Source organism: Glandiceps talaboti, chromosome 3, assembly GCF_964340395.1.
Source record: "Glandiceps talaboti chromosome 3, keGlaTala1.1, whole genome shotgun sequence".
Classification (NCBI taxonomy): domain Eukaryota; kingdom Metazoa; phylum Hemichordata; class Enteropneusta; family Spengelidae; genus Glandiceps; species Glandiceps talaboti.
In genome coordinates this window covers 25,164,622-25,236,710 of record NC_135551.1, presented here as the reverse complement: position 1 = coordinate 25,236,710, position 72,089 = coordinate 25,164,622, and the positions used below count along the sequence as shown (strand labels likewise).

At 35.0% G+C, this 72,089-nt stretch overlaps 4 protein-coding genes and 1 long non-coding RNA gene across 5 annotated transcripts; 3 read left to right on the top strand and 2 right to left on the bottom strand.

Annotated features, from left to right (window-relative positions):
• Positions 1 to 22,127: 22,127 nt before the first annotated feature.
• Positions 22,128 to 32,221, bottom strand: LOC144453939 (T-complex protein 1 subunit theta-like). Its single transcript, XM_078145310.1, has 10 exons — positions 32,140 to 32,221; positions 30,774 to 30,944; positions 29,708 to 30,038; positions 28,518 to 28,579; positions 27,747 to 27,884; positions 26,837 to 26,908; positions 25,793 to 26,170; positions 24,900 to 25,136; positions 24,474 to 24,593; positions 22,128 to 23,527 (listed from the first exon to the last, which is right to left on the bottom strand). Exons 1-10 carry the CDS (start codon positions 32,197 to 32,199, stop codon positions 23,456 to 23,458), a joined length of 1,641 nt encoding a protein of 546 aa, XP_078001436.1. The 5' UTR covers positions 32,200 to 32,221; the 3' UTR covers positions 22,128 to 23,455.
• A 1,805-nt stretch (positions 32,222 to 34,026) lies between these two features.
• LOC144433267 (uncharacterized) lies at positions 34,027 to 36,483 on the top strand. The gene is made up of 4 exons (XR_013480760.1): positions 34,027 to 34,164; positions 34,400 to 34,428; positions 35,775 to 35,857; positions 36,449 to 36,483. It is a non-coding gene; the product is annotated as an uncharacterized LOC144433267 (long non-coding RNA).
• A 4,276-nt stretch (positions 36,484 to 40,759) lies between these two features.
• Positions 40,760 to 48,347, top strand: LOC144433266 (schlafen family member 13-like). Its single transcript, XM_078121574.1, has 5 exons — positions 40,760 to 40,773; positions 41,465 to 42,402; positions 44,480 to 44,581; positions 45,777 to 46,518; positions 47,570 to 48,347. Exons 1-5 carry the CDS (start codon positions 40,760 to 40,762, stop codon positions 48,345 to 48,347), a joined length of 2,574 nt encoding a protein of 857 aa, XP_077977700.1.
• Positions 48,348 to 60,043: 11,696 nt separating this feature from the next.
• LOC144432926 (guided entry of tail-anchored proteins factor 1-like) lies at positions 60,044 to 64,004 on the bottom strand. The gene is made up of 4 exons (XM_078121233.1): positions 63,924 to 64,004; positions 62,728 to 62,893; positions 61,868 to 61,935; positions 60,044 to 60,749 (listed from the first exon to the last, which is right to left on the bottom strand). The coding sequence occupies exons 1-4, from the start codon at positions 63,999 to 64,001 to the stop codon at positions 60,561 to 60,563; spliced, it is 501 nt and encodes a 166-aa protein (XP_077977359.1). The 5' UTR covers positions 64,002 to 64,004; the 3' UTR covers positions 60,044 to 60,560.
• Positions 64,005 to 64,109: 105 nt separating this feature from the next.
• On the top strand, positions 64,110 to 72,025 carry LOC144432804 (exodeoxyribonuclease-like). Its single transcript, XM_078121084.1, has 10 exons — positions 64,110 to 64,247; positions 64,710 to 64,766; positions 65,848 to 65,921; positions 66,511 to 66,568; positions 67,035 to 67,233; positions 67,624 to 67,695; positions 68,227 to 68,257; positions 69,212 to 69,324; positions 69,652 to 69,832; positions 71,486 to 72,025. Exons 1-10 carry the CDS (start codon positions 64,230 to 64,232, stop codon positions 71,601 to 71,603), a joined length of 921 nt encoding a protein of 306 aa, XP_077977210.1. The 5' UTR covers positions 64,110 to 64,229; the 3' UTR covers positions 71,604 to 72,025.
• Positions 72,026 to 72,089: the final 64 nt, after the last annotated feature.

Genomic DNA, 72,089 nt, shown 5'->3' with positions numbered 1-72,089 from the left:
GCTCAGTAAAGGACACTTGGAAATCAGGTAGAATATACATTCTACCATAATTCTCTCTGGGAACCTGAGAAAAACAAATAAATTTTACCTACTTGCACACACCTACACACCAATATCAATATATTTTATAATATCATGATACCTAAAAAACAACATGCCAGTTTATGATTTGCTCACAAGAGAAAACACAGAGTCGTGTCTGGTGAAAAATTAACATGGTAGCCCACTCTACTTAACTAATCTATTTCATTATGTTCAAATTTTAGTCTGCCATGCGATGTATATATGACTTTAAAAGAAACCCAGACATCTGGAGTGGACTTTCCAGTAAATTTCCTGCTTAAACGGCTGTTCAAATATGGCCTTTAAAACAGTCATTTATCATTATACACTTTCACTTAACAACACAGTAGAACCCCTTCATACTACAACAAACATACACGTACATGGAAAAAACAATTATTAAATATATATTTTACACCAAAATTTTGATGTGAAATCATATACAGTGATAATTTCTATGAATTTAATCTAAAATCAAGTATAAATGTTCTAAAAATTATCAAGAAAATGGATTTTCCATGAATCTGCCATGCCTAATGTTCTGTATATATTTTAAATATCGGCTATATTTATGATGATACTCTTCGTGATATCATGAGAGAACTATTAATTTTACAACAGCATTCTTACTGTTTCTTGAAAATATACAATTTAGGCTGCGGGTATGACATAAAACATTCATTCTAATCTTGCAGTTAGATACACTTTTTGAAAGCAATGGCACATCATATTAGCTTACTATAAAAGGGCTCATATTACATTGTCTAGACAATCTAAAGATTCAAATAAACATTATGTTTTTGATTCCAATCCTTGAATAAACTAAGACAGCTATAAACAGCTGAAAGTGAAAACTGCTTTTGAATCTTGTGTGTGTGATAAACTGACAATTCCCTTTTCATAGCAATTTTCTATAAAGTTATTACATGTAAAATCAACTTTGTAATAATCATTTTCCTGTCACCCAGACTACAAGTCCACTCTAAATAATTGATATAATTTAATATTTTGTAAGATAATTACGTAAAAAAAAAATCGACAAATTGTCAAAATTTGAATGTGCACAATACAAGGAATCATAAAGTTGTTATATTGATTAGTACATGTATATTTCAAATGGAATTATCACGTGGACCTCTGTATAACCTGTCTACATTGAAGGCAGTAATTTTGCTTCACTTGTCACTAACCGCTTGTAATGCTATCACCATGAAGCCATTATTGTGGTTTGAAAATAAAGTGCTCAAACTGGTTTGAATATATGTGCTCAAGCTGATTGGTCGCTTTGGGTAGCGATAACGTAATCAGAATATTTGACTATATTCATATGAAGTCATTAATATGTAAATGTACCCTTGTTTATACTCAGATGAACACCAAAGTTAACACTGACATAATTTACATATAGGCTAATATTGTGCTAATTTCTGCAAACATGCTTGCTGGTAACAGCCAGGCATGGCTAAATTAATGGGTTGATGCTGATAGTATCACAAGCAATCAGTGAGACAGTGAAGCCAAATCACCAAGGTATAGACTGAGGCTAACGAATGTCTACACAGTGTGTGCAAGAGTGAAAATACAAATCTGGCTCTGAGGAATTATCATCAGTCTTTATAATTTTATTGTACAAATGTACTACAGCAGCTATTTTGACTTTTGTATTTTGTAAATTGTAGAATTTATCTGTTGTTGTCATAGTTTCAGTTGAATTTTTAATAAATTTCAAGAAAACGTATCACAGCAACACAACATGCACTAAGGGCTTTAAAAGTTGACATATTAAAAAATTAGGTGTTATTGTTGACTATTTTTCATTGTTCAGCCAAGGAAAATAGTCGTGATGTAAAGGGGCTTTGTCACTACACATCTAGTGCCTCGTAGTGACAAAATCCTTAGGTCACAAGTAGTTTCAGGCTGAATCATGCGAAGAAAATATAATTTCAAAATAACATAATTATACCAGCGCCAGTAATATCAAAGAAAAATTGGGGAAAGTAATGGCAATTTTGAAGGTTTTGACTATTTTGAACACAGCAGAACCAGTGACGTCAACATGTGTTGTCATGTCATAGATGCACGTTGTCCTAATGTGGAACGACCAGGTTATAAATTCCATATTTTTGGGTCTTGTGCATGGTATAATTGTCAATGCACATAAAAATAAGTATCTCCATGTTTATCCTGTCCTCATGTACAAGATTACACATAATATGTTTGAAACCAAACAACAAGTTCAAACTTGTTCCAAAATCATCTAAAATGTTCAGTCATTATGTCATTAATATTTTACATTTTGTAAACAGTTATTAACTTAGAGTTTTTATTTTCATTTATGAACACATACAAAGAATATATTCTCCATTCATTTTATTTGTTTATTGACAGAAATGTTTTCAAAATTTGCAGTCATGTGTTTTGAGCAAACTCGTCTTCTTTAAATTTTGAACACAAAAGCTATAATACCATATAGTATTCAGTTTAGTTTCCAAAATTCTGTATTTTATTTTAAGTAATATTAATACATATTAAAAAATTTCAGTTAATATACCAGTATGTTTTCATTTCTAAATTATTTGACATATTTTTCTGTATTTTTGACATTCATCTTGTTGTATGTGTCGTACCATGTTTTTGCCGCCATTTGTGATTCTGACTATAAATGAGTGCGATAAAGGTCAGTCATGATGAAATTACGTATAAAAATTACATTTTAAGGTGATTCAATTTCACAGTTACTGACTTAACATAACGTTTTCAAGGTCTCTAATTCGATCACTCTTTTCAAAATCATTCAGCGAAACTCATACACAGAAAACATACAAATTTTGTTTTGTTGATGCTTAATGTACTGTATACATGACACCTGTCATACGATACATTATGGCATTGATGATTATATATCACTATGCTCATTACTATTCCTTTCTATTCAACCAAGAAAAACACAACTGACACACAGAATTTGTTCTTGATAACGTCATAGTGTACGCGAGTGTCAAAAACCTTTACTTCACAATCTCTGTGGCTGCCTGTACTTTCTTTTCGAGACAATAAAAACAGATTCAACTGAATGTAGTTGAATATGGGGACTAATACAATTACACAATTATATAATAAAATCTACATATGCATATTTAATTCATAGTTGATTTCACAACTTTTACATTATACATGCATTTCACTGAAAAATCGTAAAACCAGTATTTTCTCTTTGAATGCATACAACTTGGCATGTGCATAGTATATAATATCGAATTTAGGTCTAACGTACAGTAAAGCAAACTTCTACAAAAATGAAGCTTAAGTCCATTTATGCATATTATCTTTACAAGAATTAATCTACAATCAGAAAATCATTTGTCATTAATATTTGTCAGTTTGCCACCTTTCTTTTTAATTTCCTTTACATGTAAGTCATCTCAATATTTTACCTCAGTTTATAAATAATTTCCTAATCAATTAAACTCAATCAACAGTACAATGGGTCAGTGATTACTGAACGAGATAATAGATAGTTCAGCAGTTTTTATTGAATAATTAATACTCTTCATGTATTCTGTTCCTGATGCTACAAATCAAAATTTGAAATTATGAAGAAAAATATATTGGTCTTAAAAACAAGGTCCTCCACTTGATTACTATGGTTACGAATCTCTTTCAAAACACTTAAATTATTACTAGATTGGTCTTAAGAAGTGGTCTTAAGAAGAAAAATCAAAGGTAATATCTTGAGTATTAAATTTAAGTCAAAATAAATAAAGTTTCAAGTTTCATCAATATCATTTAAGGCCAAATACAAAAAAAAAAGATGTTTCCAATAACCTGACTGAACCTAGTTTAAGTCCTGACCCTAAACATTTTTTCCAAAAAGGTAAACTGGTAACAATTTGCTTCTATTTCCATGCCTTTGCCTAATCTGTAGTCACTTTTTTAAAAAAAATCATATTCCAGAGAGAAACCAGGTCTTTTTAGACTGTATCTGTACAATCTGCATAACATGTTCATCTACTTAACTTATAATTGTCTTTATTTACTTCTTGTAAACTTCATCAAACTGTCACGGAAGTATTCACAGAGCAACAAGTATTTTATCTTGGAGTAGAAGTAATTTTTACAAATTGAAAGTAAAATAAAATATGATTCCACCCTACCTATTCTATTTTCTGAAGTCATGTTATCGGAAACAAATCTTTTTTTAATTTTTTTTTGCCTAATGAAGGATATTACAATCATAAAGTTTATCATTATTTACTACATTGAGTATTTACATATTTAGTAGAAAAAACAACAAATTTGACTCAATTTATCACCAAACAACACTCATGGAGATCTTTAGAAATATAACAAGCGAATAAAGAAGTAGTCTGACAGGTTTGCTTGCTTATGGTAAGCAGAATTGAGATGACATATGATGGAATTAGTAGTGGTAACTAATTGATATCAAAGTATAAACATGTAACATAAGCCCTGGATCCCATAACTCTGTTTACTGATAGAACACTACACATACCCCTATTATTACACATTATAACTTCCACCGATATAAACAATTTGATAAAAGCATTAATGTTGCGTGAACCTACATCAAAGGCACTCGCAACTGTTTTTATATCAGTTGCATTATTGCTTTTACCTAAGTATTTCCGTGGCTCACTTCATTCAAGTAAAACACAAAGTGTTTTTCCCAGGTTGTATGTATGGAAGGACTAAGCTTTTTAACTACAGGTATAACTCAAAAATAACATTCATAATAAAATGATTAACAGTATAAAATATTTAGCAAATCTGAATTATAGAAAATACTTCCAAATACTGTCATGATCTATCATACAATATGGTACAGAAGAGAAATAGTGGGCTAGAATCATGGTAAAATAATTTAATACACGGACAAATAGGATTCTATGTTGATATCAGACCTGTTCCCACTAGAATTGACTTGAAACCGATTCAACTGAACGAATCTAGTTAAATTGGCTCAAAACCAGCTTCTATCACCGTGAGAAAAATGGATTTGCATCAATTCACTTTAATTTGCTTTGGCATCAGTTTCAAATCAATTAACTTTGAATTGATTCAACCAAATCAGTTCAAATCAGTTTTAGTGCATGTGGGTGACAGGAGAACCGAATCTGATTTCAAACTCCTAGTGGGGACACAGCTACATGTAATATTCACATTGAAAAGAATATAAGTAAGTATTAAATCTAGCAAAAGGAAAGAAAAAAGTACGCATAATTATAAAATGATGATCAGAAGTAAATCATATTTATGCTGCAGTTTAAAATATGATATATTACTACCTATAATATAAACACAAAACATTACAGCTTTGATGGATTACTTAGGAAATACCAAACATTGTCATCACTATTTATTTTGTTTACACTGTTTACATATAACATTATATATTGGGTATATCAGAATATAGTGGAATATATCAGACAGGTTCCTCCAGATATTATAACACTGAAATTGAAAATATACTGCTTTCTTACAAAAAGTTAAATAGTGTTGATGGATTACTTATGAAAAAGCAAACCTTGGTATCACTATTCCTCATAGTGTTTTTATTTTCATAGTTGTGAAATTTAATAATTTATGTTTTGTAATGAACAAAATTGGGTATTTTATAATAAGTAGAATATATATATATATGACAAGAGCAGTACTACAGAGTTTAAAATTTACCATGTTCTTTACAAATAAATACAGACAACTAAATAGTGTTGATGGATTACTTATGAAAACATAAACGTGACTATCACTCTAATAGTTTTTTTCACTTTTATATTGTAGCAGATTGAAAAATTTACATTTTGAAATTGCTTATTTCATGATGTAGTGGAATATATCAGAAAGTGGAGTTTACTATAATACCGAGTCAAAAATATACCACTTTTTTTTGACAAATAAATACTGGCGTTTAAATAATGTCGAATTACGTATGAGAAAGTAAACATTACATGGTATTCACTATAATTGTGTTTTCATATTATTTTATAGCAGAATTGAAGAATTTATGTTTGAAATTGTGGACTTCATAATATAGTAGATTTATATCAGAGAGGGGAGCTGTTACTGAAGTATACTATTCGTAGACTAGTTTCTTTACAAATACAATACAGAAGGCTTACATTGTGTTGATGAATTATGTACGAAAAACTAAACCTGGCTATCACTATTAATAGTGTTTTCACTTTTATATTGTAGTGGAATTGGGCTATTTCATGATGTAGTGGAATATATCAGAAAGGAACTGTACTATAATACCGAGTTAAAAATATACCACTTTCTTTACAAAAAAAAATACAGGTGATTAAATAGCGTTGATGGATTATGTATGAAAAAGTAAACCTTGGTATTCATTATTGTGTTTTATATACTATTTTATAGTAGAATTGAAGACTTTATGTTTGAAATTGGGGATTTTATAATATCAGAGAGGTAAGCTGTATTAAAGTATACTATACTGCTTTCTTTACAAATAAAATACAGAAGGCTACATTGTGTTGATGGATTACACAGGACAAAAAACAAGGTATCACTATAATAGTGTTTTCACTTTTATATTGTACTGGAGTTGAATAATTTACATTTGAAATTACGGATTTCATGATATCATAGTGAAATATATATATCAGAAAGGAACTGTACTATAATACCTGAGTTAAAAATTTACTACTCTCTTTACAGTTATATACAATCAGTTAAATAGAATTGATAGATTACTATAATATGTAACCACAAATCTTTTATATCCAATTACAGCGCTTTCATATTAGGCCTAAAAAAATAATTGTTTGGTTCTGGTTACCCGACCCCCACCTAGCGTTTCACTGCCGACACTAAACTTTTTTTTACATATTTGAGAAAAAAATGATGAAATCACAAATATTGTGACCATCTCACGAGAAATAATGGATGCAGAAACTGCAATCAGCTTAAAACGACACTCTAAAACTGTTCTTCCAATCTATCTGTAATGGCTGTACATCTGTTAGGAAGAAATAAACAACACATAGACCATTTGGAAAACAATGGAAAACCTGAACTAGACACTCACACAGAAAAAAAAATAATCAAAAAAAAAATTCTACCTACCCCACCTATTCTAAAATTGAGCATAATCAAAACCACATAATTTTTTTTTTATCAGGCCTTACGTTGTAGTGGCACTGAATAATTTTTGATTTTGATTTTAAAAATTGGGTAATGTTTGTAGTGGAATTGATCGGATAAAAGATAATATTATACTAACCTTGTAATAAATTCTTTATTTTCACCCTGCTGGCATATACATTTATATCACACCATCATAATCATTTTCATTTACAGACCATTCCGAATCATCCATTTTATCCTACAGATAAATTTCCTCTGGTACTTGCCAATGACGTTGTTATTTCAACTCCCTTTGCTCTCATTAGATGTTGATGAGCCAGTTATTGTCAATATGGTTCGACTGAATGTCTTGTGTAATGATGCATAGTCATCACTTTACAAGTTCATCATTTTCTCTGTAAACACACATCTATAACATCTACATTCCCAAATACCACAAGTCCAGTGTATATCATCCTAAACTCAAACAGCTGATTGTGTCTCAATGTCCGCATTCACAGCTTTCAGTGTGACTCGGCTCGTTATCGTAGATTCAAATCTCAGTTTTGTATCTATCCTCTGTTGCTTCCCTGATGCCTGCAGCTACAACCAGACTGTCAGTATGATGGTACCACACAATTGAGCTCTAAACAGATTTATCCAGCAACCTAAATGGCTTCCTTCAATGATTTCCACCCAGCATGCATTGCTTGCATTGATGTAACTTCCTCTTCCATCAATTCATTCCAGAGTGGGAGTGTCCTGCGGGAAAGACATATGAAGGAAAACAACAATGGGATAACTAATTACCATGCTTGGGTTATTCACCTTTTTTTTCAAGGTCAAATCAAGGTGTGATATTGAAAGCTTTTATCACTATAGACTAGAGGGAATACAATAACAGCAATTAACACATAGTAAGGAAAAGTAGTAGAAAATGAAACAACTGGACCATGAATATTCAATAGAGAATTATTCTAAATATCATATGGCATGAATGTGCTGAAATCACAACCTGTTAGATTTAATTAGATTTGAATGATAATCCATTGGCAAAATCTCAGGGTGCGTATCCCCACTAGGAATTATAGTATTTACAACATTGTCCAAAAAATTATATTTGACAATGCATACTAAGTGTACGTCATGTGTTCAAGGGATTTCTCTGTTGTAATCTTGTTTGTACATAATTACATGTATCTCAGGCTACAAAATAGGCAGAAAATCAACAAAAATTATTTTCACTTTTTAATGATTCACATTTATGTCCAGTTCTTATTTTACTTTCAACGAATTGAAAAACTAAAAACACACAGTGCTATCATGTATTTTCACGAAAAAATCTACACAAAAATCTTCATTATAATCAAAATTATTTTCATTCTGGATGTAACTTCAGTGGGAGGTAATTTTATTCCAACAGACTCTCTTATTTCATTTTATTAGAACAAGTCAAATTTATAAGTTTTGCTAAAAATATCAAGTTACTATATTACTAACTTTTTCATTGATTTTTAGGAGAAATCCATAGAATATCTATATATCATATTGGATATCAGATAGTAATATTAAACCTGGAAATTTCGCGAGCAACTCATTATTTCCATTTATTTTGCTAAGACAACAACAAATGTAAAAAAATTAAAAAAACTGCATTCAACTCTTTTAAGATAGCAAGACTGTAATTTCTTGTTACATTTTGTCTAAATGAATAAACTAAATGTATTTAAACTGGTTACACCAGTACAGTTTTAACATGGTGACAGATTCAAAACTGAGCTTATGTTCAAGATTTGAATTTGCCACTATGCCACCTACAGATAATATTGACCTCTAGAGTGAAAATTAATTTACAGATGCATGCAATCATGCATGTAATATTTACAGTTTAAAACTTAATACTGTGTGTTTTATGTTCAGATATTTAATTCACTTGACTAACCTCCAAACACATTTTACCTAACTTAGAAATCTGTAACTACATAATTATATGTATGTATGTATGTATGTATGTATGTATGTATGTATGTATGTATGTATGTATGTATGTATGTCTCTGTCTGTCTGTCTGTCTGTCTGTCTGTCTGTCTGTCTGTCTGTATTATACATTTCCTCATGTCCTTCAATTCTAAAATCTAAACAGAAGAAAAAAATGTACATGTGCTGTGATAAAATGTTTTCAAGATAAATATTCTCCTAAAAATATCCTGATTAATGTTTTCTTTGCAATATGCTACCATCTGTGCCATTTTCAGTAGTAAAAAAAAAATATTATATTTTATTGACATTTCAAGTATAAAATTCCTGCTATTTTATTACATTTTTATAGTTAGGATATTAATCATGTGTACATTACTAGAATGACACTTTTTTTTATTATTCCCCAATATTTTGATTGGTTCCGGCAAGGTTAAATATAAGTGAACTAGGGGGCATTGTCACTATGATGAGTCTCTAGATTGAGTATTTCCTGAAATAAAAATATTGGGGAATAATATAATAAAACCTCGTCAGGTATAATTTATGTAAAATAGGATGAAATTTTTTTATTCATATTTCAGGCACCTTAACTGTCGAGTGACATAGACACAGGTTGTCATAACGTAGAACAACCTTGGTATATAATCCATATTTTCTGTTCAGAGAAAATAACTTGACTTGTGCATGGTACAATAACACTTCCACTTTTCCAATGATGACACCAGTTGTTTGGCAGATCTAGAGGTAATACTGCCCATGGCAATGTGCACAACTGATATCCAATGTATGACATACACATGCAGTGAGAAAAACACACCTCGAAAATGATCTGAAAACACCCCTACAGGATAATGGAACATCCCATGAACTTTGGACACATGTAGCCATAACTCATGGATGTGCACTGCGAAAAAGACCTATTTTGACAGAAAATCACGATAAAAAGAGGAGTTTTTAGAACAGAATTAAAAAGGTTCAAATTAGCACAACAGAGTTCTTGTGGTAGCCTATACCACAACTGTGAAGCACAAATAGCGAAAATCTATCCTCGTAAAATACGGGTATTACCAATATTTAGCTGGTGTAACTGGACCAGGTACATATAACTTTATGGAGGTTGTCATTTCTAATACATTACACTTTGGACAAAAGACATTGAAAACTAGTTCATTTCTGAGTTTCATTTCACAAACATTCTTTTATTTGAAAATTTGACTGCCATGGACAGACGGTCATCATTTCCAGTGCACAGTTTATATTAGTTCAGTTTTGAAATCTATATGTTTTGTACATGATCCTAGATTTACACCAAGCAAGCTCTTCAGCATACAAGTTAATGGTTTACCTTGATTGACATCTTGTGTGAGCCATTGAAAGTGATATCATGTTTAAATCAAGGTCAGTTCTGTACATTCAAACTTATATTGTTCCATACAAAATACTAATTTTCAAAGTTCATAGGGTACAGTTTGTTTGTCTGTCTATCTTAATTTGTCTCAGTCAGTCAGTCACTTTGTCTGTCTATGTCTGTGTCTGTCTCAAGCGAGAGAGAGAGAGAGAGAGAGAGAGAGAGAGAGAGAGAGAGAGAGAGAGAGAGAGAGAGAGAGAGAGAGAGAGAGAGAGAGAGAGAACAATACACCTGATACGAAATCAACAGTCTCACATAGGTTCAGGTGACACTTTTATCAAGCCCGCAGGAAGTATTAAGCATAAGTGTGAACAGTTTGGTCCAAGTGAGAGAGAGAGCAATCATACATGTATAAAATACTTATTGGTATTTACTACAATTTATTAGATTGAATTTCCTCCAATGAAAATGACAACACTAGGATTTGTGAGTTTTTCAATAAATCTATCTGTAATAACTTGGAAAAAACCTGTCAACCTTCAAATATAATTTCTACACCACTTGAAGTACATGTAGGGTACGACCTCGTTACCATGGTAATTCAGCCATTTGCTCTAATTGCCTTTCTTATCAAATTTGATCTCTACTCAAGACCATATGTTCTCCCTTACAACAACAGCAGATTGGCTTCTTCTGGTAAAGTTGTCTTCAGCCTTGCAAAATACACAACTTAGATTAAAAGCCTCCACAGTAGGCCTAATACTAAGTAGGTTCTGATTATGCTCAATTTTAAAATAGGTGGGGTAGGTAGATTTTTTATTTTATTTTATTATATTTTTTCAGGTGTGAGTGTCTAGATCAGATAGTTATGTGCTTTCCACATGAATGTGTTATTTATTTCTTCCCATCAGATTGGAAGAACAGTTTTTATTGTCTTAAGGTGATGTCATTTATTTCCATGTTGTATTATTTCTGGCAAGACTTCACAATCATTGTGATTTTATTATTTCAAATATGTAAAAAAAATAAATAAAAAGTTTAGGGTCGGCATTGAAAAACTAGGTGGGGTCGGGTAACCGGAACCAAACTAATTTTTATTCTAGGCCTTATGGTAGAATATATGTACTTGGACATCCTGATAACTACAGGATTGGTTTATGTAGAACAAAAGCAAAAACCGAAGCAGACACTCTAGTATCAAAAATATTCATATTGAAATACAGACAAATTAAGTTGTGTGAATGCGACAAATATTTTCAGTTCCCTGAGAAAATAAAAGTCATTCAAATCTCTCCAAATTTTAACCATATACTTGAAAAGCTTGTTTCTGGTCTTTTAAAATAATAAAAAGAAATCTGGGGTTTGCCATTTTCTTTTCAAGGAAAATGACAATCTTTCAATTTCCATGTGCAGTTTAAGTATCCAGCAGCCATATTGGATTCTAACATGGCTAATTTCAAAATCATTCTGACATCTATTTCAATAAACAGTATGGTGACTATCATTATTTTTTTTTCAACTCACATTTTTTTTGTAAACAAAATAACAGCAAAAGTTTAACTTTACTTCTGCAGTGCATTCTACATGTTTAAAAGTGGCCATAAGGATTAGGACTGGGTATTTATTTTGAATTTTGAATTTATAAAACAATTTTATCATGGCTTTCTACTTGAAAAATCAGCTTAAAAAAAACATTGATAAAGTCTACGATTGTAACTCAATACTTTGCACAAAGCTAAGAAGTGTGTGAAAGGTCTGTTATTGTACGTTATTGCAATACAGCATATAGCCTATCACCCCAAATCTACTATGAGTTGACAGCAGTAATCAATACAAGTGTACTTCAGGCAGAAATAAGTCTGACTGGACTTTTCCTTTAAGTTGATAGCAGTAATCAATACAAGTGTACTAAAGGCAGAAATAAGTCTGACTGGACTTTTCATTTTAAGTTGATAGCAGTAATCAATACAAGTGTACTAAAGGTAGAAATAAGTCTGACTGGACTTTTCCTTTAAGTTGATAGCAGTAATTAATACAAGTGTACTAAAGGCAGAAATAAGTCTGACTGGACTTTTCCTTTAAGTTGATAGCAGTAATTAATACAAGTGTACTAAAGGTAGAAATAAGTCTGACTGGACTTTTCCTTTAAGTTGATAGCAGTAATCAATACAAGTGTACTAAAGGTAGAAATAAGTCTGACTGGACTTTTCATTTTAAGTTGACAGCAGTAATTAATATAAGTGTACTAAAGACAGAAATAAGTCTGACTGGACTTTTCCTTTAAGTTGATAGCAGTAATTAATACAAGTGTACTAAAGGTAGAAATAAGTCTGACTGGACTTTTCATTTTAAGTTGACAGCAGTAATTAATATAAGTGTACTAAAGACAGAAATAAGTCTGACTGGACTTTTCCTTTAAGTTGATAGCAGTAATTAATACAAGTGTACTAAAGGTAGAAATAAGTCTGACTGGACTTTTCATTTTAAGTTGACAGCAGTATATAGGTCATAGGTTATATAAGGAAGAGAAAGACTGGTTGAAACGTAGATCAAATCCAACAAAACACTCACAACAAGAATCTGAGAGTAAAAAATTGACAAAAGATATTATCATGTTGTTGCATAGTATAATAATGACAACCCCCTTCAACAAAGCCCCTCAATTGAATATTTCATGACGATCATATACTACAACTCCGTTTCCATGGCAATAATAGTTAGAAGTAGAGAATAAAGAAGGGATGTTATATAACCACGACTCATGAAAATTGGTTTCTATGGTAAAAGCATTCATACAGTCTCTACTTCAAATACAGCTCAAGGGAAAAATTTAGAAATTGCACTCACCCCCTCTATATTATAGCAGTGTCTATTTTTGAAAACAGAGAAGTTAACAAAGTAATAATTTATAATTGCTTTTAATAAAGATGTATTTCACAATGGTTACAAAAAGTCATAAAAAATTACCGCTAAGTAGTAGGCTGTTGATCAGCCTCGGTGTTTTAAGACATGCAACAAGTAAGGAGAGGCTGTCAATAAAAACCTTCCCTATTCAACTTTTTTTTTTTCAATCTCATGGCTATACTAACACCCTGAAAGTGATGGCAATTATAGACACAGTTGTAAAAGCTTTGTAGTATGAGGCTCAAAAATGACATGGTACTTCACTTTGATAACCGTTCTTGTGGTTGCCCATGGCAACAATCCCTTTTATCAATTAGATAATTTCACAGATATATAGATACTAGGGGAGACATGATGAATTCTACTTCCTGAGACTGGAAAAAGACAGGAAGCAACCTCAAAAACCATGGTCAATGCAATTTTCAATACATACTTCGCTTCTTTGTTTGAAACTTTGAGTGGAATACAGCACGTTTTTTAACATGACAGCCACATAGGCCTGAGTATGTTGACCTTCTTCCTCTGCATTGTTTGATTTGATAACTTAATTCATCTGAAACGTTTTTTGATCAGGAGGGAAGCTGAGGGTGTCATTCAAGGACAATTTTTAGAAAGGTTCCATTCCTTAATCATTAATGAACAGGAGACAACTTACAAACATTTCTATAAAAATGTTACAAAAATGCAGTTAATGACAGTATAAAGGCCCATGGCTCAATCCAAGGTTCAAACATTCATGTTATATTTCACCAATGGTGTGCAGGGATTACATCTTCACTGTTCTCAGTTGACAAAATTTTCATAAGCTCTAGCAGACAACTTTTTTTTTTCACTCCAAGAGTTTAATCCAAATCTGAACTGTGCTTTTATTAGCCAGGCTTATACACCTTCTGACTACATTTGGGTTGCTCTCATAATGTGCAGCAAACTTTAAAATCAGCATCTGACTGATTCAGTAACATAACAATTAATGTGCCAAAATGTGCAGCTATGGCAAACCACAGGTGTCTTAAAGTGGCCATATGGATGAGGATTGGGTATTTATTTTGCATTTTTAATTTTTTTAAAAACCCAATTTTATCATGGCGTCCTACTTTAAAAATTAATGTAACACAACATATGCCAAGTCCTTGTTTGTAGTTCAATGAATAATTGCAATAGCATAAAAAATGTGTAAAATGTTTATTATTGTACTTACAATAACAAACATTTTTACACATTTTTGGGCTTTTTGCAGTGTGTTAAGTTACAAACACAAATTTAGACAATGTTATTTCACATTGATTTTTCAAGTAGGACGCCATGATAAAATTGTTTTATAAATTAAAAAATTGTAAATAAATATCCAATCCTCATCTATATGGCCTTTTAAGTACACAGAAAGTAATATGTTACAGTATGCTATTATTCTGCAAAACTATTATTTGTGTTTTGTTATCATGTAACATTATAACTTTCTGTGGACTTAAGACACCTGTGCAGCTAGTATATTGCACAAAGTAACTTTAACAGAGGGTTTATATACATGTCTACACCAGCTTTCCTCTCTGAAATGTGCAGGAAATGTTTTCAATAGGGAACTTGCAATCCAGACTGAGCATGCTCAGGCGCAGAGGACTATGGGATTATCTGTGGTTATACAGTAATACCTAATCTGGAGCCACCGATAAAATAAACCTCCCACAATGGTCAGGGCAACTATGAGTTGATCATTTGTGGTTACAAACAATGTAACATTATTGTTTACGATGCTAAATGGTTAGTGTTTAATATCACATTTCCCATGATGCAACATTCAATATGGTGGGTTTGTAAGTTCCCTATTCTATCACTAAAATTATGCCAAATGGTGCAACTACAAAATATCTATCTATTAGCACAGAGTTTAATAGCAAGGTTTATGTGCCTATACCAGAATAGCACTCTCCAATGCACAGGAAACTTTTCAAGTTTATCTGACCGATACAGTAAAAATGTACCACTGTTAGCTAATGTACAATGCACCTTTAACAGAGTTTATGATAGCCAGGCTTATGTATGCATGCACCTATCAGAATTCCAGTCTGCAATAAGCAGAAATCTTTTCAAATCTATCTCACAGATATAGTACAAACGTACCAAGCTAATCTACAATGTTGCTTTAAAAACAGAAACTTGCCCGATAATAATCAGGTTGATGTACAGGTCTACACCAGAACTGTACTCTGCAAATTGTGCAGGAAACTTTTCAAATCTATCAGTTGTCATAGTAAACACGTGTCAAGAGAGACAGCTAACATATACCTTTAATAGCTTACTAATAGCCAGACTTACATACTTGCCTACACCAACCCAAATATGTGCCTACATGTCAAATGATTGGACATTTTGAGATTTACTGTACGAAATGTACATTCACATTTCAATTCTGAGTAAAATCACATGGAATCTGCTATAATCTATAAATACTCATATTTTGCACACTTACTGTCAAATTCTGTCACATATGTTTTTGATGTTAATAGCTTTTAATGTTAAATGTGGTAAATTGATTGGGTATACTTCATCTTGACTACTTTGCTATTACCAATATAGTATCTTTACCTATCAAATCAAATAATATTTAACTACTGCATTCTATCCAAAGAGCAATCACTCAGAATCTTACTGAGATCACATTTTATCAGAAATGGTCACCGTCACTATAAATATGTTTTATGTTTTCTAGGTAAAAAAAAGAAGAAGTGTAATTCTCTGTTGATTCTGGGTTGAGTTCATGTGAATTTCTTTCCTTGATTTTCTGTATCTCTTGTCCACATGTGTTGTTGGTATTTTACTTTAAAATATTACATTTTTTAAAATAAAAACAAATCAAATAACAACTGCAGCTACAATAGAAGTGGGAGGGGGTTACTTGTGTAAGCTTTGGTTTTGTTTTTACCTTTATTATACTTTTTATACAGGGAGGGGTATTTGACTGGCACTAAGTCATATGAGGCGAGAATTACTTTAAAAAAATGTCTACACATAAAACTATATAACTAACAAAGACAATTATAGAGTATGATTACTACATGGCATGCAAAATAATTTCATTGAAAACAAATTTATAGGAGAAATTCAACCAATATCAATACGTGTCTGTGTGTGTGTGTGTGTGTGTGTGTGTGTGTGTGTGTGTGTGCACATGCATGTGTGTAGTGTGTGTGCGCGTGTGTGTGTGTGTGTGCACATGCATGTGTGTAGTGTGTGTGCGCGCGCGCGTGTGAGTGTGTGTGTGTGTGTGTGTGTGTGTGTGTGTGTGTACATGCATAACTGAGATTTAACAATGTGTTTATATAGAGCTAATTTCATTCACTAAATATATACTGATATAGTGCAGCAATTTCTTGTGATACTGTATACCAACAATTGGTGTTCCCTAGCTATCATACTATTATCTAACTTGTTATCATTTTGACCAATGACAATAAATGTTGTTTTTACTGAATGTTAATTTCCTTCATTTCATTTGTAGGGAAAAAAACAGCCAAAAATCACAGTCTGGGTAAATTGAATTTATCAATCAGTAATAGTGACTGGATTTTTAATGAATCAGTCATGGTAAACACATAGAATTATCTATCTACCTAACTGACTCAATATCTCATCTCTTTCTTTCAGGAAATTAGAGCATCTACTTTCAAATGGCTTGTTGTCACATCACCATAACAACAATCACAGCAGCACGACAACCACCACATCACCATGACAACAATCATCACAATGGTAACAATCACATCACCATGACAACACACTATGATGACAACAATCACATCACCATGACAACGATTTCAGTTATTGACAAATGCAAAGTTATGAAGATCATTTACAAAGCCAAGTAAGATCATTAACAACAATATTTGAGAATTGGTCCAGAAATACTATATATTCCGTTGGTTTTACATTTCCCATTGTCAAGACGATTTAATGGACTTTATAACTACTTCACTTGAAAGCATTACCTTTGCTCTTTATTCAATAAAGAACCAAAGAAAATGAAAATCAAGTCACTCGATGTACTTCTGTATGTGCAACAGGAGTCTCCAAGAATGATAGCCCTCGGAGGTTTTCTGTTATCTATCAATCCTACATCAACGTCAGACACAATGAGTCTTTTGATCAACACCAAAAATGAGGGCTATTATCAGTTCTGAATTTGAAATTGCCACTGAGAGCTGTATACATATACAGCTACAATGAGGTTGGCTTGGTGTTTCACTCATGTATCATGACATCTAATACAGCTAAAATGAGGTAGGCTTGGTGTTTCACTCATGTAACATGACATCTGATACAGCTAAAATGAGGTTGGCTTGGTGTTTCACTCATGTAACATGACATCTGATACAGCTAAAATGAGGTAGGCTTGGTGTTTCACTCATGTAACATGACATCTGATACAGCTAAAATGAGGTTGGCTTGGTGTTTCACTCATGTAACATGACATCTGATACAGCTAAAATGAGGTTGGCTTGGTGTTTCACTCATATAACATGACATCTAATACAGCTAAAATGAGGTAGGCTTGGTGTTTCACTCATGTAACATGACATCTGATACAGCTAAAATGAGGTTGGCTTGGTGTTTCACTCATGTAACATGACATCTGATACAGCTAAAATGAGGTTGGCTTGGTGTTTCACTCATGTAACATGACATCTAATACAGCTAAAATGAGGTTGGCTTGGTGTTTCACTCATGTATTAAACATGGCATCTAATACAGCTAAAATGAGGTTGGCTTGGTGTTTCACTCATGTAACATGACATCTAATACAGCTAAAATGAGGTTGGCTTGGTGTTTCACTCATGTAACATGTCATTTATTACACACTCTAATGCAAAAGAAACAATTACATAGGTGCTGTGCAGTGGGGATGTAGAATTAGTCAAGTTGAAATGTTGATTATCAGTTAGAAAATAAACAATTGCAACCATTAAAATCATCAAGTCCATATGCAATTTTTTCATCAGAAGCCTCTTTTTACTGCAGTGTGAAAGAATAGCCATGTTTATCTGTGTTCAATGTGACTGGGTAAAGGATCCTGCTGTGTTTATTGTGTCTCTGTTATTGTTAGTCTAGAGTCGAGATATGTCTATCTTTGTGTCAAAAACTTAGTGTCCCATGAGTGAAACACCAAGCCTACATCATTACAAATCCTAGTAAAGTGTTAATAATATAATATAACTGATTACATTATTGCATCCACACATGACTATACATTCAATTTGGAAGGTTTAGTAATTATGCCGTAAACATATTTTTTACCATTTTAGTGAAGTTTATATCCAGTTACATGTGTCTGTCAATGTGTGATATGTCCTGTTGTTAAGGCCTAAAAAAACTGTTTGGTACCCCTGACACCACCTAGTTTTCCACTGCAGATCCTAACCTTTTTTTTATGTATTTGGGAAAAAAGACTCGTGAGAAATAATGTAGTATGTGGAAACTAACATCAACTTAAAAAGTCAATATAAGACTGTCCTTCCACACTGTAATGGCTGTACATCTGATGAGAAACCAATAACACAGAAACCATATGGAAAACAATGGAAAACATAACTACCTGAACTAGACACTCACACATAATATGGAAAAAAAAAAGAAATAAAAAAAAAGAAAAGAAATCTGCCTCCCCATGCACCTACATGTATTCTGAAATTTAACATAATCAGAAGCACACAATTTTTTTTAAAGCCTAAACATGATTCTGATCAGTTTCTATAAGGCTTCTTTAATAATAGTCTTGTACTGAAAAAGGCATCATCACAGCTTGGCATTGATGGAGGATGGCTAGATTTGAAAACCAACAAGTCTCTGGGCTACAATTAAAGTACTATTTATGTGTCTAACTTTCTGCAATCAGGAATATCTATCTCCCTACTATCAGGATAATTATCCCAATCTGGGATAAAAAGATTCAAGGTGATATTTAGCCCAATTGGGAATAAATAATGTTAATTGTTGACAGGTATCACTGGTTTATCCCCATTAGGATAAATAGATACAATTATGTCAGATAAAAATATTCTTCAAAAGTATGTACTGAAAAATTGCCCTGGTCCAACCCCTAGTTTTTTTTGTAGGTCTGGATTCCCATACATATCTGTAGTTATATGGGCCAGGGTTCAAAGGTCATTAAAATGATTTATCCCAATCGAAGGATAAACGAAATCCTTATTGGGATCGATAGTTATCCCAATCTGGATAAAATAAATTAATGTTTAACTTATGATCCCATTGGATAATTATCCCACTCGAGGGATTATCCCAATCTAGGGATCATCGATATTCCTGACTTTTCTGCAATCTGTATGTGCAAGCCTTGAAGTTCTTACTAGAGTTCATGGGCAGATGTTTTCGACTTAGGCCACACGCCCCCGTATGAAAACAGTGAGAGTACCCCTCCCCCACCCCCACTTACCCTAACACAACCATCAATCTATGATCATCAAGTTACATAGGTGTCTGAAAGATGGAAATAATGGTTCGGTTCGTAAGTGCGGCTAGGTGTCGGTCCCGGGTCAGATACTTCGCTTAATATTTAGAATTGGCCAACACCACAAAGTCTTCGTCTGTAAACTATGGCTATGGCACATCGCTGTGATTTGTTTGCGTTAAATAAGAAAAGGTAAACAAACTACATTCATGATTCAAAGACCCGCAACGTCAGAGCAGGGAAGTAGGTAGGAAGGATCCTACCTCCAGCTCCATACGGACCATAGCCAGAGCCACGGGCACTCCATTCAATATGTATGGGTTTTCTTTAAATGAATAGTAAATATTCAAATATTTACTGTTACATTAAAAATATATTTAAAAAAAACACATACAGATTCTGAGATTGATTCGGTTGCCTATGGCTTATATACACTGTGGCCAGAGCAAGTGCACCCAGCAAAGTTTTCACTCGTTTTCTATGTATTGCATTACAAACATTATGACACCCCACATTAGCATGCCAACATTCTATACCCTTACCTGGAAGGTGGCAGTGACTGGATGGATGCACAATCATCAAGTGATAAATGATAAATGTCAAAAGTTCATACATCGAAAGTCATCGACGTCTGGCGTCGTCCGCTGTATGCCACACTACTACAGATACTTAGCTCGTGTGAGGGCGCAAGACTAGAACATTGTGAATACTGCAGAGACCCAGAGAACACCCACACACAACACATACCAAATGCACATCAAAACGAACTGAAGCCTTGAAGGACTCCAACTGCAGTAACTGTAGCGGTTTTGCTCCCCCCCCCTCCCTCCCTCCCTCCCTCCCTCCTCTCTCTCTCTCTCTCTCTCTCTCTCTCTCTCTCTCTCTCTCTCTCTCTCTCTCTCTCTCTCTCTCTCTCTCTCTCTCTCTCTCTCTCTCTCTCCTCTGCTAGAATCTTTTTTGCTATGCTCTTTGTATTTCGTTTATTTATTTTTGAATTTCCATATCTATAGTTCTGTGCCATATCATTTTACTGCACAATTTATTTTTAAAAAATGTATATGACATAATATAGCAACCCCCGTCATTTACCAGTAAAATCACAGTTTATTAAAAACAACCTTCAAACACATGCAAGATATTGATATAATATAGCAACACCACCAACAGGCCAATGGTCCTTATAACTTTTTAAATAATTGTTTTGTTTTTTCATTGTCACGTTTTGTGTTGTCTTTTGTTGTGTTGTGTTGTGTTGTGTTGTGTTATGTTGTGTTGTGTTGTGTTTTTATTTTTCTTAGATTTGTTTTTCTTTATTTTGGTTGGCAACCATAAAACATCTTCTGTAGATGATTTTTGTGTTGAATAAAACTTTAAAAAATTGTAATGCCATTGTAACAATCCTATCCTGCATTGATTATGAACATCTCAGACTACATCTAGTAGTCCAGCTGAGCTAAAATGGTTTTTTTTTCCTTCCTTTTTTTCCCTGATGACTTTGGAGGGACTTCCTGTAGGTTTCAAGTACTATACATCTGTAGGTAAAAACATTCAGTCCACTCAAGTAGTCAATTGAATCTGGAGACAAGGTAACATTTCCTGCTGGTGATAAAATAACCCTTAACAGTACATATATTTATTCTACATAGTTTCTATGCACTCAAAATGCCAGCAACTCAGGATCACAGATGAATATTGTCACTAGTTACCAGTCAAACCTGTGAACAAGCCTTCTAATAGGCTGGAATGTCTAAATGAGGTAAAAACCAAACCCAAACAGTACCACTAAGTTTTTACTTAAAAATATCACATATATGATGCAATAATTCAATTGAAGAATTTCTCACATATATGCTATATTAAAAGTAACAGTTTACCAACCACCAATGCAATCAGCCCATCAGTTTTCCTTTTAAAAGAACGAGTACAAGTTGACATGTACACAGGTGATGTATTTCAAAACAAATGCATATGGTACCTACACTTGTGTACTGTGAATAATGACCGAGCCAATTTGGTCTCTGTAGCAGTAGATATAGTTCTTGTATACAATGGGGATAGATTAGTTAGTCGAAGCCATGACTATTGTCAGATTGTGCCAACAAATCTTGAATGTTTTATGAAAGGCTTTGATACATCCCATTCACGCACGCACGCATGCACACACACACGCACGCACGCACGCACGCACACACTCCACCTTTCCCATGTCACTACCAAACTTGAGTTGTCATGTTAAAAACACACAACAGGCCACTTGTATCTTGAGGACATTTTATTGCAAAAGAAAAGGTACCAAAACAGAAAGTTGCTAAACTGAAATAAAATTACAAGAAGTGAAAATGATGCATAGAACAAAACACACAAATCACAGACAGACAGTTGCATATCTTTATCCAAATTCCTTTTGACAATTTGACAAAAAAAAAGACCTTTGTGACAGGCTTGGCATTATTAATAAATACACGTGCCACCATATTTGGAAACATTGCAGTCACTTTGTTAGGAATGGACAAAAAGAAACACAAGTGCAATGGAAGCTAGTTCACACTACCACATAACTCTTTGGTTTAACCTTAGGTAGGAACCCATGGTGATGTAGACACCATCATATCTGAAACTCTTCCTGAATTAGGATTTTTACGGACCATAAAAGGTATACTGAATTAGTCCTGCCTTTGGGCAAGTAATGGATGTTTCTTCAAACCCTTCTGAATTTGTTCTAATTTATGAGTTTCCCCAGAAACAAGTTTCAAAACAGCAATGGCAGCATCTATGCTGATCAAATTAATGATAATCAGAGTTTGTGTAAGTGCAGTAAGTAGGTAAAATCGATCCCCAAAATGTTAATGACATTTTCAAACCAAAAGTATGGTACAAGCTTACACCACCTTTAGTGTAAATAAGTCTTATACCTAACATAAAAACCAAAGGACATCTCATTTAATATGCATAAAGTCAAGGGTGTATGAAAGTTCAGACTCGCTTGGGTAAGTAATTTGTAAACGCAAAACAAAAATATGTTCAAAACACATACAGGCCACATCTAAACATAACTTTGCAAATAACTTAGATCATTTTTTTAGACAATATATTTAAAGCAAAACACAAAATGTGATTAATCCCGCAAAATTAGAATATATCCTCTTTAAGTTTCATCCAATAAGAATCGATCATTGACATTCATTGATACATTAATATGCAAATACTTGACATAATATGCAAATACTTGACATAATATGCAAATACTTGCCCTAAAGTTAGGGGCCTGTTGGAACAGACAAGGTGATTTTTTTTTCTTCGTGAAGAGTCAAAACATTTATGATTTTCTCTATTAAGTGTGTCCCTTCAAAGTGATACTGAAAGTTGTGTATTACGATTACCATGCACGAAACTATCAATTACACGCACATAGAATACAGGATATGAAATTTAGGAAAACATCTGGTTTTTTTGTAATGTCTTGTTTCAAACAGGTCTGATACATTAATTATCATACATCACATTACAATACTGCGATTTGTCTACACTCAGAAGAATGACTTAAAAAATTCTACATTTCTATCTCATTGTGACCCCAAACTGTGTGTGTCTGTCTAATCATCATCAGCATCCATAGATTGTGGAGCTCTTGCCTTAGGCCCACCAGCAGGTTTAGCCATAATGATCTGAAATGCAAGAAGATTACATCAGAGTGATCAAACTATTTATGATGGATATTTCAAACATATACTACAAATAATCATATTTTACTAACATTTTTCAAGTCATACAGGTTAGCTCTGGATGAATAGCCAGATGTGTGTTAAGTACTACCATTTAGAAATACCAGTGATAATACATCATTTTATCAGTGGTGGAAAATTTAAACAGGATTTAATTGTGCCAGAAAATCATCTCCTTATCATATATATAAATTCCCTTCCATATATACTTAACCACAGCACATGGCAGGATGCAACCCATACGAAAATATATAAAGTGTCTCAAGTTATCTATTTGACCCTTGTCAGTTACCCAGACTCTCACCACTTGAGATGTATGTATGTATGTATGTATGTATGTATGTATGTATGTATGTATGTATGTATGTGTGTGTATGTATGTACGTATGTATGTATGTATGTATGTATGTATGTATGTATGTATGTATGTATGTACGACGTACGTACGCGCAGTTGTCGTTCTGTTCCATTACATTCGGATATGTTCAGGTGTTTACCTAACATGTCTGTATCTCGGCAATAATACCTTGAAAAAGAATATTTATTCGAAACGTCGGACTATACATCTATTTATACGGACTGACTTACATGTTCCATATGCATTTCTATGTATGTATGTATGTATGTATGTATGTATGTATGTATGTATGTATGTATGTATGTATGTATGTATGTATGTATGTATGTATGTATGTATGTATGTATGTATGTATGTATGTATGTATGTATGTATGTATGTATGTATGTATGTATGTATGTATGTATGTATGTATGTATGTATGTATGTATGTACGTACGTACGTACGTACGTACGTACGTACGTACGTACGTACGTACGTACGTACGTACGTACGTACGTATGTATGTATGTATGTATGTATGTACTCACTTGATCCACTCTAAGCACTGTGACTGCTGCAGCTGCAGCAAACTTTAAACCCCAGCGTTTAGTCAAGAACATATCAAATATACCAGCCTCGGCTATATCCTTTACAGCAGCACCTTCACCCTGCAATTAGGAGTAAAAATCATCACTTTCTATTTGTTGCCATACAATATATGTATATCAAAATAATAAACAGCTAAACATTTCAATTGTACACAATATTAGCTGATAGAGGGCTAAAGGTAAGTTTTCAATGGAGAATGAATGATCAAGGTCCATAGCAATCTGATGTGATCAAAGCAGCTAGATTTCTTTATTTACCTCTATTTCCATTGTTTTTGTGTTGTTTGTTTTGTTACGTGTGATCGATCACAATTAAGAAATCTGAATCACTTAAAAGAGATAACAAAACTGTATGTTTTACTTTACCTCATTGTCAAATCCCACATTTTGTTTTCCTTCTTGATGGGCTGCATATAACTTAGACAACACTTCTGTTGTTTTAACACCTGCATTCTCAGCCAAAGCACGTGGAATGTCCTCCAAAGCTTCTGCAAATTTCATGATGGAGTATTGTTCAAGGCCAGGACAACTCTCACCGTATGTAGTCAGCCTCTTTGCTAGTTCTATCTCAGTGGCTCCCGCACCAGGTACGTAGCGTTTATCCTGATCAACAAAATCAATAGGACAGTGAGAAAAGAATAGAAACAAAGTCATAGGTTAAAGCAATGTTTTTAAGTTTGAAACCCTGCTGGCAACAGACGATCAGGTGGGAATCTGACAAAACTACCACAATTTTAATGGAAACTCAACAAAACACCCAGGTAATTCAGGTAAATTTTACGGTAAAAATGTCATGGTTGTTGTTGGTGGCAGTTGTGAGATAGTAGTCAATATGATTACTAGGCTATAGGAAGTTTGAATACCTTGGCTTGGCCAAGATTGGAGAACAGACAGACTGTATAATAAAAACAAATTTTTATGTAAGTTAGGGAGTTTGGGTTAAGTTAGGCATAGGCAGTAGAATAGGATTAGACACCCTAGTTCAAACCAGATTTCTATCATGATGGATACTGTTCTACATGTGTTGCTGGCTTGAACAAAGGGGATAACAGGACTAAAGTGGACCAGTTGTGCAGTAAATCAAAAGTTGGTTCATGTTAAGAGGCCAAGACATATTTGAAACTCCTTAGCTTGATTGAAATTGTTTAGTTAATCCTACACACCACAATGTTTGTGAATAAAATGAGTGACTCCATTACCAAATCACATTTATTCAGTCTGAAATACCTAGAGCAAATGAAGTTCATTTTGTAACTTACCTTTGACAAAACTTTGAAAGTGTTGACTCCATCATCCACAGCCCTTTCAATATCATCCATAATATTATCCGTAGAGCCTCTAATCACAACAGTTGAGATTGCACTATCTTCCTTTTCCTGCTCAAAGATGACGACTGAAGTGTCACCGATTTCAGACACACTGACTTTGTCGCAGTGCCCGGCTTCTTCAGAGGTAGGTGCGGTTAGTCTTGGCAGTGCAGTAGCTTTGATAGTCTTGCACAGACGACGAAGATCCCATTTGGAGGTGAGACGAACCACCATGATGTTGTACTTGTCCAGGAAGTGGAGTGCCATGTCTCCTACTTTGCCACCAGATACAATGACAGAACAGCCAGCATCAGCAATGCTTTTTATTTGCTGCAAAAATGAAAGGAAAGATGGTCAGATTAGTTGTAGACATGTCAGAAGTTCCATCGTATGCAATTTGAAGGGGCCATATTATATTTATTTTGGATTTTTCATTCATACAACAACTTAAAAAATGCTTTCCTACTTGAAAAAACAATGTGAAATAACATATACCAAGTCTGTGTTTGTAACTCAATAAGTTGCCAAAACTTAATGTAAAATGTTTGTTATTGTAACAAACTTTTGAGATACTTTCTAGCTTTTTGTATTTTACTAAGTTACAAACATGGATTTGGTGTATGTTGTTTCACAGTAAAGTTGAAAAATCAATATAATATCGAGTTGTCATCTATATGGCAACTTTAAATATAGGCCATTCAATCTCAACCAGATTAGAATCTACTAGCAACATAGAAAATAGAAATGGTTTTGCTTACATCGGAACGCATTTCCGATACAAGGTCAATAATTTTATATTGTTGACTTCTGAAAAATTGCAGGGCAACAATTTCAATGTAACCTCATGCTCTAAATGTCTTATCTACCTACATTTATTACACACCCGGCATGAGACATTCATAAATATTTCTGCAACTTTTAAAGTACATGTACAGATGTCTTTTTCACAGTATCTATGACTGTCATGCAGTAAAAACAAGGAACGTAATCTCTAACCTCTTCAAGCTGACTTTCTTCTCCAGTACTGAAATTCTTCAGTTCTTCAGCAGTTTTTATCAATACTGTACCCTATAAAAATATAACATTGACAGATGAACATTACAACCAATCTGAATAGAATTTGATCAAGGTGGAGGAGGCCTGTTTCTTTGATGTACCACATTTCATATCTACAGACCTTGTCTTTTGTATCCTTGGAACACATGTAGAATAGTGTCAATTTACCGTACGAGATATCTTACAAATCACAGTTACACCATGGAGTGTAACCCTGTTCCCAAATACCCTGACTCCCTAGTTTGAATACAAATATGTATCCATTGTAGTCAGTCCATTCTATCCTCACTCCCTAGTTTGAGTACAAATGTGTACTTTTAATTCATGTTGTGACTCTTACACAATGAAATGAAAACATTAGCCTTCCACCAATAACATACTGTTGATAAATGTGTAACAAAATAAACATTCAAAAATTCAAAAAAACTATAAAGTAGAATGTCTTCAGGGACAAATATCTCTAAACTTTGCCGAACAAAAGCTTGTTCCTGATCTGTTACAAATAATACAAGGAATATGAGGGTTTACCATCTTCTTTTCAAGGAAATCATCAATCTTTTATTTTGCCCCCCTGGTGTTAATTACCAGAGTATATGGTGGCCATATTGGATGGCAGCCATATTGGATTTTAAAATGACTAAATTTTGATATCATTTTGACCTCTGCTTCAAAAATCTGTATGACGATCCATGATTTTTTTAATTGATTTTAACTGAGAATAGATTTGAATTTACTTGAACAAAGTAACAGCGAGAGTTTTCAAGAGTTTATTTCCATGATGCAGTCTACTTTAACATGACTACAGCTAAGCAGACTTTCATAAAGACACGTTGCTAGCCTGCATACTCACCTTTGTCTCTGTGTGAGCTGTATCCACAGGACAGGAAAAACAAGCCACTTTAGCATCAGTCTTCTTTGTAATGTTACCCTCAACATTTCTTTTAAATACCATGCCTTGAAGAACAGTTGAACTAAGAACACCAGAACCCTGGGGGAAAAAAATACATTGCATCATATGTCAGAAGTGGTGTAGGTGCTAAAGGTGCCTTTGTCAGTGATGGTGAGCACAAGAAATAGACCTGTAATGTAGTCCAAAACCTGAACTGAAAAATAAAGAATCGTGTTCATGGTTGTTTTTTTGTATTTACTGTACATATTTACTGTACACTGTGAACAATTCCCAGTATACAACAAATCTTGACAATTTTTTTTTTCAAGAAGTCATAATCTGAACTTAAAGCAACATGACACCCTTCAGTCCCTGTCTGTTACTATGCCCTCTAGTGGCAGGGAATGAACACGACTCGAGGTTCTAGGTGAAAAATTTCATGAATGATTTCTGTGCGAAATAGGTTATCAATGTCTCTATTTTCCTATGTAATTTGTAACATAAAAAAACCTTTTATGAGATGTAAAAATACTTGTGCTGCCTGAAACTCTATACTCCCTTTAGTTTGGTAGTAATTACACACATGTCCACATGACAATACATACAGAGAAATTGATAGGTTCAATTGGGATGAACATGTGTAATTTTCACAATTTGTATTCTAGCTTTAATAGAATATAATAAGGTTGACCTAGATAGAGAGAGAGAGAGACGTACTGTAGACATACTCACCAAAATCTTTGCTACCCTTACGTTATCTACATTGAAAAGACCACTCTTTGGATATGCTGTTACTGTTAAGAATAAGAAGAACAATGCATGTGGCTTAGGACATTACGTCATATAGAAGTTGATAATTAATATCATAACTAGGCAAAGCCCATAAGCTTGTGCAAGGTAGATTCATTTGTGACCGGCTGCCTGAAGAAGATATTGTACATAGTGCCCTCCACGTGGAGAATGTGCATAACATATAGATTGCGCATGCGTAGTCATTGCGCCGCAATGCATCCTTGGGTAAAACCACCAAAAAAACATTGCATATGATATAGGACACACATGCATACTAGTCACTGAGCCATTGCTTTGCAGCCACTGCGTGAGCTAACATACACTTATTGCTAGGCTATGAGGGCACTAGTAGATGTCAACAACCCTGACAGCTGGTATGTAGTAACTATTTCCCCAAGGCTGAAGGCCAAGGAGAATAGCTGTTCCATAACAGCACAAGGGTGATATGGCATCTACTAGTGCCTGAATTAGGCCAGGCAATAAGTGTTTTATAACACATCATATTCTCAGGCCCATATTCTTTCTACAGTCAAAGCAAGGCGCTGGTAAGACTTCAGTCTACATTATATTGCCCCATGGGAAAACAATGTGACTAGTGCCACCGATATGCAAATTGAGGTCACTATCCCATGTTTCTTGTTTGAACAGCTTTGCTTGTGTGACATTTCATGGAACAGAAACACAAGAACATGTTAAAAGTTTCAACTACAGCACGTTTCATGTTGATGTTCACCGGCCCTGTTTGATACAACCACGAATAGAAAAATAACAAATTGCACATTCTACACTATCATGATCAGGATCACAATTTTTTGCTACATTTAGTCTGAATGAAATAAACCACTTACATGTATTGCAACTAGATGCAGACATGTGTACACCAATCTTTTGATGTCTGCATCTCATGTCTGTGTGGTGGCACGGCACATTTATCAAGTTATTTTCATTGTGACAAATGTTACAAGAAACTGTCTTCACTCAGACTTGCTATCTTAGAAGTGTATATGTGCAGTTTCTTATTGATATCTGCATGATTGTATCAAACAGAGCCAGTGAACACTAACCAGGAATGGGCTGTACTGTGGCTGTAAGAAATGAAGTAGAACAAGGAAATATACCAATGTACTTACAGCAAGCTTCTGTTACTAGTTTTGCAAAGAAATCTTCATATCCGTACTGCTTACTCATAATTGAAGCTTTAATTGCTCTAATCACCTCCTCGTTGTCATGGAGATCTTTGACAGACCCACAGCTTAATTCGGGTAATATTTCTTGTGCCTTCTTGGATGCCTTTTCATAACCTTCTATAACCTCAGTAGGTGAAAGCCCGAGACGTAACAACTCTTCAGCACGATCTAACAATGCACCAGCAAAGACTAGTACAAAATTGGTCCCGTCTCCTATCTCTTGTTCCATTTGTTGAGACGCTAACACAATCATTTTGGCTGCTGGATGTTGTACCTGGTTTGTGAAAACAAAACAAAAGTGTCAAATACAATCAAAAATGTTTCCTTGATCAGGAATCATACTGACATAGTTCTGAAATCAGAGTATAATTTGGCTCATACATTTCAGCAAAATCATTCCCTCGTTTCTTTTTTTTCTCTCTTGCTTGTATCGGTTGTTAGTATGACACGGCATCCAACCAGTTTCTTTTCTTTTCTTTGTTGCATGAGCATTCCATTCACAAGCATATTTGAACTTCAGAGTATTGTGTTCACTTGTTCTTTTATTTGTCTCTAAATGTACATGTTTGTACTGTTTTTTGAGCCATTGTTTAGACTGTTTGGTCATCAGTATTGCAATGTATTGTGTTTTGAAGTTACTGATAACGACAATTAATGCCAAACCTGGCCTTACTCAATATATAGCCATCTTTGAACTAATTTCTAGCTGGAGAACAAACTTGATCATTCATAATCTGGTTCAAGTGACACACATAGTCTGGATGCCAATGTGGTTTCTAACTAAACCACACTGACTGTGAGTGGAGGTGTAAATGGTAACGATATGGTATATGAACTAGATTACTATTTCTCAGTAGTTGAGCAGAAACATCATGCCTACACCTCTACACAGAATACATGTGAATAAGCAGGAGTTAAATTCTCTTTCTCCCTAGTGGGTACCAGGTATTTGTTTGTACACATCTAAGTACAAGTTGGAAGACAAGATGATTAAGTTCAAACAACTTACCTCTAATTCTTTAATAATTGTTGCTGCATCATTTGTAACAAATAATTTTTCTATATGATTAATAACCATTTTATTCATTCCATTTGGCCCATATGCTGACCGTGTTGTCTTGGCTAGTTCCCTGCATGCATCTATATTTCGGAACACTGCTTCTTCAAGCCCATGAAAGTGCTGGAAAAAAGTGCAAATAAAACTTTTCAGTAAGGTGGTAAATTATATATTTCCCTCATTACTTTTTTCTAGTTCTAATTTACCTCCTAGGCCTGATAGCCAGATTTAGCCAAATGAAGAGTTTCACTGACAGCTGCAGTTTCCTGTTGATTTCCATTGATCTAACAGACTACCATAATGAATGTTGTAATCTAGACATGATCCTTAGTAGTCTACATGCCCTGGACCTTTGCAATTTCAAGAACTGACATGGTATAACAGTATGGAAATCCATGCAAATTTTACCAAATTTCCCCTTCTATTAAAGGGTTCACAAAATTCCTTATATAAATTCACTAGATCAGTAAAAAACAGAGTAATAATTAGTTCATGTATTATGAGTAACATTTCAGCTGTCTGTTTGCTGTTTCAAATATTTGTATTATTTTATTGCTACATAATTTTTTTCGTGTTTCCATGGCAACTGTTATCTGCATTTTTCAATAAATAATTATCACTGTGAACACAGTTCATAAGGTGAATGTATAGGATGTGATTGTGAAGCTTTCATGAGATTTGTGAGGCAATAAGGTTGTCACTCTTGAATAAAATTATAATAATTACAATAATTCGACAGCACTGCCATTAATGCATTAAATTAGTATTTTTTTAAAAGGTAAATGTTTTAAAACAATAAATTCAAACATCAAAAGCACTAAGACGTCACTGGAATAGAAGAAAGGGGAGTAAAATGCACAGCTTTCCGACGGGAAAGTCACACAAAATACGTTTAAACTTGCTTTTCACTTGAACACTAGAAATTCAAGGTCGTGGGCTCGTTCTTTTAGTTTTACTCGTCAATCAAGACATCACGCATTTCGTTCTTTTAACATTGTCTAATATACCCTGCGGAGAGAAGATAAATCGTTTAAGTCTCCCGGTGTAGATATACCCCATACACGTGTTACGTTCCGAGACATTCTAAAATCAGTGTGTCATATCTATCACTAGTCTCTAGGTGGTCAGTCGGCTATAGTGCTATGGACACTGACACTGTGACAGTGCAGTAGAATGCCTAGTCACATGTGCTCACACCACGCTACGGATAGGGGCTTCCCATTATCCAAGAACACAAACGTCAGGCATAAAACTTATACAGGTGATACTTCAACATTAGCTGCATAATTTTTCATTACATTTGTGCCTATAAACGTACCTTAGCACCATCTTTGAGCATTTGAGCGAAGCCCGGAGCTTTAGGAACGGGTAGCGCCATTTTGGATGTTTCTAGTATTCCCCCAGCATGCAATGTTTTAGCGATATTTCAACTTTGACCCTTTGTTAGCGCGAAAATTCGAACGTTTGCGCAAAATGTACGCATGTTGTCTGGCCTTGTCTCATGCAATGCTGATTGGCTAAGATCATGAAGATACGATAGACCAGTCTAGACCACAGGGGCGTGTAATATTGCATAGATTGTTGTTTTCCAGGTCTCCAGACTAAATATAACAATCTTTTGAATATATATTCCTACCTGTACAGGGAAAGAGAGCATATTTATAGTAATCGTAGTACTATAGAGTACGATACATTTGTAGCAGCAAGATTCGTATGATATTTTCCTAAGTAAACGGAAATCTAAGCCAGAATACACGCCCCTGTGGTCTAGACGGGTGCTGGTCGCTCGAGCTCGGGTCGGGAATTCCCCTTCCTCAGCGCCTGTAAAAATCGCGAATTTTCAGTTTTTCGGAGGAGGAAATCGGAAAATTAGATTGATTTTTGAAGTATTGTCCTCAGAATTGTACACGGAATTCCGTAAGTAGCTTTTCAATGAAGGTTGTTTGCTGCTACCGCGTATACCGAAATGTTTTGATGGCACTGACAGTGCAGTGATTGAGTGAACCATGTTTTGCTTGCGCTTGATGCAGACGGTGCACGCGTTTCACTCAACACCCACCATATTTGATCGGGACGTCCACTTGGGAGCGCAATTCGTACGTAAGGAGGATCGGAAGCCTGAAATTACGGTTGAACATGTGATTTCGTGATTTTTGGTTATTCCTCACTGAATCGGTTAGTGCCACCACGGATGATGTATTAGTGAGATGGTGCATCGATGTATTAGTGAATAATACATCCATGGATGGTGCCACCACCCACGACACACTCTCGTCGCTGAACATTTCCAAGAAATGAATCACACAGAACTCTTCAAATGCTTCCATTTTTAATGATTTTACCTTAAAACACAAATAGAAACTTTTTTATTTAATTCTTGTGCAGTGTTGTACAACCACTCAAAATAGTCTCCGTAGCAGTCGGTCACGAGATACTCCGTCTGTATTTACCTCTCCATTTCATTCGTTTATTCATGGAGACCTCCACAGGTACTCGAATCAATATGTATGATTTTTTTTTAAAAAATGTATGTCTTATTTATATACAATACATTTTTTTCTACACATTGATTCGAGTACCTGTGGAGACCTCCATGGTTTATTGCAGTTTATTTTCGATTTCGTTGCCCCGGGATTGAGCCCATTATTTCCATAAAAAGAAGGCGTTTACTCCCGGAACAACAAAATCGGAAACAAACGACACTACACGAAGGAAATCGAGCTGTATTCACCCTTGGAGGAATTATACTGTCAGTATAATTCCTCCAAGATTCACCACATCGGATTGCTAAACATCCAGAAAAGAGAGAAACGTTGTCATACTCGAGTCCCAACTTACTCTGTAGTCAAGCAGAAATAAGTTTCTCCAAGGATGTAGCACCGTGGTCATCCACAGTCTGTCCATGCAAGAATCACCCAATGCATTGTTTCGTAAGTTGCTGCCTGAATCGGGTGTCAATTATTGATGTCAAAATGATAATCTACTTGCTTGAAAAGGGGAAATTTGAGTGCATCATGTTACAAAAACAAGGCTACAATTGCATCTCGTAATACATAGTATGTATCCCACATTCACTCGTGGGTTAATAATATTCAAGGATGAGTCCTAGTATAGTGCAAAACAAGTGTCATTAGGTATATAATGTAGTCCCCTTTGAAATGTTTTACCAAATTATTTTCTAACTAGTAACCCCGTTGGTGCAGAGATGGCCGAGTCTAATCATAATCTATCACAAAATGGACCTGGAGGAAAGAAACGTCAAACTAAGGCATTTTTTCCAAATCAAGAAGAAACTGTTTTACCAAAGAAAAGGCGAGGGTGTGACTCAAGTGAAACATTTCAGGTTAGTGAAATGCCGTAAAAATTATGGATGAAGAACTGAGTCAGATCGCTATCCGTTTTGAAAAACTGTCTGAATTTTAATCTGCTGACATGACATATCCAAATCACGACGACAGCCATTTTAGGAGTCATCTTTGAAAGACCTGGGTTTTTTCAAAGTTTATATACGATTATTATGTTTGAATGTTGCCACTCATATTAACAAATTAAGCTCATAATATTTTTTTTATTTACAGGAACCTTTACCAAGTTGTAGTTATGAAAGGTAAGTGTACACTGTACACAGAGTAGGATTTCAATATTTCATACATGAATTTTAACCATCTATGGCAATGTTCTCCACTAAAAATAAATTGGTTGGCCTAATTTTAATATTAGTTTGCCTACCATTAGCATATTTTTCAGAGCTTGACATTAGGGAATGAAAGAATGTCTTCAACAACAAAAAGGCCTAAAATCGATTAAATTCCTATTTTCTGTAATGATCAATAAGTAAATGAGATACCACAAAAGTATGAAGAATTGTTTTTCCTTTGATATGGGACTGCTTTTATTCTCAACTGTCACACAAATAATGCCCATTTTGGGACAATAAAAATATATTTTATAGTTGAAGACTAGAGTGTATATTATACACTCTAGTAGTCATTTTGTAGTATTTTCTGTATGCCATATGTAGTCTTAATTAGACATGATATAATGAAACAGATCACATGGTAAGAGAAAGTCGACAGTGGACACTTAGCTTTCAGTTAACTAAGATAGACACAAGCTAATGACATCTTGATAGAAGCTATTGAATGGATGTTGGTTTGGTGTTTCTGATTAGTTTCACGATCTTGCAGTTTATTCTGGGGACTTCAATACGAACTTGGTTATATAGGGTGATAATGTCAGCACAACTAAGGCACAGCTATATATCACAGAGGTCATATTTATGCATTATTTGTGTGTATTTGACACTGGGATGTCCATGTCCCTGTGCATACATAATGAGGAGAGAACAAATAGAGGATGTGTGGCATTTCAGCAAGCACTTCAGTAAAGTGCTTAGATTGATCACAGGGCACAATCAATCAATCAATCAATTGATTGAATGATTAATTTTTGTGGTGAAATAAAATTTTCTTGTGTGATATTGATCAATTGACTGATTGATTTCTGTGGTGATATAAAACTTTTTCTTCTTCTTTCCCTGGCTAGTTATGCGATGACCCAGGGGTTTTTGTTTTGTTGATTTTTATTTGAAATGGGAATAAGTAAAAGTAAAAGTTTAAGATGTTATTTTCCAAGGTACATTTTTTGGAGGTGAAGAAAGTCATGTTTAATGTGAAATTTATGAGTCTCGCATGTTTTTTCAACATGAAATGAATTGTATACTGAATATTTGTAATGAACTCCATGTTGATCAATGTATCAATTGTCCAAACATCATGCACTGTATAATGGCACATGTACAATTTACACATGGTTCCATTGAGAGTGGAGGGTCTATGGTGGTTCTGATTTTCTGCATATCACCAACACAATTGAATTAAAAAATTTAAATTTCATTGATTGCCATGTTAATTGTTAATTATTGGTACATTGTTGTATTCTTTCTTTAAACAGGCAACAAACACCAGAACCAATGGATACATCTGCAACTCCTCCCCCATTCATTGATGGACAGTCTCCTGGAAATCTAAGTTTAGGTAATAAAGATGATTTCATTTATATAGACTACAGCTGGCAAGGTGGCTTTTGCCTCTTTGTGCAGTGACTTTATGACATGCATGAGGTCATTTGCTTGCTGATGTGATCTTAAAGGGGCACAATCTGGGTTTATACACTGTTTCTTGTACATTTTATGTATGACACCTCATACTACATGTATTATATTATATAATGTAATAGCCATTGGTGTAATAGAGGACTGGTCATCCCCTCATAGCAAGGCAATAAGTGTTAGATATTGCCCTCACTAGCATGTGTTATATCTATTTACATGTACTTCAAAACAGTTTATCTAGTAATCTTTGTATCTTACCATACCAGGATAAATTGATGATTGGGGATTTCATTGCAAGAAATTTGCTACCATTTCAAATTTATTTGTATCATAATGGTTATTTGTTACTCCCGTGATGAAGTCACCACTCACAGGGTGAAAAGAAAGAGATGTATAAGACAGCAAATAAATTGTGTACCAAACCCTTTTCAGCATTATACATGTATCTTTAGATATGTTGAAAGAATTGGAACAACTGATTCTAAAATTCACTTGTTTTCCTATTTTCCTATAGGAGAAGAAAGTGCAGACGGTGAACCATATTTGTAAGTAAGATGTTTTACAATTCATTTCAGCTAATTTCGTACAGACAGAATTATTTATTTCACCAATATTATTTTTATAGTCCCCCCCCTCCCCCACTGAATGGGGGACTAATACAATGGGCTTTGTTCGTCTGTCTATAATACATCAGTTCACAGACATGCAATATCCAATTTCTTTCACACCTGGCAAATAGGTGACATGTCATACGGATCATAAGCACATCATTTTGTTTCTTGACAAGTGCAATTTTGACTAAATAGCAGCCATGTTTGTAGTTAAGAATCAATATTTACATAATACATAAGAGTACGTCTCCAAGTGTCTAACCCCCTTTTATCAGGTAGAAATTTTCTGATTGCCTCATGACCTTGACCTTCATGGTCATTTATCAAAATCAAGCGATTTCTTGCTTATCGTAGGTACTTTGTCATTTATTTGTTGCCAATTTCTCTTCAGTCATGTCCACAGGTAATAGGACAAGGATTAGTTTTGCTGCTCGTGTCATTTTTTACAGATTGAAAGTGGCCATATTTATATATTACTGCATAACTTGAAAACTTCAATACTTAGAGAGTCCATTCAAGTGTACTATAATCCCACACATAATCACATGCCAGTTTTCTTGTTAGAAAGTTACCTTTGACCTCAACCTTTACCTTCTGGATCAATTATCAAAATTAAGATATTTCTTGCATATTGCTGACAGTCTGTAGCATTTATTCTTGGCCAATTTCTTGCAAAATCTGAAGGTAATGCAGAACAAGAGAATTACATTTTAATATAGCACATGCCTTACTTTCAGTGCTCACATAACTTTTAATTGAATGGTGGCCATATTTGTCTTGGACAATCATGATTTACTGCAAAACTCAAAAACTTTAATACATGGAGATGCCTTTTAAGTGTCCATCCCTATATTATTTGGTGTAAACTATCATTTGAGACCTTGACCTTTGACCATGACTTTAACCTGCAGGGTTTGATTATCAAAATCTAGCAACTTCCTGCATATCACAGAAACTTTGTAGTATTTATTTGTTGCCATAAATTTCTTTAAAATTTTGTCATAATTCAGTCACATCAGTGTAGTATTTGAGGGCCTGTGTTCTCAAAGACTTGTTGTGTTCATTTGACCTTGACTGTCAGACACTGGTATTTAGGTGTGGCCCTGCACTCTCTTACATCTTGCACACATTTGCAATACATAGTAAGGGAAATACAAGGATGCATTATTGTAATGTTGGTGCTCATATAATTTCACTTTTCATTTTGTTGTAAAAATTCCATGTTTTGTCCAGAGTAGCTCAGGAACCATAGGGCATTGAAACTTTAATGTACAATGTAGTAAGGCGTAAAACAAAACTGTGTGGTTCTGATTACATACAATTTTAAAAAGTTAGGGTAGGTAAATTTTTTATTTTATTTTGGTTTTTTTTCATGTGTGACAGTATCTAGTTCAAGTTTTCCATTGTTTTCCATATGGTCTCTGTGTTGTTTATTTCTTCCTATCAGATGTACAGCCATTACAGATTGGAAGAATAGTTTTATATTGTCTTTTTAAGTTGATGTCAGTTTCTACATCTACTATTTCTTGCAAGATCACACAATTTTTGTGATTTTATTTTTTCTCAAATATGTAAAAAAAAAAGTTTCTGGTCAGCATGAAAAAGCTAGGTGGGGCAGGCTAAACGGAACCAAACAACTTTTTTATTTGGCCTAATGTACCTTGGAAATTGTAGGTGCATGAATCACTTCTTCTTTTTGTGATCATATTTGGTGAGAAAGGCCACAATATGTAATGTAATACTGTAAAACGGGATTTTTTCGCGACTTTCGCAAGAACCAAAAAAACGCAAACATTTTATGCACGCAATTAAATCTCTCAATGCCTCATTAAATATTCATGTTAAAGTCTCATTAAATATTCATGATAAATTTTCAAAAAGGCAACCACTAAAAGTGACAGCCTTTTCTCGATCGTGAATCAGTATGTACATGTACTGTATTTTGACTTCTAATGAGCTTTCGAAAGCAGTGCATGGATTGGAAGAAGAAAATAAAGCGATTCGTGAAAATTGGAGGATTGTTGTCATTAACTTAAACGTTTGACCCGATTACGATGTTTGCACGTAACATCTCATTCTTTCAGTTCACACTACATCATACATGCCTCCAACATGTACACTCACTCGTTCTCAAATAAAGCAAAAACCAAAAAGTCACTTACTGGGTATCATGGTGTATTAATAATAACTTATCTTGCTCAAAAATATACATTTACATGGAATAAATAATCACTGAAAGTTAATGTCTTATTGTCCGTTCTTGTGTATCGAAAAGTTCACTCATGTTCGCCATACTAAAATAAAACTACGGTCGATAAGAAAATGAAGTTAAAAATCTGATCGGTAAAATACCATTTACTGTGTTTTCATGATGAAAGACCATTTTCAACAGCTTCCTTGATACCTGCCTTTTCAAAACCACTGATAATCAAATTTGGTCTTTCTTCTTGATATTATCAAATGAACGGAGCAACCAGTTTGCATGAATCGGCTTCAGCACAGAAAGACGAAGGTCGATATCAACTGTGTCTGGTGAATTTCCATGGTCGAGATGTTTCCTGACTTGTGCAGAGTACCATCCATTAAAACAGTCCCTCAGTAGTTCTTTGAAGTTCACCGATGCAGTTTGCGGGAACGAAGATTGGGACGATGTTAGCAGATTTCAACTTGTCGAGAAATTCTTGATTTTGATGTGCTCTGAAAACATAAAAAATCTTCAAGGCACGCTGACTTTCTTGTACTTGAAAAGTTGTTCTCACCTTCTGGATGTATGGAAGTAAAATTTGCTCGGCATACCGCACCATTATCGTCGAATTACTCCAGTGGTTTGTGGTTTGGTGAGTGGTGAATGTCCCAGTTGGCCGGAAATTTGAAGGGCGGGTGACACTGTGACGTCTTTCCAGTGTAGAGTACTTGAGCTGGTAGCACGTCTCCCCTTAACGAACAGCAGAGGATGACGGTGATCTCTCGCTTGTCATTCAGACCTGTCACTTCAACTTGCTTTGCGCCTTCACATGCCATTGTCCAGTTACCAACAGGAACAATTCTCACACCAGTTTGATCGAAATTGATGACCAGTTCAGGAGGGATGTTTTCATTCTTCACGATGTCTTCGATGTGCTGAAGGAAATCGGTTTTTACCTCGTCAAAGTTAGCTGGGAGTTTGCGTGCTGCCTTTGTCGCTTTCCGCTTTACGAATCCCATTCTGGTGAGAAGAGATTCAGCCCAGTGACGGGTAAGAGTGAGATGACCACCGTATTCACTTAGCATGCTTCGATTGTGGTGAAGGACGATTGCCCTCGCAGCTGAAATGATGATTCGCCGATTGATGATTCCACCCTCCTGTCGGTAACCATGGATGAAGGTTTGGATTTCGTCATCTAGTTTGCCGAGTAGTAAGGGTCGACCTCGCTGTCCGTGTTGTAGTTCGGTCACCTCTTTTTCTTTTGATTTCGACTTCTCCTTCAGGTACAGTTTCTTCATGGATCGGACTGCACTTTCAGGCACCGTCTTCCCAAGTTCTTTAGAAAACTTTACCACTGCTGCCTTGTTACCATTCTCCGCAGCAAATCTACCAATTTTCGCCCGAACGTCTGGTGTGTAATGGTCATAGGTACCACGCTTTCTCTTACGACTTGGCCCGGCATCTCATCTAGTACTTTGGTGATTTCTTCATTTGCCCTAGCTGCCCCTTCAGTGATCGATGGATCGGGTAGGCCTGGTTTTGAACTCGGCTGAGCGGGTTTCAAGTAACGCCACATGATTCTAGATGCAGGAAGTCGGATCGGAGTGAACTGCTATCGGTTTTTAAACGCCAAGAGTTGAACACAGAGTGATGTCAAATCTCCCCAAAATAGTTGTATTTATACATATTTGTCATTTCAACTTTTCCGAAAGCTTTCATATTAATAGGAAAAAATGCTAAAACAATAAAAATTTAAAAGATTTCACAGCTTTGCTTTCACTTATGACATGTTCGGTGCAGTGACAAAAGGAAGTTCAAAAGACGTCATAAGATCAAAGGTCGTTAGTTTTCTTTGTGTGCCGTTGTAAACAAATACAGTCGCATGGCGACTGTGGAAAATAGTAATCATGTGTCAACGTTAACTCCAAGCAACCGATCGCGCACAATGCAGACTAGGCTTACACATTTATAACACTATAAATTAGACTAATTAGTGAGTGTTAATAATCCTCAGTTTACTAGTGCTAGTATGTCATTAGACTGGTGAATACACTGTCACATTAACCATGGAAGTGGGGTTTATACTTCCATGCATTAACATAACTTTTTCCTTTATCATGACCGATAATCCTCCATTGTCTATGCTTTGACCAAAACGCAAACATTTCCCGTCGCTAAATACTTACAAAGTAACAAAACGCGAAAATTTCCAGACGTGAAAAAATCACGTTTTACAGTAGCTCAGATACAAAAGACACACACATCTTTCAAGCATCTACCTGTATAAAATCATATATGACCTTTCTATAAATACCTTCCATATTTTGAAAGTGACCCGGAGCAAAATTAATTTAAAAATCAAAACCTCTCATCTACATATTTAAAAGTCTTACTGAAATAGAGTGGTGATTTTTGAAGATATAATTTGTTTCACGTTACCAATGTATACATACATTTATTTGAAATAGTACGAAAGAGCTACATGTAAAAATGAAAAGAGTGGACCTACTTCAATCATGAGATTGCATTGTTATGCATATATGATATTACAGTATCAGTTTTGGCAGTAGTCCTTCTAACAGCTATTGACATTTCATGGCTTTTCAACATCAGGAAGTATTAAAACATGAAAACAAAGGGAGCACTCCAAAATATATATATTAAGAGACATTAGTATACAATTTGTGATGTGCCTGTCATTCCTTCCATATTCCTTCTAATTTCTAATTTATAGTGACAGCAAAAATGTAGCAGAGAAGATACTGGTGACTTCGTTAAAGGATAACCCATCAAAGAAAGAAAGAGAAAAGCAAACACGAATGATTTGTAATCAGCTGTGTGCACTAGCAAATTCTGGAGGAGGAATTGTGAAGATAGAGAATAAGTACAAGGAGCCCTTTGATAACTGGCTGAAAAATATTCAAATGTGTTTGGAGAAGGCATTGGAACCTCAAAGTTGGGATAACTGCTTTACTTTGGAAGGGACACATGAGAGTCCTTATGTGTTCATCTTTGTCAAGAAATCTTTGCATGTGTTGACTGTAGACACTGAATGTTATGGCACCTCTGATACTGAAGTCAAACAGAAAAATACAGCAAATGTTAAAGAAGTTATGAAAAAACCCACACCAAATGATGACTACATACAATGCCCAATACAAGATCTTCAACGCTTGCCCAAAAGCTTGAAGTTTGGCCAACCACCTGAAGACCTTTGTGAAAGAGAACAAGTACAGTTTAAAGACATAAACAAGGATAGCAATCTAATGCCTATGATCGGGAAAAACATTTCTGGCTTTGCAAATACAAAAGGGGGACACCTAATGCTTGGGGTGAAGGAAGAGAGGAAGAAATACAAGGTAACTGGAAGATGCTTAAATGCTGATTCTAAGGAAACACTTGAAAGGGATATCACTGAAGAGGTTGGAAAAATGGAATGGGGATTTCCACCAGAAATGGGAAAACACTGGTCTATACAGTATATTCCTGTGGTAGGTTCTACTTGTGGCTGCAACAATCACGTTGTGGTTGTCATCTCAGTTGCCAAAATAGCTGGGTCAAAAGGAGTCTATCGCCGTCAGCCCAAGAGCTACTATGTTGATGGAGATGGTGAAATGAAGGAAAGAGAGTTTGACGCGTGGAAAGAAGAAATGATGAAAGATCGTGAAATAGGTAGGTCTTATCAATGGCACTAAATGTAATTGATGCATGTTGTGCTGTAAAATCTATTTTATATTCATTCAATGGTATTGTGAATTTCAAACACATTCCAGGCTACACATGATGATGTTGTCAAGGACAAAATGTCAACAGTAGTTGTGTGCCTCTTCATCTCATCCCCATTGTTTTAACCATGGCCTCACTTCTAGTTATTGGTGGACACTATTCAATATCAATGAAGTTGTTTGCAATCTTGTTTGTCATGATCACGGTTAAACTGTTAGCAGTTCTCCTTAACCATCACTATGCATCAACTCATAAACAAATATACTACTATATCTGTGTTTGTGCATGGGCATTGGTGAAGCTTGGTGTCATTCACCAATGCCTGTGGTGTGTATTGTAAATGACTTTAAAGTCAAAAACCACCAGACCGATTGCTGCGGTATTTGATGGGAACATTAATAATATTTATCAAATGAAAATAGTGGCCCCAAAGATGTGTGTTTTAGGTCAAGAACCATAAGTTTTGGCCAAAAATATGCAAAGTGATATGCAAATTACCTCCAAAAATGTGTCTTTTTGGTCAAAAATTTTTAATTCCAAAATTACTGAGCAGATTGGGCAGAAATTTAATGGAGATGCATTTGGGGATGTGTAGATGAAGATGTATTCGCGACATGATGATACCATCAGTGATATGCAAATTAGGTCTAAAATATCAATTTTGGTCAAAACTTACATCTCAGAAAGTGCACCGTGAATGGAGCTGAAATTTGATATGGATGTTTCTGGATGTGTAATATTCTGCAGATATTGTTCAAAATATTTTGACAAATCAGGCCCTTAGCAACAGTCAAACGATAACAACAAAAATAACAACAGGACTGGATAGGCAAGTGAATAAAGATTTAAAATATTATTTAGATATGCCTAGCAACAAGATCATGCCCATACCAACAGGCAAGTGACGATGTATATTGCAAAGATTACAATAGGCAAGTGGATTTATAAACATTCAAAAAATGATGAAACACCTTTGGTGCTATTTTTACTTGTACTCATTTGAAATACATACTGGTTGTCATTCTAAGTTATCATTCTAAGGTTCTTGAGAGTTTTAAGTTTCATTTTTATCTCCCGTAAGGGTACGGGAGGTATTACCAGATTTAAACTGAATGCCTCTCGTAAGGGAATCACTAATTATGCAAATAACTCATTAAAATAAAAGAACCATGGTAACAGGCTTTGTTTTTGGACAAGCGTGCTTTCTTAAGTTAATGTATGTGACAAATTATACGGAATTTGAAGAGTGCATGATACTGCTTAATTACTGAATATCGTTCATTATTGAAAATACTCATTAAAAGGTAAAAGTTGTAGCAACAAACTTCATAGGACAGATGCGTATTATTATGGTTGATATATGTATCATATACGAAATTTGAAGCTTGCATTTTTAAGATACAACGTAGTTACCTAAAATCATTAATTATGCAAATTTGTCATTACAACTGTATGTTATAGCACCAGATTTTATAGGACATACCTGCTTTGTTGTGGTTAACATTATGTACTAATTTGCATTGAAATTGAAGTATGCAGTCTTAAGATATAGCCTAATTACTGAAAATCATTAATTATGCAAATTATTCATTAACACTGAAAGGTATATCTTACGATTGCATACTTAAATTTCAATACAATTCAGTACATACATTAACCATAACAAATTGTGTATTTCCTGTAAAGTTAGTTGACATACCTTACAGTGTTAATGAATAATTTGCATAATTGATGATTTTCAGTAATTAGGCTATATCTTAAGACTGCATACTTCAATTTCAATGCAAATTAGTACATAATGTTAACCACAACAAAGCAGGTATGTCCTATAAAATCTGGTGCTATAACATACAGTTTTAATGAAAAAATTGCATAATTAATGATTTTAGGTAACTACGTTGTATCTTAAAAATGCAAGCTATTTGAGTTATTTGCATAATTAGTGATTCCCTTACGGGAGGCATTCAGTTTAAATCTGGTCATTATTTTGGACAATTATTTCTATTATTTCTTCCTTTTGCAGACAACTTAACAAAAGAACTACAAAAGTACAAATTAGTTGGGAATGGTCGTGTCCTCACTTTAGAAGATTCCATTGATCAGATTAGGGATGGCATCTTTGAAGGTAAGATAAATTTCTTGCTGAAGTTTAACATTTTTAGTAATAAATCCGTATGTCACATTTTATAGCGCATATATATGATGACAGTTATTCCAGCACTGCGTATTGGTGAGGGACTAGGTCATCACGGTGAATCACCCACTGCGCAATTTGTTTCCTGAGCGACTTGACCCACAAGAGCACCTGACATACACATTTGTTCAATTACATCCAAACAACATGTGTGGTTGGGGGGTAACTCACCATTTCCATTTCTCTGCCTTGTATGTCTTCCTTATTTATGAACTACTACAGTTTTATTTAGAGATTTTCCATGACATTATTGAGGGTTGCATCTTGATGGTCAAATGGTAAGAGTGACTGCTTGGAATCTGCAATTGGAACATTCAACTTCAAGCTTCACTGCTGCCAATTTTTTCTGAATAGCTAATTCCTTAAGGAAAGACTTGAACTGCGATTGTACCATAGTCAACCAAGCTGTATAATAGGTGACCTCTTAGGATGGAGGTTGCAGGTTGCCATATGATTATGAATTCTTCAATCCTGCACTCACCGAGGCTGCTTGCAATGGATTTTATGTTTCTCAGGGAGCTGAGGAAATAAAATGTATATTAGGCTACTTGTACCAACATTGCCAATAACTGCAGAGTGCTATGATCACAACATTCACTTAACGAAGACACTTTATAAATGTGTAGCACATTGAATATAAAACAGACGTAATGAAACTGGGATCTGCTGAGCTGAGAGACTTTAAGATAAAGGTTATTGACAGATGTCTAGCTTAAAAGGACATCTTAGTTTATATGGGATGTGGGAAGCTAGTGATGTATGAACCATCTCTTCTTGATTTGGCCAACTACAGTGATTATAATTAATGTATGATGTTATGATTCACCTCATTAATATTGATATTTTGTATCGCAGTGAAATTCACCTGTTGTTTCCATGAAAGTGTTGTGCCACTAAAATCAATTTTTTAGTGGCTTAAAGTCCAGGAAAGTTCATATCACATGTATGCTTTTATAATGATAAAAATTTTACTGAAAAAATGAGAATGAAATAAAATTAGCATGTTCAAGTGATTGGCCAAGCCAGTGAAGGATGTAAAGTGTAGACAAGTTCAGCTAAAAACATGCAGAGAGAGATTTAAACAAAAATGAATGTAACTTTCCGTTTTGTTTGTATTTTGAATCAGCAAAAGATGGCGTCAAAATTTGGCCAACGAGGACATTTTTCGACCAAAAAGATGGCAGCAACAATCAAGATGTTTTCTGCATATTAGAAGAATATCTGAAAGAAAACAAATTGAAGGGTGTGGCAGTCTGTGTCAAGTCACTGTGGGATGTAGTATTTAAGGAAAAGAGACCTGAAGATCATACATCTGAAAAACTGGTTTGTGATATCTTACTTTGCATTAAAGAGAAGGGCCTGTTCTTACTTACTGTGTGTAATGGAGAAGATGAGAAGATCAGGAAGTATAATTTGGAAATGGGCAAGTGCTTGAAGAGTAAGCTAGCAACAATAGGAGACTGCATAGAATGGTTTGCCATCCATTGCCATGTTCTGGATACAACAGCTGCAAGATCATCAAAAGAGATGTTTCGACAAAATAGATTCTATCCGGCACAATATCAGGAGATGTCTACAGAGAAGTACATATCACTGACGACATGTCTAACTCTACTATTATCAGCTGTACAGACACCACTTGCAACCAAAATTGGTTGTTCCTTTCTGAATACACTGACCCCAGAACAGTTCAACCTACTTTGGGAAAGTTATGAAGAGCAACGCATTTTATGGATCAAAGGGCCTGCTGGTACTGGTAAAACACTTATTGCCTTTGAACTGATGAAGAAACTTCAGAAGGAGAAACATCTGAATCGTGAAGAGATTATGTATGTGACTCAGTACAACAGCATTCTCTGGAAAGCTGCGTATGTAAACAATAAGTCATGTTAACTTTCAAGAATAAAAAAAAATGCATGATTTTATTTACATCAATACATGTAGTTAAACCAGAAAAAACTAACATTAATTGATCACAATATGAAGTTTCAAAATTACCAGGAAAGTTCTCTTTGTAATTAGTTAAAGATCTAGAATTTTAGAATTCTCTCAAATTCTTGGCTTATAACCATGGCTACATTCTATGGAGTGCCCTCACGTGGGGGTAAGAGTCATTACCCAGAATATACTGCACCCAATTTTGATACATCTTATTTTATCTCCACACAACCATGACCTCTATAAATGAAGTTTGACAACCCTAAACTTGCAGCAATGTGGCATCTCTGGAACTACATTTTTGCTTGCAAATGCTTAGTTCTCAATTGTTTCCTTGTATATTGCATATTTTATACGAGTTACCACTGTTGGATGTTGCAGTCTCCCCATAACTTAAAGGTGATTCAAAATGCTCAGATTCACTATCGCTAATTTGCTAGACAACATGTTTGTGAAATGCATTCTGGTTTTAAAACTTTTCAAAAGCGTCTGCAAACACCTTAAAATGACCTTTTTTCAGTCACTTCCCTTCGGATTTACTTCAAGAGTTTTCGGGTATTTCCGGTCCCACCTAGACCACAGGATTTTATGACAATGCTGTTGAGTTTTGTTCACCTAGTGACTACGCTCGTCATAGTCTTAGTGCTAACGTGTACCCCTTATGACGTCATAAAATCCTGTGGTCTAGGTGGGACCGGAAATACCCGAAAACTCTCGAAGTAAATCCGAAGGGAAGTGACTGAAAAAAGGTCATTTTAAGGTGTTTGCAGATGCTTTTGAAAAGTTTTAAAACCAGAATGCATTTCACAAACATGTAGTCTAGCAAATTAGCGATAGTGAATGTGTGCATTTTGAATCACCTTTAAAGGAATGATTTCGTTAGCAAATATAGTTGTAAGGATTCAATATTGATTGATGCATTTATTGTCTTTTATTAATTGATGTGTAATTGTCTTGTTTTTACTTATTCTGATTTTGTAGGAAAACTGGTGCTTGTGAAGCGATGACATTAACTCAGTTTGTCAAGAAAAGTGTCAAGTGCGATAAGGTCAAGCATATTATACTTGATGGTGCTCAAAACTTTGAAGAAAAAACTGGCGGTGACAAATGGTTCCCAAAAGCTCAGGAGATAGTTGAGAGAAGTAATGGATACTTATGGATATTTATTGACTATGCCCAGAAGTTAAGACACACTACACTTGCAGAGTGTGGTCTTCCAGGTAAACGAGCAATGCAGCCATGTAAGACTCTAACCAAAATCATAAGAAATGCTTCTGAGATATTTAATTACATACAAGAGAATGGACACTTTGGCGATGAGTATAAGAATGTTATGCTTAGAGTTCCACACAATTTTGCTGGAACAAAACCACTAGTACATTACTACAGAGAAGGCATGTTACAGGCTAAATTATTTGCGCTTCTTGATTTGCTGACTTCAAGGGGCTATTCATATGGTGATATAGCTATTCTAACAGCAAATCTTGATAAGCGAAATAAATTGGAAGAAGAGCTTTTCCGGCAGTCACAATATCCAGTTATGGATGAACAAGCCGATGAAAACAACATAGCATTGGCAAGCATCAGGCGTTTTAGTGAGTTAGAAAGACCCGTAGTAATTGGCATTGACCCAGACACGTTAACAACAGGAGGACAGACTAGACGTCGTGTGCCTAGTCAGAAATATCACGCTCATATGCTGCTTTTGTGTTCAAGAGCAATGGCTGAACTAATTCTGTTGAAGAAGTCACAATATTAGTGGTAAATAAAATACTACTAGACCAGTATATAAAACTATATAAACCATACTAAGTATAGCAGAAAAACTTTGAGGTATTGGTCGATTTACTCCCATGCATACCTTTATATAGTAATTATGCACGTGTAGTTACACTTTGTATAGTGTCGACCAAGAAATCAAAGTCATTATTTTTATGGCAAACCTAGGTGGTAGAATTCTACTGCAAGTACCAAGAATTAAATATTGCAAAGAACCTGTATTTTCAACACTAGCACTATTTTTTTTACATCATTTTAACCAAAGAAGGTCAAGCACAGCTTTGTAGTCATTCAATAATTTACATGTCTCCACCAATTTGATAATTACCTAATCACATAATAAGAATTATGCAAGATGTTTATATATAATATGCATGTACTGTCAGTAAAAAGTCTTAATATCAGATTAGTTTACATGTTTACTATTTTACCGTAAAAGTTTACGTTGTATTCCTTACTAAGTTTTAACTTTAACGAATCCATCTATGAAGTAGTTTGATATCTTCACTAGTTGATCTTGACTATGTCACTGCAACACATGCTTAGGAAAACATCCAGTGCTTCAGTATTCAAACCCAAAATTAGATAACTATTTTACTCAGCAACATCTCAACCCATGAGATACCACACTATTTTGTGATAAAACAAGCGACCTATCAGTCAGAATAGCTCCGCTGTTTTGTTTTTTTTTATTTTATTTTTTATTTTGGTGACATGTAGAAGTGGTTCAGTTCTTCAGCTCTTCAGTATGCAGTTTTGTTTTAGCGATGTAATAAAGTGGTTAGTGGTTTCATATGATGTCTCACTATAAAACACATTTCACACAGAAGTTGGTAATGTATTGTACTTTTATACCATAGTCACCATTTTATAACAAAAATCTATTGTTATGAAAAATTGCACAAAATCTCAGAAAAAAAATGACTGGGATATGCACACAAGGAAAAGGAAAAAAGAGGATTTTGAGGTTGGCTATAAATAATTCCAGTGTTACAGCTTTAACCCTGGAAAATTTTAATGATGAATGAAATAAACTAGGGATCTAAAATAATTTTGAGGCAATTTGAATTTCAATTTTCTAACAAATTTACCAAGTCAAGAACATTCAACTTGTACTAGTTGTAGTCGATATATATAGGGAAGAAATGTATTAATCACCATCTTAGTTTCCATACGGCGACAATTCCAAGTACCCGGAAGACAGTCATTCTCAGCCATATGTTACAGTGGTAACACTCGTTCATGTTTGATTACCTTTCATAAAGAAAACACAACGAAATGGTTGAAGTGATCTATTTTTTTTATTTCTTTTCATCACAACAACAAAATCTGTGCGATCAAAAGTGTTGTAAACTAAACCAGAAAGAATTATCGGACTAGCTAAACTTCCTGATTAACTGGAGTAAGGTCCAAGTCCAAGTAAGCCTCGATAGTACTATATATTAGTACGTGAGAAAATCGTCTCAAACTAGCGATACAACTTTCAAAAATATAACTTGACATGTCTTCATTTGTTAGAGTTATACAATTCAAGACGGGTTTTCACACGAAAACAACAGTTCTGTGAATAATGACACTCTGAATGCAGAGATTTCTCGGACGATATTACCACTGTAACGTATGGCTGACAACGACTTGCTTCCGGGTTAGACCCTCGTGCATCTGGTTACTTGGGATAGTCGCCATACGGAAACTAAGATGGCGATTAATACATACATCACATCCTCTGATATTTTAATTTACGGAGTTTCTTGTGACCGGCGCCTGTCAGCAGACTCGGCCAATTTTTTTTTCATCATTCCATTGTATTTAAACCTTGTACTTGACATTTCGCAATATTAATAATTCTCAAAAAAATACCTCACTTCGCTCGTACTCAAAACAGCCCCGGTATGATCACTGACATGACTAGAGAGAACCTTTTCGGATTTACGTGTAAAACGGGGAAAGATACGCAAAACATAATGCAAAGTCTGAAGCCAAATTAAAGTTGTAATTATTTTAATTATTTTTACTTGCCAAATATTTGCATTTTGGAAATGGCAAGACACGTTCATGTCGTTTAACTTTACAATGTGACTGTCGGCCAATAAACAAAGTTTGGTTGATTCACAGTCGGCAGTGAGACTGCTCTTGCATAACTTCAACCGCATGCCTTCCTTACGCAAGTTGTCTTCATTCTGGTTCACTGTCACTACAAATTGCACGACAATATAGAATTAATCACAAGTTACATGTTATCTGAAAACATCACACTTTTATAGTGGGTCTGAAGTGTGATTTTAGTGAGTACCAAGAACGTCCTGTGTTGTTACTTGCTGTGGAAAATCGCTCGGTCAAATGAGGTCAGCTTCAGCTTCTGGTCAAATGAGGATAGAGTATGCAAATGAGGATGTTGCGGACTGGCTGATTATGTAGAAGGGGTGCATGAACAAATCTGAATAGCCTCCCCCAAGAGAACATGCACACCAAATATCGAAGAATTCTGACTCACTTTCGGAGAAGATGATGAAAATATAAAAGTTTGACGGACACCAATGATTCCACCTATACATATACCTTAATACAACCTATACCTAAAGCTATGCTTTCAGCTTTCGCTGACAGCGGAGCTAAAAAGATTACATCAACCAGAAAATGTCTTCCAGCTCTGAATCATTACTATTCACATCACTTGGCAAGACTGCTTAACATAAACTTTTATAGTTGATATATGTAAAAACCAATAAGACTTTATGTCCATTTTCAGGATATGTATTCACTAAAATTTGGTTAATGACTTATTAAAAAACACAGTATCTGTTAATTAGTGGTCAATGTTATTTGGCAGTAGTGAAATGGCAAGTTTCAATCTTGAGTGGAAGCTTGGTTTTGAATCTTTCACCATGTTGAAACTGTACTAGTTGTAACTGGAGTATCATTTTCCCATGAAAGTTAATCAGATCAATATGATCCATGAGCATGCAGTAGAAGGCTGAAATCATGATTGCCTTTGAGGGCGCCGATTTTTAGGTGTAGACCCAAAAATGAATTCAATTTGATTTATCATGTGTACAGTTACAAAAACTATGTTTATCCACAGGTGATACAAAACGTTTTCTAGAAATCGTTCGGGTGCAGCTTTAAGGTCAAAAGTGTCATGCTAGTTATATTACATGTATTACCAGTAAATATATTCGTGTTATTAATCTTACACCTCTTTGCTAATGCAAGATGCAATAAAACAACACAAGGAAAAGTAAAGACATTCTGTTTTCTTGGCTGATTGTGTTTGATGTTTTGATTTTTGAAATGGCTTGTTGAACAACTATCAAATGTTACTTTGCTATTTGTCTGTCTTTGTGAGTATATTTATCTAGGACTAATACCTGCTCCGTTTTGGGTTTGAGTCAGTTTCCGCATCCACAATTTCTTGCGAGACTTCACAATTTTCACGATTTTATAATTTTTTTCTCCAATACATAAATAAAAAGATTAGGTCGGCACTGAAAAACTAGGTGGATTGGGTAACCGAAACCAAACAATTTCTTTTAGGCCTAAGGTAAAAAAGGCTGGGGTCATAATTTACAGGGGGAGGGGGAAATTGTTTTGGTCAAAAATATTTTTGCAACCCCCTTTCGCACTCAAAAAATGTCCCCCCCCCCCAAATGAAGCCAAGAATTTCTGTACCCCCCCCCCCCCCCCCGCTACACATTTTAATGTGTAATTATACAGTAACCCCCCACTCCACTTCATACTTACATAACAATGAGAGATTTCTTTACAAATATATGTGGGCTTTGCAAAAAAGGTCTCACATTGGACTGTACTTGGAGATACTTTGTCAGCAGCGTTTTATCTTTCAATCTTGATTATGGGCAGAAACAGCATCCTCCATGATAGCTAGTGGGGAGGGTGTATTTCCCCCCCCCCCCTCCTCCTCCCCCTCCTACAGCAAGCAAAATAAGGACATCATGTAGGAGGCCATTAAATGGCATAACATTTCAAACCATACACATTATCGAAAGCCCTAGAATACTTGAAAATTGTCTTCAATACCCCAATTTATTCGAGTCAATACATTATTATGCAACTGTATAGCCATATTACCTACACTTTTAACTAACCTGTTCAAAGATATTTGGGCAGACACACACATTTGCTTGATTGGCCATTGACTGCCTCATAATTAAATGTATGGTAGGTAAATGAAATGTACAGTTTTGCAAACTACAAGGTAAATGACTGCTCCTGAGGTTTGAATGTTCAAAAAGGTAGAGAGAGAGAGAGAGAGAGAGAGATATATATATATATATATATATATATATATATATATATATATATATATATATATATATATATATATATATGGAGACTATATACACACACACACAAACAAACAGACTGACAGGCAGAGGAAGGCTGACACCCAACTCGATCACTGAATCCCGGTCACTGAATATAGGTTTTAGAAGGTATTGGGCAAGAAATTTTTTACCGCTCCTGAGGTTTATAAATTTGGTTCAAATCATGAACAAAATATTTCATGTGATAAGAAAGTATAGTTACTTATTGTGGCCTTATCTATGGAACAGTTCTGAACGTCGAATGCTTCAGATCGGCACCATACAACTTACAAGTCATAGCTAACTACGCCATGGTATGCACGAATACTCGGCGGTTCTTTTTACCGAAATGGGCCGAATGGTCTTCGGGTGTTCCGGCGTCGAGAACAGTGTACCAAACAAACTCATGCAAAGGTCGAGGTCCTGGACGTTTGGACCATGGATCCGGATGGTGAGTGCATGCCACATCGAAGTGAAACCTCTACGGAAACACGCTCTTCGTTTGCTGTAATTTTGAACTCTTTATACTATAATTTGTTCACAAGTGATTATAGAGTTCAAGTGTATATCGATGTTGTGTTGACGTCACTCACACAGACTTACTGACAGGTAAAAATTTGCAGGGATGTAGTTCACCAGAAACTTACTGAAGTTGTCAGGATGATTATCCACATGTATGTTGTGTTTGAAGGTTGGTTTCATATCTATTTCAAGGAAAAGGCAACCTTGAAGATATCGAATGGTGAAACTTTGTTTGTATGGTGTTGGTAGGACTCGCATTTTTTTTTTATTCGTAAGTCACTAAGTGCCTGGTAGGCTGTCGGGGCGCAAAATTCCCATACAGCTACAGCCTACAGGTATACGTACGTGACGGTGAGGTGTGGTACATGGTGCATGTCTAATCTGTTGATGATTTATGATAGTTTTACGGAGATTGCCGAACTGTACCGAAAATGTTTCGGTCTCATGAATAGTGCGATTTTCAAACAAGCGTGTCGTTTCTGTTGAAGGTGAGTAAATGTAACTTTAATAGTCAAGTTAGTGTAAGCTCTTCAACTTAAACTTTTAAAAGTTAACATTTTGGGAAAACGCAGAAGGTTTTAAATTGCATAATTTGATCTAAAGTGATTATAAAGTGTATTTTATTGACGTGGCAATTAATTTTCAGATTTTTTTTTAGTTTGCAGATTGCCAGTGTACTTTCTGTAATGTCACAAACTCACAAATATATCAGAAATTGAACCTGGTCACTGATGGCAACTTTTTTGTTATACACACATTGTGTACAAGTTGGCAAGCCGTGAAAAGGAGGGATCACAGGTGGGATTTTCCAAAAGTGAAATCTGACTGAAACATGGAAGTAGCATTATTATTACTAAACGGGACAAAAGTTAATACTGAGATTAACTATTTATTATGTATTTATGAAGGGTGTATATTTATGGGTATACACTATAAGTGCAGTGACTATCTGAAATTGAAAACATAATATATTGATCAAACCATCTCATTTGAAATGGTTGAGCTCTCGGTGAGGTCTCTGCTATATAGTGAAAAAGGTGCAAATTAAAAAAATAAATTGTGAAGTATACAAATTTAGAAAAGATTTGCGTGGAATATAATTAAACATCATCCTTTTGCCAAAGTCCAGGTGTTGACAACTTTCACCCATCTCAGTACTACAGGTAATGTATCACTGGTAAGAGAATGGGAGTTGACACAAAACACTAGAACCAAAGCAGTTTTCAGCAACCACAACCATTGATGTTATGTACATTTGGTATCACATATTACAAGTGTCACCAGTTGTTAGAGTACTTGTGCATCTATTGCCTATTTGTGGTAATGTTGACGTCATTTTCTATGTAAACTTTCAAAATTAAAAAAAAAAAATGTTTGTTAAAATGAAGATTTTACCTAAAGTCAAAGGAATAGCCACAACTAAACTAAAGTGAGTTTTGTTAATGCTGCAAGCATGAAGTGTGTGTGTGTGGCGCGCGAGCGAGAGAGAGCGAGAGAGAGAGAGAGAGGAGAGAGAGAGAGAGAGAGAGAGAGAGAGAGAGCGAGCGAGAGAGAGAGAGAGAAAATAGTAAAACCAGACTTTGTTGCAATGGTGGTGTATTATGTGTGCTAAAAACAAATGAGTGGGAAAACATGTAGTTGCCATATTTGAGAACAACAGGAACAGAATTAAAGAAATACTGGGTGATTATTATCATGAGATACTGCTTGGTTACTAACAAAGCAGTACCTAATGACAACTGTCATTCAGTGTTTACATCCTCTCTCAAGTAATTGCATGCTTTGTAGAAAGTTACAATTAAAATCACAAAACCTGAAAACAAAACATCTTCTGGCTCAACAAAAATCTTACTAACAGAGATATTTGATGAGCAAGACAATAAGATGGCACCAGATTATAAAATGTAGAAGAGTTAGTAAGATTTTTTATAAAGCCAGACAATGTTTTGTTTCCGGTTTGATGATTTTAATTGTATAGTCACCTTTAGTGTGAGCCAAATAAAGAATGGAAATTGGTAGTTTATAAAGTCCAGTGCATGTAACCACAACACAGTAACCATCACTGTTAAGAAAGGTAATGAATATGGACAAATCTAGCTCCACCACAGCCTGGAAAAGTTTGAGTGGAGGTCTAGTTTTTTGTCAATTATTTTGTTAATTTTCTTAGCAATGAAGCAGGAATGGGTTCAGTTCTCAGATAGTCGGGTACATAATGTTGTGTACTGTGTCTCTGATGATGGTTGCCATTCCATGCTTCACATTTACAAACATCTTTTAATTAAGATAATACAGGGGGAAAATAGAGATGAATAGAGAAATGAGAACAAAGCTGAGAGAGAGAGAGAGAGAGAGAGAGAGAGAGAGAGAGAAGAAAAGGCAATCAGAGTGAAAGTATAGATAGACTTGAGAGAAGTGAGAGGAAGGCAAGTGAAAAGATTGAGAGAGGCTGGAAGGAGTGAGAAGCAGTGTGTGTGGTGTGTGTGTGAGGGGGGAGGGGGGGTTGACTCGAAAATAGTAACTTAAAGTGACTCTGTATATAGGTCACAGCCCAACAGTAACAAGCCATAGTGATATGTGGTAAGAAGAACAAAAGCAAACCTTTGGCACAATGAGGATGGGAATGTGATGGAAATATGAAAATAATTTATTTGAATACACGACGCAACCAACAGAGAAGACCAATAATTGTTGATTTTAGGATGTGGCAAGAACAACAGGAATTAGTCACAGAAATGCTGGACGATTATTATCACATGATACTGCTTAGAAATTGACAAGCAGTGTCAAATGATAGTTTCATTCAGTGTTTACATCATCTCAATGCACTATAGGAAGTTATCATCACTTGCTTTGTACTCTATGTATCAACAAAGAGGAAGGTGGTTTTTATTTCAAGAATTAGACTGAGCTCACATGATCTACAAATTGAAATTGGAAGACATAAAAGACCAAAAATAGAGATAGAAAACAGATTATGTAACACTTGCAATATGATAGAAGATGAAATACACCTCATCACAACATGCAACAACTATAACATTGAGAGACAACAAATGTATACCAGACTAAGTGCAATCAGTGGTCTAGGCAATTTCAAAGAACTAGATAATGAAACAAAATGTATTACTCTTTTTAACTCTGATCAAAGACATATATTTATGGCACTGACAACTTTCATAAAATCACTGATCAAGAGGAAAGACATTCTACAGAGTTAAAAGAAATAAATTACATTTATCTAACCTAAAGTTGATGCTTTCCTATAAACCTTATTTTGTTACTCTAGTTTATATATTTACTAGTTTGTTTTTAGCACCAAACACTTATTGCAGAAAATCCAATGAAGAAATGTAGTTTTCTTAACAGATGTACTAAAGATTCTATTATATATACACATATATATGTGTGTGTGTGTGTGTGTGGGATGAAAAGGGGTAGTTTACTGTGAAGATCAATGAATAGACAATACTACAACATAACAAAGATTGAATGGTGCTGTAGGTTTATTGCCAAGTCTATTATCTCCGAGCAATGTACATGGAATGGATTCTGTTCTCAGATACAGTCAGGAAAATAATGTGGTATGCTGTCTCTGATGATGGTTACCATTCCATGCTTTACTAAAACCACATTGTACGACAGTACAGGGAAAAGAGTTGGAGATGCAGAGAAGTGAGAGACACGGAATAGTGAGACACATATATAAATTATATAAATAGGAATGTGATGGTATTTATGTAGCAAAAGTGACGAGAAGAAAATTACAATTAGTTGTATGAATTTAGACCATGTGAGTGAATTAAAAGCTATGCGCGCATGTCTGGTTGAAGTGTTATGTCTTTGTTGACAAACATAATGTCATATTGTGATCTTTACGTAAACTCTTATCCATCCCAAGTGCTAACAACCAATTTGTCTTATTTGCTAGTCTAGTAACTAGGTGTGACACGTGGTGGTTTTCTATGGTCTCTCTCTCTCCATGTACAGTCAAATGGACAAATTCTACTGAAAATCTAGCTAAATCTCCTGCTGGGGAAAGGGTGAACAGCGCATGTACGTCAATAGTAATCCATCACAACAATGAAACATTAATTGGATATATTCATCATATTACATGTGTATATGTATACGCTACACAAATACGTTTACCCACAGATTAGTCAATTCTACAGTTGTACAGTGTTTATATGAGTAAGTCGTTATATCTAACAGTTTCAAAAGAACATACCAGTTGAAGCAAGTGCAGCTTTGAGTAACCATGACATAATCTATCAATGAGAATTATGATATAAAGGGTACAGAATGGTTGAATTTATGGGAAGTAAGCTAGGACACTTCAAATATTTCCAAGACTTGATGTGTATATTTTGGTAGATACGGATATGGAGAGCCACTGATATCAGTTGATTGTATTTGTAGATTTGGTAAAACAAGCAATAAAAGCAATTGATGTTTGAGGATAACTTATCGTATGTATGTATGTATGTATGTATGTATGTATCTATGTATGTATGTACGTATGTATATGTATGTATGTATGCATGTATGTATGTATGTATGTATATGGTGTGTGTATGTAATAAATGCTGTCCGGGTAAATACACGCCGACGTAGGAGTACAAGTATGTATGTATGTGTGTGTGTGTGTATGTATGTGTGTACGTACGTACGTACGTATGTATGCATGATGTATGTATGTATGTGTGTGTATGTATGTGTGTGTGTATGTATGTGTGTGTATGTATGTATGTATATGTATGTATGTATGCATGTATGTATGTACATGATGTGTATGCATGTATGTGTATGTATGTATGTATGTATCTTGTCTTGTCTGTTATTGTACAGAACGCCAGATGTGGTTATACACATACAGTCTGTCATGCATCACAGTTAAAATTCCTTATTTAGTTTCAAGGTTTATCAGTGATTTAAAATTTGCCACATCTTTTGCTGGTTTTGTACGTGGTGGTAATGAGTTCCATAAAGGTATAGTCCGTGGATAGAGTGAGTAACGATAACAATCTTTATTGGAGTGAATGGTGCTGTAGTTTAGATTGTGTGTTTGACGAGTGGTATGTTTGGTATGGTTTTCCTGACAGAGGTGTTTTATATTTGTAGGAGTGATTCCATGCGTTTCTTTGAAGATTGTATTGAGTCTTGCTGTAGTCCTTCTGTCATGTCGGGACTCCCAGTCAAGATCCTTTAATATGTCTGTGATGCTTGTAGTACGTTTGTAATCATTACTAACAAATCTAGCTGCTTTTCTTTGTACTTTTTCGAGATGTTCCTGATGGGTTTTCTGGTATGGATCCCAGACTGCACTGCAGTATTTGAGTCTGGGTCTGACAAGTGTTTTGTATGCTATTTCCTTTGTGTTTCTGGAACAATTTGAAATATTTCAAGTATGCTGTTTGATTTGTTTGCAGTTTGGTGAATGTGTTGGGCCCATGAAAGGTTATTTGATAATTCTATTCCTAGGTATGGATGACGTTCTACTTTCTGGAGAATGGTATTGTTCATGTGATATTGGTGTGAAGTAAACATTTTCTTGTGTATTGCATGCATAATGAAGCACATTGACATGTTAAACTTCATCTGCTAGGTTTTTTCCCAGTTGCAAAGAGCATGTATGTATGTATGTATGTATGTATGTATGTATGTATGTACGTACGTACGTACGTACGTACGTATGTATGTACGTCTGTCTGTATGTATGTATGTATGTATGTATATGTGTATGTATGTGTATGTATATGTATGTGTGTGTGTGTATGTATGTATGTACGTATGTATGTACGTACGTACGTCTGTCTGTATGTATGTATGTATGTATGTATGCATGCACGCACGCATGCACGTCTGTCTGTCTGTCTGTATGTATGTATGTATGTATGTATGTATGTATGTATGCATGCATGCATGCATGCATGTATGTATGTATGTATGTATGTATGTTTTGTCAGCCTGGAACTATGTCGTGTACATGTATGTCCATTCTAAAGACTTCCGGGTCTTCCTTGGAATGGTTGTGTGTACTTACAATGATTACAGCGATGTACACTGTGATGCATTTTAAGGGCTAGCAGAATTGTTCAAACACCTGCATCTATTGCTTCTGGAAACATTCTTCTTTACATGACAGGAAGGTACTGGTTATGGATTCTAATTCCATCATAAAAACTAAACAATTAACAATTGTTAACGTTCACTTGTGACTAATTTATTTTAAGAATGAGAATCTAAAAGCATTTTAAACCAATTTCTACAGAAACTAAATTAAATGAAAGGGGCACACCACTCCAGGAAATAAAGGTATATTCATGACTTAGTTATCTGAATGAAATAAACACTTGGCATTATGAATATGCATTGTGCAACTACTAAATATTCATATCTGCCAAGACCCATGATCATGATGTGGGCCAGTTGCGAATTCAATGAGTGTGAAAAAAAGTTGCAATTTGGTGTTTCTTGGCAAAGGAAGAAATTTCACATGTGAAATCATGAAATGTCTCACCAGAACCAAAAATTTATTTTAATCCCCCCCCCCCCAAAAAAAAAAAAACAAAACAAAAAACAAAAAAACAACAACATTTCTTGGGGTGATGTTCCCCAGTATTAACCTGTCTTTCTACTCAAAAATTTCTTCCAGGTAAAAGGATCTTTGGTATGGGTCTGACCACAACAATGTCTTGTAGTATAAGTATAGTAAAAATATCACTTAGATGAAATTATATGGAACATCATAAATAATAAATTGGGTATTTACTAATCGGTCAATAACCCTGTCCATCGCCCCCACCCACCCACCACACACAAAGAGGACTTTGCTATCATGTACAAATCAGGGACTTGAATTTGCTCTATTTGTACACATTTCTGGTTAATTCATGACTTGCTAAAATTCTCGTTATATCACACAGCCAGGTGTATGATATACTCCGTTTTCAAAGAACCCCTCAATTCTGCAAGTTTTACAATTTGACTGGTTACAACTTTATACACCGTGGCAACTTTCATGTTCAGGTAAAGGGTTTACCAATAGGTCAAGATCCAATGTTGCATCATCTACACAAATGCAGGATGGATAGACAATTGCTGCTGATAGGTCAAGAAAACCAGGTGTTGTACGACCTAGATATGCAGATGAATAGGCAGATGATGATTGGGCAAGATATTCAACACCAAAGTGTTGCATAGCCTAGATATGCAGGGTGATAGACAGTTACTGCCTGCTGATAGGTCAAGCACTTCAACATCCAGTGTAGTCGCATCACCTAGGTATGCAGGCAAATGGGTGGCTGCTGCAAAATTGCATAAAAAGTTTGGCAGTGGAGTTGCTTTCATTTGACCCCATCCAAGACTACTCTCGATATTCTGGAGCAAACAAATAACCAACATGTGATTCCAACAGCTCCTGACACACCAGTAGGTATTGATAGCACCGTTGCTATGGGAAACAACCACTCAGGATCTAACAATACTACTGGTTGTTGGTAGTATTTCCATATAAGGAATAGATAAACAAATACCTGGAAAGAAAGACAAATTCATTGACGTGAAGATTTTGAGAGATGTCAGTAATTTACACTGTAATGGGAGGTTGATTTTCAAATCAAAGTTTTCTCAACGTGTACTGAAATGAATATTAAACAGAGATGGCAGTAGGCTGTAAGATACGTCGTAACGTTTCGCCCTCACCAGCCTCCTAGGGGTTGGTCGATGTTTGAGGGCGCTCTGTCACGGCGTACCTTACAGACTAAGATGGCAGCTAATACACTTGATTGCCTGTCTGGGATAAGTCATGTATGCATGTACGAGTATCACTGAGAATTAATAAATCTACTCTGGTCTGAGAGAGGGACTTTTAGTGGTCAAATGAAAAACAAGTAGTATAGGTAAATTTCAGTCCTGTACTTGAAAGTTTCATTTTAAAATGACTGCTGGTTGACACAACAACAACAACAACAAAAAACAACAAAAAAAACTAAATAGCAAACTATAAACCGCCTGGACAGAACATATATCCAGGATTGCAAACACAAGAAACCCTGAACATTACTACAACCCTGTTTGACTTGAAAGGTATAGGCAATCAGGCAGCTGAAAATGACAAATAAATGGGCTTTATACGAAAGTTTCACTGATTTTATATATAGTGGTCCAATGCCATCCCAGTCAGATTCTTGACTGGTACTGTATATGTAGATCAAGATATTATATTGTATAAAAATCCTATACTAGTTGAATAGAAATTGACACTGGACTCAACTAAATTATATGGTAGTAGTGATAAAGATCCCATTTTGGAATCTAATTTTAAAGTGACTATGTAGCTACATCCCTCAACTGTGACTGTATAGTTAAAACTGTGACCCTATTTACTATAGTTTACTGTCAGGTGATTCCACTAGGAGGTCACATGACCAAACAGTATAATATCATGACACTGATGACGTCTGAGTGATTCGGATGAAAACTACATAGTCACTTCAAAACTAGATTCCAAAAAGGGTAATTTTATCTCTATTACTGTACATGTAGACTTTTCACCCCTATATATATATATACCCTTCCTTACGGAAGATAAAAAGGTAACTTTATCCCTGCACAGACCGTCATGGAGGGTCTATGATCCCTACTACTGTACCTGCAAGGCATAGAGTACTGCTATGACACTCCATTGATACTTCATAAATACCATTGATCTATTCTTACCTGTCAGGTAGGAAAACAAACAAATGGGATTTGTCATAAAGCTCCTTACAGTTTTCAAAAATAAATGACGTAACGAGAATTCATGCATGGTCAATTTCTTTCAAATCTTATACATATATGTAACACAGGATAGATACATAAGGATTATCTTGAAGATCATATCACTTCTAATTGTCATATTTGTCTGAAAATATACTCTTGTACGATAGTTTGGGCTCTCATCAACATCATCAACTTGGTTTTTTTATGGAAATGATACTTTTTCTCAGAAAAAGGATTAAAATACCATGATATACCAATTATCAGAATGACAAAAGATCACATAGTTTTGCCACTACATGCAATGAATGTTTAGAGGCATCTTTTGGACAAGCCTTAATTTGCGGCCACAAATTCACAGTAGTCATTACTCTAACATTTCCCACAATGTCATGGCTAACTAATTGGTATGTGCAGTCCATCAGTCTTTTTTTTGTTCTGGATGGTGTAGTTTTTAGGAAATATCAGTTATTTCAGAGATATTCATTGACTACTTCTAGCATGTTTACTGCGCTGATTATGACTTCCATACAGACAGCTATAGGAATCACAGTCAGCACAGTAAACAGGTTACACCCCTTTATGATTTGACATCCACAAGCAAAATTTTAGCCACAACCCTTCAAATTCTAGGGCACCTTTCTTAAATTCTTCACTTTTGATCTTTTGAAAAAAAAAGGCGACAATGTGGGTAACTGTAAAAATGGTGTACTTATTCGAAATGAATGTTTCAAAACAAACTCTTCTACTTACTTTTTTGACCAAGTTCTTCAGTCAATTTATTAATTTTTCTCTGAATTCGGGCATATCTAGCAAACTCATCCTGGGCACTAATACTGTACAGATCTTTCCTCAAATCTTTCAACTCCTGGTGTTTGCTGAATTCCTCTTCTGAATCTTTTCTTGTCCATCTCAAAATCTGTACAGAAAGTGGACAATATTTCATTCTATGTACAAAGTTATTCAGACAGCTTGTAATCATAATCTGTAAGAACATTTGTACGGGAGTTTTAACCAAGGGTGCTTTCAATTGGGGGGGGGGGGGGGGGTTATTCCTGCTTATTGGGTATATGTATACGTGACGCCCTTTGGGGTGGTGTTTTTTGCACTGTATTTTTAGAGATAAGGAGTCTAAAATGGGGTCCACTTTACACAATTTTTCGAATTTGTTTGATCTAAAATGGGGTCCTGGAAGGAACCACATAATAAATTCTCTGTTAGTTCAAAATTTCTAGGAATTTCCATTGAAATTTCCTCCAGCTAATTCGCTGGTTGACATTTTCATATCGATGATTATGTATTTTGGAGTCTTCTACAAATTTGAATGGTCTAATATGGGGTATTGGTTTTTGGTCAAAATGGGTCTAAAATGGGGTCTGGGGTTGACAGCATTGGCCGGCTGCACATCCCTAGTACCCTACCAGACATGGTCAGACTCCAGTGACCATATGGATGACAAATGGGTATATATAATTTGGATTTTTACTTGCCAAAGCAACTGTACTTTATTTATCTACTTGACAAAATAATGTGAAACACAATATACAATATAGCTCAATATGAAAATTGCCAAAAAACTACAGAATGTGTCAAATCACGGATGTATTGCACTAATACATCCATGGTCAAATGTAACTTATTAATTATCAATTGACTAGTATTGTGTACAATTATTACAATAACAAACATTTCACACACTGTAAAATTGTTTGCAGTTTATTAAATTATAAACGGTGACATTATATTATTATTACGTGTCAAAATAAGCAAAAATTCATTTTTCAAAGAAATCTTTTTACTAGTACTATGAGAAAAAAAATCAAAACAAATTATTAGCATGCCTCAGTGGGCCGGGTTTTCCATAAATATGTATCTCTGACAAAAGTTACAATCCTGGGATTGTAACGAAAAATGTGACAGATGATATAATTAAATGTTGTTATACTTACAAGCCGTACGAGGTATGGATTCAAGGCATGTAAACAGCTCAAAAAGAAGACAGCGATGAAAATAACTATTGCTGACATCTTTTTTTCTACAGTAGCTTTGTGTGACCTTGGGTTAAAGTTGAAAGGTCGAACTGATACAGTCACGTGTGCACACAGCCTACATGCTCAGACGTGTTCTGCCATAAGACCTGAGTCATCTGTTTCATTGCAATCCGTGCCCTTTAAATTGCAGCGTTCACCATTAGGTCGTTCAGACTTGCCAACTATTTTCTCCTGAAAGGAAGAGGTGTAATTCCCACTTTCGCAATGCCTCCAAAACGAAAGGTAAAATGGCGATAAATTCTTCGGCGTTTGACAAGTGCTAGCTATCCTTTGTTCACTTCGGAGTTAGTCGAGATACTGTGAAACGGCGCGAGTGCAAGTGAATCGAAGTTTGATAGTTTGAAATGTCAACAACAACGATACACTGAGATTGTTTACTAGTCCATGAAAGTATTACATGCTATATCCATTTTCAGATGGATGTTACAATCACTCAGTTACAATCACTGAAACTCACTCACACGTGGCGTCTGTTGAGGATGGGGGGGGGGGGGGGGGGGGGGAGAGGTGTGTTTGCCCTACGTATGAATGTTGACGTTTTGTATATAACTGTAATTTCAGCCAATTAACACATTATGTTTATTGTCTGAGGTATAATGTATGTAGCATTTTCACTCTCTAAGAATTGCAATGGGGAATCTTAAATTTCACAATCTTATAATAAACATTAATTTTTCTTTCAAGGCCGGTGCAAAAGCTGATGCTGATGACACTAAAAGCAAAAAATCCAAACCACAAAAGGTGAGTTGATAACATCAGTTTGTCAGGAGTATTTGTGATTGTTGGCACATTAAGGCAAAAAGTAGACTGACAGATCAGCTGTTGTGGACACGGTTAGTCTAGAATTCTAAACTGGTACAGTACGTATTACATTTTAAAAACTCCATTACTAATAATGGTATTAGAAGTTTTTAAAACATAATACACTGTACCTGTTTAGAATTCTAGACTAGGACATGGTCTAATCTCCTTTTCTCTTTACATCTATCATTTCTTTATTACACTATACACACACTACCAGAGAGTGTGGAATGGTACAAATTTTGAAAAAACAAAATTAATTATGAAAGTTTCATGATTGATAAAAAGTGTACAATCAACTTGCTACTGGAGAGTCAGAACTTATCAGTGGGTTTTTTTTTAATAAAGCAAGATCAAGATGTGTTACATGTAATTAGGGCAAGGTTGATAAGCCCAGCCTGATGACATCATTGCAGTCAAGGCAACAAGGAGTAGCATTCAGAGACTGAATGACTCAGTTTGATTACCAATAAACAAAGAATGTGAAACTGTGGTTGGCTTTAAGAATTATCTCGTCATAAATTTTACTTTGATATAATTCCCTAAGAAATACTCCTGTGGCAATTTCTTAGCATGTAGGATAGTTGAAGTAATAGAAGTTGACTTATTATATTAGAGGACAAAACTTGATTAGTTGTTTCGTCAACTATTTTTGCCCTCATTAAAATAAAGTATTAAAATAAAGTATTAATTACCCTTCATTTTTACAAATTCAGTAATGCTTGAATATTGTATTGGAAACCAGTACAGTTAACTTTGGACTGAAAATTACTGTCGTTGTTAATTGTTGGTCTCAGCGTTCCACATTATTGTCTGTTTTAAGTAAGTAAATCTACCACCAGACATTTTAACTGTTTGATCATTTTCTGTTGTGCACACACTAGCAAAATTTTCAACATATGAAAGAAGAAGAAGAGGAGGAGTGAAAACAATGTTGAGTGAAAAGAATGATGAATCTTTCTATCAGTCTAAGTTGATTAGGATCATTTCACATTACTTAATTTATTGATTTCTTTCCCAGGAAACCACAAGCAGCGGTCCCCCAGAGTTAGATTCTCTGGATTTCAGTTCTGATGCCAAAACTAGTGATGGAAAGTAAGTGAAACGGAAAAAACCCAATTCCAGTCAGACTTATTTCTGCCTATGGCACCTGTTTTGATTACTGCTATCAAGTTAAAGGAAAAGTTCAGTCAGACTTTGGTACACTTGTATTGAAATTACTGCTATCAACTTGAAGGAAAAGTCCAGTCAGACTTTTTTCTACCTTTAGTACACTTGTATTGATTACTGAAAGTTCAGTCAGACTTATTTCTACCTTTAGTACACTTATATTGATTACTGCTATCAACTTAAGGAAAAGTCCAGTCAGACTTATTTCTCCCTATAGTACACTTGCAGTGAATACTGCTATCACCTTGAATATAATGTTGGGTGATAAAATAGTACTTGACCTGTGTGTGTGGTCAAGCCATCTTCAAGCTGTACTTCTTGTGTTGACATCACAGCAACCTCAGTCTATTTGTCTTGACAAATACAAAGAAATCAGGGTAGCTATGATGTTTACCCATGAACCCTTGCAGGATGTCCAAAAATGGCTGAATCCATGTTATGTGTCAAGTATTATTTCTCTCCTTTTGCAACTCATCATGAATAAGAAAGGAAATAATTCAGTTGTCTTCTACAGGGAGTGGAATTTAAAGATTTCATCATGGAATGTAAATGGAATCAGGGCATGGGTGCAGGTAGGAACATATACATCATTAAAAGTCTGAAACAAAACATGTATTTAAAATTAAATAGTTGTGCTTACATGTACATGTACCAAATATAGATACAAAGACTTGCTTAAGAAGAGGAATTAAATTGTTCGTCTCCTGTGTTGGAAGCATATTACATCACTTTGAGCCTTCACAAGCTTTACAGATAATTGCCATGGAAAAAATACATGGATGGAGAAATGTGTGATACATATGTCTGATTCTTTTAATATGAAAAATTCAACAACCCTTTCAAAAATGTCTAACATTCGGATTCTGCCCCTCTGTCCCCATTCCCCTCCCTCCCTCCCTCCCTCCCTTCCCCTCTGTTTCTCTCTTCCTCTGTCTGTCTGTCTGTCTGTCTGTCTGTCTGTCTGTGTTTCTTTCTCTGTCTCTCATCCTTTTTCTCTCTCCCTCTCCTCCCATCATTTTTCATTCTTTCCTGATATAGAAAAATGGACAAAAGTACATAACGAAAGAAGATCCAGACATCTTTTGTATCCAAGAAACCAAATGTCAAGAAGGGGAAGTTCCAAAAGATGTGCAAATATCTGGTTATCACTGTTATTGGTCCTATGCAGAAGAAAAGGGATATGCAGGCACAGGACTATACAGTAAAACTAAACCAATCAATGTCACATATGGGATAGGTAAGTGATGTTATGTAAAACACCAGAAGTCAAAACAAAACAAAATTAACAAGCTCTGAATTTATCTCATATGCATGATGCCCCAAGTGCACATAGGGGAAAAGTCTCTCATGAATTATGTAAATTTCTTCTCGGATGTAGAGGTTTGTTTGAGCTTCCCTGGTTGCTGGCCATTCTCACAAGCCAAAACATATTTTCTGATGACGTAATGGTAGTTTTGTCTGGAACAGTGCTGTAAAGGACTTTGGTTTTATGATGATGGCAACTAACTGGCTAAGTTTTCGTAGCATGGGACTGTGATGAACTTTCCATCTAATTTCACTAATTCTAAATCAGTGTTGACATTATAATGTTGGTATATAAGTCAATGATTGATTTTTTTCTATTTAGACATCAAGAAACATGATAAAGAAGGACGTACCATCACTGCTGAGTTTGAGAAGTTTTATGTTATAACAACATGTGAGTATTATACATTCATCATTTCTTGACAACAAATTGTGTCTTTCAAGTCAAAAAGGATTATTTTAAAGTGGCCGTATGGATGAGAATTTGGTATGTATTTTGGCTTTTTGTTTGATAAAACAGCTTCACAAAGTTTTTCTACTTAAAAAACTAATGTGAAATAACATATACTAAGTCTATGTTCATAACTCATCAACTTTTTACACTTTTTCCATCTTTTTGCAATGTATGGAGTTATGAACATATACTTGGTATATGTTATTTCACATTATTTTTTCAAGTAGAAAAACATAGTGAAGTTGTTTTACCAAATAAAAATCCAAAATAAATACCAAATTCTCATCCATATGGCCACTTTAAGGTGTGATAACATACTTGACTGGTAGAGCTATTCAACATGTAGTAATAATCCCATATATAATTCCCATGTTTCCTGTAAGTAGACTTCACCGTATGACCAATATTCTTAATGCTGAAAGTGTTCTACCAAGACTTTTCTGAGCAATGTTGTTCTTTCTTTTTCCCCAGATATTCCAAATGCTGGTAAAGGACTCAAAAGGTAAGTTTATGGACAGACTATAGGTGAGGACAACAAGCCATACTGGGCTTATTCATTTCCCCGAAGATTCCAGTAATCATCAGTTTCATTTCATCAGTTTCATACATCTCTGAAATCCAGTCCTTCCTAGTTTGAAAGTTTGTACATGTGGACATAATTGTTATATTTAATGATAATAATGTTGGTTTTTATATAGCACTTTCCCAGCCAGCCTGGGTGCTCAAGGCATTTTACAATTACTACCCCTGGCTCAAATCAATAGCAGCAAAACAGCCCTTTATACTTCCTCAACTCCCTGGGGAGCATACAAACCATTGCAGCCTTTATAAGCACACAGGATTAAAGCATTCACATTGCAACCTCTATCCTACCAGGTCCCCAAATATATAGCTGGGTTGACTGCGTCATTCATGGTTCAAATCTTGCCCAGGACTTTAGCCACTCAAAAACAAATGGCATCGATGGGGCTCGAACCTGCAACCTGCAGATTCCAAGCCAGCCACTCTAACCATTCGCCCATCATTTACTTATATAATTGTCTTTGAAAAGGATATGCAAAGTATTGCTCAGCAGAGAAAGGAATAACAAACAAACAAACATAAAGTGGAAAGATAAACACAACGGCCTCAATATCTGCTAATAATGTAATACTGTTTATTTTGTATTACTGCCCAAAATATATTAAAGGTAACACTGGGTGACAAACAGGTCACTGTAGATGCTTCTCCTTTGTAAGTGGAACTATAGACAATGGAAATTTCAAGTACAGATTTATCAATACCTGAACTTCAATGATAAAATTGTCACATTAATTTTTTGAGATTCCCTTTACAGTGGCTGTGTAGGCTTTTCTACACCACTGATATAATGAGTATATATTTGTGTGTGTGTGTGTGTGTGTGTGTGTGTGTGTTTGTTCATGTTTACTCATTCATTCTTATTTTATTATTGCAGATTAGAATATAGGAAAGGATGGGACAAAGACTTCCGAGAATATCTCAAAACATTAGATTCAAAGAAGCCACTGGTTTGGTGTGGGGATCTGAATGTTGCTCATCAAGAGATAGGTATGTTGAATTATTATAAACTATTACTGAATTGCTAATATTTATTTGTAGGAAATAAAAGTATTTTCATAAACCTGTGGTTCTAGAGAGTCACATATTATCACATAATATTTTCACTCGGTTGCCAAAAAAACAGCAAATTGAAACTCTTTTCCACCTCTATTGTAAGTTCTTTCACTGATACACTGATATGTGATGGGTCTTAGCAGACATGAATATTTATTAGATGTACACTAAATATTCATGACTCCTAAGAGCTTACTTCATTCTGATAAATAGTAATGAGTATTCAGTATAAGTGTTGTATGATTGTTCAATTTTGTCCAGATTTAACCAACCCAAAGACAAATAAGAAAACGGCAGGTTTTAGTAAAGAAGAGAGAGAAGGTTTCACAGAACATTTGGCGGAAGGGTTTGTCGACAGTTATCGTCATCTTTATCCAGATAAAACAGGAGAGTGGTCATTCTGGACCTATATGATGAATGCCAGAGGTAAAAACATCGGCTGGTAAGTAGATTTATGTGATTTATATCATTGAATGTGAAAGTGCATCGTATTGTACTCCTGTATTAGGCCTAGATTCTGGTGTGAAAAACTCAGTTGTCTGACAGAACTATTGAAAAAGTTGGTCCAAAACAAATGATTGATCCTATACAATCCTTATGGCTCAACTTATACGATAACCCTTATACGAGAACCTTGGATTGAAACTCTGGCCTTTAAAGTCTCGCTTTGAATTAGGATTAAAATCTAGGTGTGAAAATTGGTTGTTTGGCAGAGCTGTATGTAGAAAAAGTTGGTCCTGGACAAGAGATTGATCCTAATGCTTCACTGATTAGATAACACTAATGCAAGAACATAGGATTAATCCCTGGCCATTCAGTGCCGAAGATAAAACTAGTATATAGAGATAAATACAAATCATATCCTTTAGATCTGGCATTATCTAGTCTAGTTCCTGTACAGTATCATTACAATTTACACCTCCAATCACAGTATAGTCAAATTCGTTACACTAGAAGTCCTGAGATGCATGAGATGCAATTTAAAATTCATCTACAGCCACCCACACACAGTCATTGATTATGTCTCAATCTAATCAGAAAATTCTAACCAATAACACAGTCCCTCATAAAGTTAGTGTTTATTGGGGCAGTTATGTAATGTTCAAATATACCGTAGTATATTTGTCAGCTCAGGATGCTACTTATGCACTGTTTATGTCACTATAACAGTTGGAGTTCACTGATTGGATGAACAACATTTTGTGCTGATTGAGGGACTTTGACTAGACGTGGTTTAGTTAGAGACCATGTTGGCATCAAGACTAGGTTTATGAGGCTATGTTTCAATCCTAGGGTCATCGTACTTGTGTTACCTAAATAAGAATTTACATGAGATCATTTTTTGTTCAGGCTCATCTTTTTCAATAGCTCTGCCAAACAACCGATTTTTACAGCGAGATTTTAATTCTCATCCGAAGTGGGCCTTTAAATCATCTGTATGTGTACAAAGATTCATGATTGATGATATTTGTCCATCTGTACTATTCCAATGTACACTGTAATGAAATTATTTTGATGGCCTGTTTAGGATTGGAAATCAGGGCAAGACTGGAGAAGAGTGGCTCCATTATACATATGTTGTGTACTATAATTTATTGAAAAAATCAGATTGAATGAAAGAGACTGACATTAGAATATTATCTACTGTATTAGAATACAGGTCCATAAAGTAGATGAAATGAAGGAGCCTGTGATATTAGGGTTAGGGATGTTAGAATACAGGTCCATAAAGTAGATGAAATGATGGAGACTGTGACATTAGGGTTAGGGATGTTAGAATACAGGTCCATAAAGTAGATGAAATGATGGAGACTGTGACATTAGGGTTAGGGATGTTAGAATACAGGATAAAGTTGATGGAATGAAGGAGACTGACATTAGGGTTAGGGATGTTCAAGTACAGGATGAAATTGATATAATTAATAGTTGTATTTTTCCATTATCATGATTATAGCAGGTGTGAAATTTCCATTCCATCGAAGGTCGGGTCCAGTTCCTCCAAGTACTAAAAGGTATAAGATAATATAGGAATGTATAGAAATATACAAACACAAAAGAGTTAATTATCATTTTTTATGACTTCATATTTTCACAGGCGTTTAGACTACTTTGTGTTGTCCAAGAGGCTGCTTGAAAATCTGTGTGATTCCTGCATAAGAACTCAAGTCTATGGCAGTGACCATGCACCAATTGTACTTTTACTGAATATTTGAGTATCTAAGATTTGTAGAACTTCGATTTATATAAAGTCTTTTATAGTTTTGTGGAAGTTTACCACACAGTTGTACATGTATTTGATGGCTGACATTTGAGAGTACAATTGTAGGATTGATTCACATTTCAGGTACTGCAGAGCCAATGACGTAGATGTGAGTTAATTGTCATGATGTGGAGTGACCAGGGTATAAAGCTCCATATTTTTGTTCAAATGTGTTCAACCTAGTTTGTGTGCAGGATTGAGTCACATTTCAGGGTATAGCCAGGCCAATGATGTAGACACAAGTTGTCGTAATTTAGAATGACCAGGGTACAACCTGGTTTGTGTGTGGTATAACAGCGTTTATTTAGAGTAGAGGTTAGACCAGACATTAGATTATGTAAACAATTTCAAATATTAAAAAAAGGAGTACTGAAATGGATAAATGTAAAACTTAAATCTCATTGATATTTTTTTCACTTTGTATTTTTCAATAAAGATT

What these genes read in the sequence shown, in the direction of transcription:
- LOC144432926 (XM_078121233.1), bottom strand. Translation starts at nt 64,001, where the DNA reads ATGTCAGCAATAGTTATTTTCATCGCTGTCTTCTTTTTGAGCTGTTTA. An exon ending in ATCCATACCTCGTACGGCTT is followed by an intron (nt 62,894 to 63,923) that starts GTAAGTATAACA and finishes CTTTCTGTACAG; the next exon opens with ATTTTGAGATGGACAAGAAA. An exon ending in TGAAGAACTTGGTCAAAAAA is followed by an intron (nt 61,936 to 62,727) that starts GTAAGTAGAAGA and finishes CCTACCTGACAG; the next exon opens with GTAAGAATAGATCAATGGTA.
- LOC144432804 (XM_078121084.1), top strand. An exon ending in AAAAATCCAAACCACAAAAG is followed by an intron (nt 64,767 to 65,847) that starts GTGAGTTGATAA and finishes TTTCTTTCCCAG; the next exon opens with GAAACCACAAGCAGCGGTCC. An exon ending in GAATCAGGGCATGGGTGCAG is followed by an intron (nt 66,569 to 67,034) that starts GTAGGAACATAT and finishes TTCCTGATATAG; the next exon opens with AAAAATGGACAAAAGTACAT.
- LOC144433266 (XM_078121574.1), top strand. An exon ending in GATGAAAGATCGTGAAATAG is followed by an intron (nt 42,403 to 44,479) that starts GTAGGTCTTATC and finishes TTCCTTTTGCAG; the next exon opens with ACAACTTAACAAAAGAACTA. An exon ending in AGCATTCTCTGGAAAGCTGC is followed by an intron (nt 46,519 to 47,569) that starts GTATGTAAACAA and finishes CTGATTTTGTAG; the next exon opens with GAAAACTGGTGCTTGTGAAG.
- LOC144453939 (XM_078145310.1), bottom strand. Translation starts at nt 32,199, where the DNA reads ATGGCGCTACCCGTTCCTAAAGCTCCGGGCTTCGCTCAAATGCTCAAA. An exon ending in CTTTCAAAGTTTTGTCAAAG is followed by an intron (nt 25,137 to 25,792) that starts GTAAGTTACAAA and finishes TTTGTTGATCAG; the next exon opens with GATAAACGCTACGTACCTGG. An exon ending in ATGTGGGATTTGACAATGAG is followed by an intron (nt 24,594 to 24,899) that starts GTAAAGTAAAAC and finishes TCCTAATTGCAG; the next exon opens with GGTGAAGGTGCTGCTGTAAA.